This window comes from Mangifera indica, chromosome 14, assembly GCF_011075055.1.
Source record: "Mangifera indica cultivar Alphonso chromosome 14, CATAS_Mindica_2.1, whole genome shotgun sequence".
Lineage (NCBI taxonomy): Eukaryota > Viridiplantae > Streptophyta > Magnoliopsida > Sapindales > Anacardiaceae > Mangifera > Mangifera indica.
Genome location: NC_058150.1, coordinates 10,154,289 through 10,226,377, shown reverse-complemented (window position 1 = coordinate 10,226,377; position 72,089 = coordinate 10,154,289). Strand labels below are relative to the sequence as shown.

Here is a 72,089-nt window from a genome sequence, read left to right as displayed (position 1 = left end):
TCTACCAAAAGTTTTTTAATAATAAAACAGAAGAAAAAAGACAGGTTACAAAAGAAAGAAACACTCCAATATATGTTTTCAAAACACTCCAAACAAGAAAGAGGGAACAGAAGAAGAAAATACTCTAATGTTATAAATATACTCAAACAGAAGAAGCAAAAATAGCATAACAAACTGAAGAAGTAGAAATAAAAATAATAGACCTAACAGAAGAAGTGGAACCAACCTAATAATATAATATATAACTTAATTTAATATATAATTTAGTAATTTCAAAATTATCTTCTCTAATGGATTTGTACAAACCTAATAATACAATATTATCTGAAATTATACTCTTCTTGAAGACCCGACACTTGATGAAGATGTAGTAGCCTTATGTAATGGATTCGTACAAACTAATCATGTATGACCTATCTCATGACATTGATTGTATTTAACTTGACGTATTTCTTCTTTTTGCAATGATCTTCTATTACGTTCAAAAAGATGACTAGAATGTCGACGTTCTACTTAAGGTCGATAGACTATACTTATTTCTTTAGGTTGTATCCATTTAGATGGATCTCCCAATGATTCTACATTCTCCCTATAAAACCACTTTCCAATATTCGGTTGAGTAGTACTTGTTCACCTATGAATAACAATTCGAGAGGTTTTGAAATTTGGTAATTGCTGCAACATGTGTGCATGCTATTTGTGATAGTTGAAATTTCTTACAACTACACTCTTTTGTAGCAATGTCAACTTTTGCAACAGGTTTACCTGGACCATATACTTCATATATGTTAACATTTATTGGCTTGATAATCATATTAGCTGATTTTTTAATATGTCTAGCAAACTTCTCTTCAGCCTATGGAGTTAGAAGATGAGTACAAGTATTTGCATAATCAAATAAACATAGAAATATTAGTAATTTATGCATTCGGACAAGTCTCAAACATCAAACACAAAATTAATCAAACATGTCATATTGCGACGAGTATAAAACCATTTTTGTAAGGTCAAACATAGAAATTCAAAAAGCATCATCACTAGCAACTTGCATGCATATCATGCCAAAACATTAAATAACTCAGCAATATTTATAATTATAATATTATATCGGATGCTGAAAAAGTGAGCATAAGCCCACCATTGATAGTCAATACCTTCTAAATAAGCTATTGCAATGGGATTTTCAGTTTTAACCATCTGTAAATCCTCCTCAAAATATTCTATTTGATACGTTTTTGTGGTTCTCTAAAATAATATTTTTACATGTTATGTTTTTTTATACTGACTACATATATTCCCTTTTATATAATGGTTGTACCAACCGTGGTACGCATTCGGGAACACTTCTCTCATAGAACGAGTAATAGCATGGTGTCTATCTAAGATGATTACTTAATTTGAGAGATCCCCAATACACCTATGTAATGCTCGAAGGAACGAGGTCTAAGTTATTGTTTCTTTCTTTCCTCTAACACCAAATGCTAATGGATAAATTTGATTGTTTCCATCCTTGCCCATTACAATAAAAAGTGTACCCAATATTGACCATTCAAGAATGCTTATCAATACAAATAACAAGATGACAATAATCACGAAATACTCTAATGGAGCATCCTAAAGCCATAAAGACAAAATAAAACTGATTATCTATATCAGTGTTTATTTATGTAGCAATGTTATGGTTTTGTTGTTCAAGGTTGTAACAAAATGTCGATAATAGTCTGAATAACTCCTATGGTGAACCTCTTATCCCATTTAAAGCCTAATTCTTAGCACGTCAAGCTTATGCATAAAAGATATCAATTCGATATCTATCTATCATATCTGTTATGATATCTTTCGACCTATACACATGGTCACTTACAATAAACAATGTTTGTAATATTTTTCCAGGTGCTTTTTTGTTTGCTTTCTATGATAAGGGGTTATGACATCCCAAGACAAATGTGTGTTTCTAAGTTTTATTAAAACTGAAAACCCTAAATTGATAATTATTTTCTAATGCATCGCTATATAAGGTATCTATTAAAACTTGTTTAGAAGCAAATTGATCTTTCACTTTGAATCTGTCATCTCATGGTACAATTACGTGAATTTCAATTCACTCATTTTTTACTTCTTTATAAGACTTTAGACCACCAAAAAATGGATTGAAACAATGTGCATTAGAGCAACATCAACTAAACTTTCATGCACTATCCTCAATGAATTAACCCTTGCATCATCAACAACATCATCACCCCCTTTAACAACACCAATATCACTGCCACCATTATAATCACTACCACCATCATCATCACAACCACGATATTCATTTTCTTTATTGGAGAGAAAATCATTTATTGGTAAGTCATTCATTTGATAACATCCTTCAGGTGTACCCCATAACGGTTCTGGGCCTTTTTCACCATGTGCCCAATCTTAAGAAAGATTTTAACCAACACCAATTTCAATACCATCATGACCAAAGTTTACATTTACCCTACTCCTTTTAGGTGTACTTTCTAGTTACGTATATATGTTATCTATAGAGTAAACTTCAGTGGGTTTTAATGAACCCCTTGGTGAATCCCTTATTCTGGTTCTAGATGTTATTGTTTATAGTTAACTCGAAATTCAATTTGGTGTGTCACCATTTCAAGAAATAAGGAAGACTTTCAGCGTGACCTAAATAGCTTTATCATCATCCGAATATCACAGTCATCTTTTAATAAATATGACAAATCACTGAACTCTATTGGATTTGACATATAAATTTTTATCTCATTAGAACTTCAATCGATACTCAAACGAGAAGATACTGCTTCTACAAATCTATCATAATGATTTTTCTACTGATTGAAACTAATATCTAAACTCCGGCAACATATTTTAAATTATTATCACCTTATTTGTGCCATTGCCCACCAAATTCAAGCATGAATATCACTCGTACCATTTTTTTTTATCAATCAATTGAAACAAGTGAAATATGGTTTCAATTGAAGCAAGTGAAATATGGTTTGTTTAAAATCAATTAAATAAAGAATGAAACAAGTAAAGAAGTGTGTTTTAATGTATTAAATATTTTCTTCTGCCTCTAAAGCTAACCCATCCAAATTATTAATGAATAAAATTAATTTTCTTCATGTAAATTGTTTTCAGGTAATTGTTTAATGACAAGTGTTTTTAATTTTTCAATTTTCTTATGCATGAACATACACAATTTTGCATTGCAATTTCGCTCGCAATTCCACAACTCACACACTTTTCGCACCCATATGCCTTCTTCACACCTATAAGCACTTTTCGCATCTGCTCATACTCCCACCATTTTTCACACTTATGTTCATATTTTCATTTTGATCTATATTAGAAAAAAAATTGATCAGTTTTCGAATAAGTTTTTAATCTTTGAATCATAACTTATCAAACATAATACGCTCTAGAAAGAAAGGTTGTAAAAAAAAAACTATACCAAATCTAATGTAATTAGCCGAGAGGGGTATTATTAAAAACAAAATTAAATTTACTTAGAAAAATAACATCATTGTAAGTTTGCCTTAAAAAATTTACGTGGAAAAATTGGTACCTATTTTAATTAATATCCCAATAAAAGACACAAAACTATATCAAACAAAAAGGAAAAATTGAAGGAATAAAGTATGTGTAGGTCTTATTTATATGTAATTATAAAAAATATTAAGGCCAAATGACTAATTCCCACCCAAGGTTTGATGAAAGTATCAATACTCACCTTTTGAGTTAAAAAAAAAAAATCAATTTCCAACACATATGGTAAATCTGTTAAATATTTTTATAAAAATATTGAAAAGACCAAAAAAAAAAAAAGCCCTTTAGTAAAGTAATACTATACCTCCATAAATTTTATCATATAATTTTTACACCTCTATTTTGTATTAATTTCAATTTTTAAAAAAACTAATACAAGTATAGATAGGGATGTTAATGACATATAATTATATGTTTAGAACAAATTATAATTTTAAAATTTTAGGGGCTTTTTAAAAATTCCAAAAAAAGTTTGAGGCATTATAAAATTTTTAAATATTAATATGTCTCTCAATGGTTTTAAAAATTACAATACACCTTCCCAAAAATAAATAGAACACAACCAAATATAAATATAAATATCATATTAAAACTATTGCTACTATAATATATTTATAAAATATATGAGATGAACATAATAAATTTTTTAATAAGATAGGGGAAATATTCATTTATCCCTAGTAAGTTTTAAAAAATGACACTTATACTTCTTATTATGATATCTAAACAAAATAACATAAATACCTTTTTATGTTAAAATTAACAGTGGACCTTAACGAACGGATGGAAAATTTGTTTTTTCAAACTTAGAGGGTAAAATTTGTCATTTCATCAAACCTTGGATAGGAAATAGTCATTTGGCCAAATATTCGTAATCAGGAAATTAAATTAATTGCCCTAAATTTGAAGGACTTAAGAAAAATGCCCCAATTTCAAGGATTTAAGTAAAAATGGCCCACTTTTTTTAAAATTATCAAAAATGCCCTTCATGACTTCTATGTAAACCCTCACCGTCTTCTATTGCTCACACCATTCGGGTTTTTTATTTCACTCAATATCTGACATTGTGGGCTCGTTTAGAAGAGGGTGTTAAAAAATATGCCAAAATTTAGGGGGCACCTTGATATTAAAAAATGTATGAGAGTGTTAAAAAAAATTTGCCAAAACAAGTAACAATAGGGGGTTTAATAAAATTTGCCCATATACATGGTGTACAGTGAACTTTTTTTTTAATTTTAGGGGCTAAATTGATATTTGGTCAAGTTCGGTCTAAATTAATGTTGATTTTTAAATATAGGGTTATTGTGATATTTTATGCTTTGGAGGTCAATTAATATTAAAATTTTTATCGAATTAATCATGTAAATCAAATCGATTATATTTGTAAAGTTTAATGTAGTTTTTTTTGTTATAAATGTTTTTTTACCTATTATAGTTCATTGTAGAATTGAATATTAAAATGACAGATTATGTTGTGGTTATTATGAAGGAGAATGGATTCAAAGTAATTAGAACATAATAAAATACATTGAAGGTGATAAAAAAGTGGTTAAAATTTGATCCAAAATAATGTTTGAGGGATTTATCCAGTTGTTGAGTGAAAAATGTGGTATTGATATGATCTAGAATAACATTCAATTATACATGAAACCAAAATGTCTCAATCTGGACTATCCTATAAAATTGAAAATGATGAAGATGTTGAGGGTTTTATTAACATGTCCAAATACTTCGAAAAATGTATTTTAATTTTTGTTACATGTACCCTTATCAAAACATAAGGAGAAGAAGAAAGTAGTGACAACGATGATGGTGAATTGAAGTAGGAATCTAATAGGGAAGAGTTTATAGATTTTCATAATGATGCATTGTACACTGATGAAGAATGGGTTCGTAAAGACAAAAAGAGGGCTCCTAATTAGGGTGACTTTGATGAGAACAAAATGGTTGATATTTTGAGGAGACATTATCTATTAACTATGATATAAGTAGTCTCCAACTTAGAGATCATTTTCAAGGTGGTAGGAATTATGTTAGACCTTTTTTCAATAATGCCTTCATTGATCCATTTAAGTGGTTACTCAATTTTCCTTTATAGCTTTCAACATCAACAACAACATTAGGTAGTACAGGATCAATGTGAGAAGGAAATGTTGTAAAAATGGGTGACATGTTTATTAGTAAAAAACACTTGATAAATGCAATGGCTTAATTTGCATTGGAGAAATGATTCCAGTACAGAGCAACTTAGTTAGGCACGAGAAAATAAAAGATTAAGTGCGTTGATTAGCAATACGAATTGCAGGTAATGGGAAAGAGATTAAAACCCGATAACTTATTCCAAATCCTTTTTATGAATCCCCTGCACACATTTTCAAGAGATCAGATAAAACCACATCATAAGTAAATTGGGGCTTAGGCTTTAGATTAATTAATGACATTGAAGTTCATGTCGATTGATCGTATTCATCTATCTAATAAGATCATTATTACATCGCCAAGAACTATAAAATCAGTATATCATATTCACAAGCTTTATAGGTAAGAAATTGGGCATTACAATCATTGATGAGCTCATCGAAAAAGTTATTTATGCTCTTACCATATAACTGCTATAATTTAAAGCATGTTAATCTAGGGAACATGATGAATATGTGAATAGATGAGGAACATTGCTTTCTATACTTTTGTATGGCCTTAGGATGTTGCATCCATGCATTTCAACAATATATTCAACCAATTATTTGTATTGATGTTGCTTTTTTAAATGTTTGATATTTGAGACATTTATTTCTCATTATGGCTATGGATGGTAATAATCAAATCTACCTAATAACAATCGACGTGAGAAAAAATGAAGATCATCGAACATGTTCTTGGTTTTTAACAAAGCTTAAAGATTGCATCGGTAAAGTAGCACAGTTGGCAATAATCTCAAATCAACATCACATAATTTATTTTGCAATGGTTGAGGTATTTCTAGATGTACATCATGGATGTTGTTGTCATCGCCTTTTTTGTAACATGCAATCGAAGTACAAGTGTAAATCAAAAGATGTGTGTTTGTATTGGAAAATAACAAAGACGCATACACAAGCAAATTTTGAGGTCATGATAAGATGCACTTTGAAATGAGGGATTACCTATGTGAGGTGAGGTATCACTAATAGAGTAGGGCACATTTTCCAAGCTACAGGTATAATATAATGACAACGAACACTATAGAGTCCTTTAATGCACTTGTCAAACACACATAGGATTTGCCCATCATGATGTTGGCCAAGTTAATTCGAAGCACTTATAGTGATGGTTTTTCAAGAGGAGAAACCATACAAGTATGTATAGTTTTTAATACTAATTATTTAATTGACTATACTTATTTACACTTATGCTTATTTACTAATGAATGTGCTAATGCTTTTTAATATTGTAGATGAATGCACCCATTAGGTTACAATATGAACAGAGGAAAAGTTTGACTTTTATGTGTTGAAGTTAGTGAACTTGGAGTGCACCCATTTACAAATTTTTGGTATGTTATGGCGGATACATAGACATTATGGACTTTCATGCGTAGGCATGTGAGTGCATGCAGTTTCAGCTTTCACATATTCTATGCAAATGCAATCGCAAGACAAATAAGGCTCATTAATGTCTATCTATGGGTTCATTTCTACAACACCAAAACCTACCATGCAATGTATACAGAAGTTGTCAATTTACTTGAGGATAAATCAGAATGGTTATATCTTGAGGAGGAAAGAGTTATCTTGGGGATAAATAGTCACTAACTGAATCATCCTTCAAAAAGGAACTAACATTTTTCGTAGGGTGAGGTTATTTATACCAAAGGTTTGTAGTTGATGCAATCAACCTAGGCATGTATGAACAAACTACAAGAGCCCAAAATCGGTGCCAAGCTATGTTTTATCAGGCTCATTAAGAAGTGTGACACCTTTCTTTAGACGCAAACCCTTACATGGAATATGCACCCTGAGAGACGTGTCCTATTAAAATTTATTGCATGCAAAACCAATTATAAAATGCAAAAGAATAAATACCACTCTACAATTCCCAAAGGAATACCATTTATCCATTCAATTACTCAAAAGGATTTTTGGATAACATGCATAAAAGTCCAAAATCTAGCTTGAATCCATAAAATCCAATACAAAGGAAATATCCAATAAGTCAGAATACATAAATACATGTAATGAATATCATAAACCATAAATAAGTCGAATTATCAAAAAGAACATCCATGCCCTTGCCTTCATGCTTCGTGATGAACCGAACTGCTAGTCTTCCTACCACCTTTTTGCTACTCCATGATTCTACCTATAAAACCACACAGTAAAACACATGAGTGATAATACACTTAGTAAGTAGAAATGATACATGAAACAAAACAATCACTCTCATTTAAGGATCCATGTATGTTTTCCTAGCATCTTAAATGCCTATCTAGATTATTTTGGCGCCTAGCTAATGAGGTGTCATCCTAGATGACTAACCTCAATGATTACATTAACATCCCATTCATCACATGAAAGCTTATGACATCCCAAATGTCTTTCTTATATGCAACTCTAACACATGTTGATCAAATATAAGCTATTGATATGATATTACTCATATAGTGACCTAGGGCCTATCTCGTCTTTGCACACATATCCCAAATACTTCAATGTCCACCATTAATACTAAATCACATAGATTCATTAGCCCCACTACTTTTACTATTACTTTACACATAACTTGGTGGTTTTATCATTATTGTACATCGTTTCCAGATTTTTGATTTAGACCTAATTCGGTTGGGGTATGTATCATCATTCACATAATCAGTCATAATCATAATATTCACAGTCGTTATTGTCGTACGTTAGGCCTAACTTATTATTGTATTTCCACACTTCCTTTCTTAAGGTTAATTACATCATTTTTAACCTTTTGTGTCCATACTAGAATATGATCTATGGTTTTAATTATAAAAAAAAAATGAGCATACATACATATATTCATTTACCCATCAACTAAATAGGAGATTCACACGCTAATCAGATCATCCAAATAACACAAAACCTTATCATCAAACAACAAGCCAAGAGAATCATCCAAAGAAAGGAAAAAAATGCTACTTACCTTGGTGTGATGATGGTGATGGTCTTTTCATGGCTTGAAATGGCTCCAAAGGCTTTCTTCCTAGCAAGTTGCAGCTCTCGCACTCTCTAATGCTTTCTCCTCTCTTATTTGGCTAAAAGGAATTTAGAGTAAAGTAAGTACTACATGTTAAGCGATCTTTTTAATTTTCAAGTTGAGTAGACATACACGGGCATGTATGCCAGTTATGAAACATTAAAACCACATCATGTGATCTCTGCAGAACATATCTTTATCCTAGAATTCAAAATTTGTTAACTAGGCACAACTATTTAGCCTACCTACATAAGCATGCATAATGATCAATTTTGACCAAAACATACAATATGTAAAAAAGAGATATAGGTAGGAGATCTTCATAGTCTCAACCTTGAAATATTATGCTAACAATATCTACTATTGAAATGAGATATAATCTTGATTCCTTAATTCCTATTTATCAATTATTGCGTTTCATGCATTGTTTGGGTTTGGATTCATACTTATTGGGTAATTTGTTATCAATAACACCACAACATAAATATTGCAATAAAACATTTAAAACATGAAATCATTTGCACAACTAATAAATATTGTAAATAAAACATATACATAGCAACTAAAAACATAAATAAATATATAAATAGCCAATATACAATGTCATAACCACATGTATAATACACTATCTAATCAATGCAATGGAAATATAACTCTATAGCCAAATGTGTAACACCCGGATTCAGGTATGCCGGTGAACTCCACTTCCAAAATTACCCCTAGAGTTGATTTTATAACTTGTTATTTAAAGAAATTGTAAAAGAATTATAAAAAACTACTAAATGAGCAATAATTTTCAAAGGGGGTAAGATGGTCATTTTAGAAAGATTTAAGGGACAAAGTGGGAATGAAAATTGAATGGTACACTTGAAATTATATGGTGGTGCTAAGGGTTTTTGGTAATTGGCTAAGGATTAAATAGTAATTTATGGAAAAGATTAAGGGCAAAATGGTCCAAAAGGCTTATAAACTTATGCCAATTCATTTCCCCCTTCATTTTGCCGAGAGCCTCCATTGTTTGAACTAAAGCTTTCCTTTAATCAAAAATTCATCCAAAAACCTAGCTAAACCACCTAATTTTCAGTGCCTCCAGTTATAAAAAGTGTAGATCTATCAATTCTGATCAGTTCTAAGGTAAGAAATTTAATTTTTAAGATATGTCAAGTTTAGGGCTTTGATGGATGATTATATTTTTGGTTGATTAAAGTTGATAGGAAGAAGAAAAGAAGGAGGATAAGCTTAAATCACCAAATTAGCAAAGAAAAGGTAAGAATTTCATACTTTACATACATGAAGTAATTTGAATTAGATTATTTAAATAACCTTTACTTATATAAGTGTGTAAGGTATTAAAATTAAGGTGATTTATGCTTAAAAGGATAAAGAAATTCATTAGGATTCATGATGTAATTTTTGCCATAAGGGCAAAAATGTCATTTTATGTGGTATGGGTTAAATTTTGCTTAATTATGTGCATGAGATATGGAATAACCCTTATATTAAGTTTATATTATATATTTTGAAATTAATTTGATGCATGTGATATAAACAAATGCTTGAGAAAATTATATGATGTTTGATAAGAAGTGAAAAGAATAAGGAAGAACAATGAATGGGTATATTTCATATTATGGTTATACATGCATACATGATGAATCATAGCATATGCATGATTCAGAAAAAAAATAAAGAAAGAGGGAAAAAACATTTTCTAAGTTATGCATGTTTTCAGAAAATGAAAAACAAGTATTTTTGGTTTTATAATAACTTATATGATACAGGAAAGCAGAAAACATACTTAAAATCCTTACATACGAGTTGTACTGTGTGGACAGTAAAGAAAAATATTGGTTGTACTGTATGGACAACTAGTTGTACTGTATGGACAACAAAGAAAAATATTAGTTGTATTGTGTGGATAGCAAAGAAAAATATTAGCTGTACTGTGTGGACAGCAAAAAAAAAAATATGCGTGTAAGAGAGAATTGCACTTTGTATGGTGACTGCAAGTACTGTCATATGTAGTCTAGACCAGTCAATGAGAAAGAGAGAGAAAAAAAAATTAATAAATATTTTATAAAAGTCATTTGCATTAGAATTATGCATACAAGCCTGTGTGGCTGATAAAGAGTTGAGAAAGATGTATGATCAGAAAATAGAAATGTCATGGCACTCATACATGCATAAGTCATAACGAGTGAATCATATCTGTATAGTAAGGAAATGAATAAATGTGTGAAAGAAAATAATTATGATACGTGTTAAATGCGTATTCTATGTCAATTATTTTGTTGTAAATAGTTCAGACACGCTGAGTATGGAAAAGATTAGAAAAGATTAGTACTGGTATAAAATGCTTTAAGTGTTGAGTATGATTTTCTTACTGAGCCATAGTCGCTCACTCCGTTTAATTTAATATTTTACAAGTAAAGAGTTACAACAAAGGTTCTCAGGGAATACTAGTGAGACATGAGGCTAAGGGAGGAAGGCACCATAATTTTGTTGATTTAAATGTTATGATGTATATGTAATATATATGACTAGTTTTTAAAATTGGTTATAAAGTTTCTGTGGGTGATAATTTTTATGATGGTTATTATTATGTACTTATTTTATTTATTATGATTAGGTGATGAAAATCCAGTCGATTGGTAGGACTGGCTTATGAGAATTATTAATTATGAGTGTTACTCTTCCCATTTTTCTGGAACACACCTAATGGTTAGGATAGGTTACATTTTTGGTATCAGAGCGCGATTTTGGGCGCTTAAAGGAAGATATAATAGAATGTGTTGTAATATAATATAATATTTATATATAGTTTTGCATTTTAATATTGCACAGGTGCCCCTCATGTTTCACAGATCAGCTCCTGAGAATCGACTACAGTAAGTTGTTTTCTTTACCTGTATTCAAATAATAAAATATTATGTAATTACACTTATGCAGTTATTAGATGAGGAGTACCACAAGACGAGGACGAGGACGGGGTCATGGAAAATGTATTCAAAGAGAGACGGGAGAACCGTCTAACCCTGCCCTGTCAGTTGGTTCAGGATTTGGGCTAGCAGAAATTAGAGATATAATCCGTCAAGTATTGACCGAGAGTCAAGATAGACCCACACCTGAAAATATAGCCAGATATGCCATCCGAGATAAGATTAGAAGTGAGATTCGTGAGGAAGTCATAGAAGAAATCAGAAATGAAATGAAGAATGAAAGGAGAGGAGAAATTAGAGCTCAAAGGCGACTTGAGCCCATTTATTCCTTACCTAATCAGCATACCCCTCATGAATTTAAAGGTACTAAAGATCCTTTAGTGGCTGATGAATGGATCAAGCAGGTGGAAAGTACTATGGATTTATTTCCTATGACTGATAGAGAAAAAGTTCGGTATGCCAGTTTCTTGATGAGGGGAGAGGCCTGCGTATGGTGAGACCTAGTTAAAGAAACCAGAAATGTGGATCTGATGACTTGGCAAGACTTTAGAAGCGCATTTGAGGCCCAATACAGAACAGCTAATGTGGTAGCAGTCAAAGTTCAAGAGTTCATTTCTTTACAACAGAGAAAGGGTTCAGTAAAGGATTACTCTACCCGTTTTGATGTCTTAGCCAGTTTTGCTCCAGGTATGGTGAGTATACCTAGTCTCTGACTAGACAGATTTCTTTAGGGCCTTAGACCGGAGATAACCTTACATGTGCTAGTTGGACCACAACCTCCTCAAACTTATAAAGAGGCATTGGAGAGAGCATTGAGGTTGGAGGTATATGTTAATAAGCTACCCAGGAATGCACCTTCCATGTCAACACCTCTATCAGTGATAGTACCCCAGATAGTGATGTCGAGTCGGTCAGCTTTTCCTACTTCATTGACTGTTTCAGCACTTGTTACAATATCAGGAGGTAGTTCAATTGGCTCCAATTTCATAAACAACAGGGGAAAAAGAAGATTTCAGTCAAAAGCAAGTAGAAAAGGCAGGAAAAGTGACAAGAAGCCTAGAAAAAAAAATATTCCCCAGTGTCAGATTTGTAGGAAACGTCATAGCGGGGAATGTTGGTGCCAACAGAAACAGGTGATTTGTTATAGATACCGACAGCCAGGGCATATAGCAAAAGATTGCTAAAGTACCAAAGTGCCAGTTCAGATACAATCACAATAAAGCCTAATTCCGCCAGTGCAACCAGGGAGAGGTACTAATGCACGGGTCTATACAGCTACCCATAGTCAGGCAGAGGCTAGTCCATCTGCAGTTACTGGTCAGCTCTTTTTCCACTCTATTTCCTTATTACATTGATTGATTCAGGAGCTACACACTCCTTTATTGCACTAGGGGTTATTGAAAGGGAAGGTTTAGTACCTGTTAAATTTACCCATTCTATTAGAGTTGAGATGCTAGATGGTGGGAGTGTGATTACTGATAAGATGTTAAAAGACCAGAGGGTAGTGATACATGGGAGAGAGTTAAAGGTGGACTTGATTGTCTTTGATATGTCCGATTTTGATGTTATCTTGGGCATAGATTTCTTAGAAAGATATGGAGTCGAAATTGACTGTAGAAAGAAAAAGGCTCGATTCCAACTTGATAATGGGGATTACTTTACTTTCAGAGAGGGCCATCAGCCTAGTATGATGATCAGTAGTGTAAGGGCGTAAACATTATTGAAAAAGGGGTGTATGGGATATTTAGCTCATGTGGTACATGAGCGTGATATTCAAAGATTAGGTGTTCAGGATGTCTCAATAGTATGAGATTTCCCAGATATTTTTTCTGATGAGCTACCAGGTTTACCTCCAGAGAGAGAATTGGAGTTTAGTAAAGAGTTAGAACCTGGCTCAGCCCCAATTTCAAAAGCTTTTTACCAGATGGCTCCAGCTGAATTATAAGAATTAAAGAAACAGTTGCAAGAACTTTTAGATAAGGGTTTTATTAGACCTAGCCATTCTCCTTGGGGAGCACCCATACTATTTGTCAAAAAGAAAGATGGGTCACTTCGTATGTGCATAAATTATAGGGAGTTGAATAAACTTACAGTGAAGAATAAATATCCGTTGCCTCGAATTGATGATTTATTTGATCAATTGAAAGGAGCTTCTGTGTTCTCCAAAATTGACTTGAGGTCGGGTTATCACCAGGTGAGGATTGCAGAGCAAGATATTCCAAAGACAGCTTTTCGGACCCGCTACGGGCACTACGAGTTTGTGGTAATGCCCTTTGGATTGACTAATGCTCCAGCAATCTTTATGGATTTAATGAATCGAGTATTTCATGATTGCCTTGACAAATTCCTGGTGGTATTTATTGATGATATCTTGATATATTCAAAATCAGAAGAAGAACATGCCGAACACTTGAGATTTGTGCTATAAAGATTGAGAGAAAGAAATTGTATGCCAAATTCTCTAAGTGTGAATTCTGGTTAGATCGAGTAGTATTTTTGGGACATGTGGTTACTAAGGAAGGTATAGCTGTAGACCCCAATAAAGTGGAAACAATACTTGAATGGATAAGACAAAAAACGGTGAAGGAAATCAGAAGCTTTTTAGGCCTAGCTGGCTATTACAAGAGATTTGTACAGAGTTTTGCCCGATTGGTCAGGCCACTTACAGCTCTTACCAGACAAAGAACTCATTTTCTATAGACTAATGCTTGTGAAAAGAGTTTCCAAGAGCTAAAAAGGCGGTTGACTACAGCTTTTATTTTAGTATTACCAAAAGAGGGTGTAGACTATGATATTTATTGTGATGCCTCACATAATGGTTTAGGAGACGTGTTGATGCAAAAGGGTAAGGTGATAGCGTATGCCTCTCGGCAGTTAAAAGATTATGAAACACGCTACCCTACCCATGATTTAGAGTTAGCGGCAGTGATTTTTGCTTTAAAAATTTGGAGGCATTATTTATATGGAGTTAAATGTAATATCTACACCGACCATAAAAGTCTAAAATATTTTTTCACCTAGAAAGACTTGAATATGCGACAAAGAAGATGGTTGGAGTTAGTCAAAGATTATGAATGTGATATTAAATATCAGCCAAGTAAAGCAAATATGGTAGCCGATGCCTTGAGTAGAAAGATTGCCATAGCTCATCTCACCACTTAGATAGAGTTACAGGAAGAGTTTCAAAGGGAACAGATTGAGGTGATAGGGAGTCTGGTGGCTAGATTGGAAATTCAACCCAATCTCCTCAATGAAATAAAAGAGAAGCAAATAGATGTGGTGCTAGAAAATAAGTCAACAAATATGTGAGGGGAAAGCAATTGAGTTTCAAATGATAGATAGAGTGCTCAAGTTCAGAAACAGGGTATGTATTCCCCAAAATCTAGAGTTGAGAAAGAAAATCTTAAGTGAAGTACATGATACACTTTACACTGCTCATCCTGGGGGAGTAAAGATGTATCAGGATTTAAAGAAAACTTATTAGTGGATAGGTATGAAGAAAGATATTGGTGACTATGTAGCTAAGTGCTTGGTATGTCAACAGGTCAAGGCTGAGCATTAGAGACCTTCAGGTTTGCTTCACCCACTTAGTGTTCCTGAATGGAAATGGGAAGATATTTCAATGGATTTCATCATTGACCTACCTCGAGTACAAAAAGGCTATAATGCACTATAGGTGATTGTAGATAGATTGACTAAATCGGCACATTTTATTCCAGTGAAGGATAGTTTTACTTCAAATCAATTGGCCCAGATTGATGTACGAGAGATTGTGAAATTACATGGCGTACCCAAAACTATTGTGTCGGATAGAGACCCCAGATTTGTTTCAACTTTTTGGGGTAGCTTATAAAGAGCATTGGGTACTAGACTGGCATTTAGCACAGCATATCATCCTCAAACAGATGGCCAAACAGAATGGGTGAATCAAATACTAGAGGATATGTTGAGGGCCTGTTGCTTAAATTACAAAATGACTTGGCATGAAATAATTCTATTGATAGAATTTGCATATAATAATAGTTACCGGTCCACCATTAAAATGACACCATATGAGGCTCTTTATGGAAGAAAGTGTAGATCTCCATTACATTGGGATGACATAAGAGAGCAAGATGATTTGAGTCAAGTTCTTGGGCCTGAGTTAACCTAAAGGATGGTGGAAGATATAAAGACTATCAAGACTAGAATGAAGCAAGCTCAAGACAGACAAAAGAGCTATGCAGATTTGAAAAGGAAAGAAGTAGAGTTTCAACTGGGTGACAAAGTTTTTGTGAAAATAGCCCCTTATAAGCACATGATGAGATTTGGAAGAAAATGGAAACTTGCTCCAAAATTTATTGGCCTATTTGAAATTTTAGAAAGAGTGGGCAAGGTGGCTTATAGACTTGCACTTCCACCTAGTATGGATTGAGTTCATAATGTATTTCATATTTCTTTATTGAGAAAGTACATTAGCGATCCTTCATATGTCTTGAAATCAGATGATATGGAATTAAAAGAAGATTTAGCTTATGAGGAGCAACCGGTGTAGATACTAGACAGAAAAATAAAAGAGCTTCGAAATAAGACAATTCCATTAGTGAAAGTATTATGGAAGAATCATAAGGTGGAAGAAGCCACATGGGAGGTTGAGCAACAAATGAGAGAGAGATTTCCCAACCTATTTGTTTAAATTTCGAGGACAAAATTCTTTTAAGGGGGAAGAAATGTAACACCCGAATTCAGGTATGTCGGTGAACTCCACTTTTAAAATTACCCCTAGAGTTGATTTTATAACTTGTTTAAAGAAATTGCAAAAGAATTATAGAAAACTACTAAATGAGCAATAATTTTCAAAGGGGGTAAGATGGTCATTTTAGAAAGATTTAAGGGACAAAGTGGGAATGAAAATTGAATGGAACACTTGAAATTATATGGTGGTAATAAGGGTTTTTGGTAATTGGCTAAGGATTAAATAGTAATTTATGGAAAAGATTAAGGGCAAAATGGTCCAAAAGGCTTATAAACTTATGCCTATTCATTTTCCTCTTCATTTTGCCGAGAACCTCTATTGTTTGAACTAAAGCTTTCCTTTAATCAAAAATTCATCCAAAAACCTAGCTAAACCATCTAATTTTCAATGCCTCCAGTTATAAAAAGTGTAGATCTATCAATTCTGATCAGTTTTAAGGTAAGAAATTTAATTTTTAAGATATGTCAAGTTTAGGGTTTTGATGGATGATTATATTTTTGGTTGATTAAAGTTGATAGGAAGAAGAAAAGAAGGAGGATAAGCTTAAATCACCAAATTAGCAAAGAAAATGTAAGAATTTCATATTTTACATACTTGAAGTAATTTAAATTAAGTTATTTAAATAACCTTTACTTATATAAGTGTGTAAGGTATTAGAATTAAAGTGATTTATGCTTAAAAGGATAAAGAAATTCATTAGGATTCATGATGTAATTTTTGCCATAAGGGCAAAAATGTCATTTTATGTGGTATGGGTTAATTTTTGCTTAATTATGTGCATGAGATATGGAATAACCCTTATATTAAGTTTATATTATATATTTTGAAATTAATTTGATGCATGTGATATAAACAAATGTTTGAGAAAATTATATGATGTTTGATAAGAAGTGAAAAGAATAAGGAAGAACAATGAATGGGTATATTTCATATTATGGTTATACATGCATACATGATGAATCATAGCATATGCATGATTCAAAAAAAAAAATAAAGAAAGAGGGAAAAAACATTTTCTAAGTTATGCATGTTTTCAGAAAATGAAAAACAAGTATTTTTGGTTTTATAATGACTTATATGATACAGGAAAACAGAAAACATACTTAAAATCCTTACATACGAGTTGTACTGTGTGGACAGTAAAGAAAAATATTGGTTGTACTGTATGGACAACTAGTTATACTGTATGGACAGCAAAGAAAAATATTAGTTGTACTGTGTGGATAGCAAAGAAAAATATTAGCTGTACTGTGTGGACAGCAAAAAAAAAATATGCGTGTAAGAGAGAATTGTACTTTGTATGGTGACTGCAAGTACTGTCATATGTAGTCTAGACCAGTCAATGAGAAAGAGAGAGAAAAAAAATTAATAAATATTTTATGAAAGTCATTTGCATTAGAATTATGCATACAAGTCTGTGTGGCTGATAAAGAGTTGAAAAAGATGTACGATCAGAAAATAGAAATGTCATGGCACTCATATATGCATAAGTCATAACGAGTGAATCATATCTGTATAGTAAGGAAATGAATAAATGTGTGAAAGAAAATAATTATGATACGTGTTAAATGTGTGTTCTGTGTCAATTATTTTGTTGTAAATAGTTCAGACACGCTGAGTATGGAAAAGATTAGAAAAGATTAGAAAAGATTAGAAAAGATTAGTACTGGTATAAAATGCTTTAAGTGTTGAGTATGATTTTCTTACTGAGTCATAGTCGCTCACTCCGTTTAATTTAATATTTTACAAGTAAAGAGTTACAACAAAGGTTCTCAGGGAGTACTAGTGAGACATGAGGCTAAGGGAGGAAGGCACCATAATTTTGTTGATTTAAATGTTATGATGTATATGTAATATATATATATATATATATATATATATATATATATATATATATATATATATATATATATGACTAGTTTTGAAAATTGGTTATAAAGTTTCTATGGGTGATAATTTTTATGATGGTTATTATTATGTACTTATTTTATTTATTATGATTAGGTTATGAAAATCCAGTCGATTGGTAGGACTGGCTTATGAGAATTATTAATTAGGAGTGTTACAGGGCATAATTAAAAAAAGAAAAAATATTCCCCGGGCCCTCTTAAATAAGGGAACTCTTGCCATTTTTCTGGAACACACCTAATGGTTAGGAGAGGTTACAAAATGCCTGTGCATGGAATTGAATGACTCAAGAGGGAAATCCAAACTCTGTCTAATTACCATACACTCTATGAAACACAACATAAATACATCATAATCCTTGGAGTTTGTGTCTTAGGGGTGGACGTCATACTCTCATGTAGTACTAAGTCATTATATCGAGGTGTCCTTTGCGTAGTGGACCAAAAACTCATGGTCTACAATAATTTAGGTATGTAAGTGGTATACGGTCACATCCGATGCACAAGCCTATTTAGGGAGTATGTAAAACTCTGATAGGAGTCATATACCATGCTCATCTATAATCAGAAATCAAGGACCCCAAGACCCAATGTGTATAATCAAAATTTATAGGTATGAAAACGTGTAAACATTGAAAAATTACAATAGAGACACATTAAGTATATAAATAAATAATGATAACCCATAACATGTATAATACCTAATTGGCAATCCTCCATGGTCTGTAAAATAATCCTAGTGTATAATCTACCTCTACCATATTTGTGAAAAGCTCAAGCCACTTATACTTACCCCACAGGGTGCCACACCACCTATTGTGCTTAAAGTCGATAAGCCCTACGAAGAATGTGTAGGTCATCATCCAATTTTCTTGGATGATGACATGCTACTTATATTGATGCTGATGCAAAAATGCCATCAAAGAATCTACATGTTAGTGATCGATATGAAAGTAAGAATTGTTATTTTCACATTTATAAAACATTTATACAAAGTCATTGGATAAAGTCCACTTACATCATTGGCCAGCCACATGTCAAATCATATGCCAAAAGGTTTGCTTTGTACTTCACTTTTATGTTGTACACCTTGGCGATCTCAAATCCTCTAGCTTGTTGATACAATTTCTTAAATACTTCCTAACGCTCAATAGTTAAGGAGGGAATTGTCTGAATCACTCATTTCACCTTCAGTTTCAGCAAGTTTGTGTAGACCCTACCATGAGTTGTCTACACTAACTATACAAATATAAGAATTTGTTATATTAATAATTAATCTTAATTAACACATTCAGTGGAATGGGTACCTTTTGCAAGAATGGAGAATGAGGTTTGGCTGAGGAATCTTCTTATACTGTCAAGACCGCCAATTGTACACTCATGATGGACTAAGGAAATAACATAATGTTTTTAGTGATCAATATATAGAATAAATTACATTTAATTATGGATATATCTTATCAAGATCTCTCTGTGACAAGACATCGATTCACTCATCCCCCTATGAAACAATGTCAATGACCCATTGACTAGTATTAGGAGGAAGGTCTGTAAGGAAGAACAATCCTTTATCTTGAAAATATGACCAAAAAAAAATTAATCACCATATTAAATTGAATTGCATTCAACTGACTTAAGAACAATAATATACCTACCATGATCAGTGATGGTGTACATGAAGAACCCTCAACTGATACTCCCTTACACCCACTACCTTGTACGAAGATTAATAATAAATTATTCAATAACAGTTCATTTAGGATGTCATAACAAATAATTACTATTCTTGACTAGGGAAAAAGATGGACTAATGGGGCCCATAGGCGAAAACCTATAAGCACTATCGCAAGCACCGTGTATGAAGATATACGTGTTAGTCTAACAAGTATATAAAGTTTAAATAACAAAAAAAAATTAAATTTCTTTGGCCTTTTCACCTGATAGACTATATTTGGATGGATATGGGTCACTATGTCCTCCAAACAACTCATTCGATCCTTTAGACCAGACATTTGGTCTTGCAAACGAGACATTTAGTCCCGTAAACTATACATCTTGCCTAATAAAAGATTGCCCCATCAGGCAATGCAACATCAAAGGTGGACTCAATGGTGAAAGGTACACTCGGGGATATGGGCAATAAGTGCTCAATTATTGGGGGCAAAGTTAGGGATGCAACATCAAAAGATGACACCATGAGTGACATAGGCAATGTACACTCTATTGTGGGGTGCTAGACATTAGGACTAGTACTGACTGGAGAGTGTACTATAGTGGGCTCAGTGGTAGGAGGCAAAACTAATGCCATGACTAGAATAGGATCAATGCTCGAAAGATCAATGTTAGGAGAAGCTGATGTGGTTCTCCTAAAGAGGACGATATGGACGAATAAGATGATATGATTGGCATTCCTATATAGCAAAGGATGTTCTCATGGCAGTCTATGGCTTCCTCCTTTAATGTTATAACGAGAGGGAAATTAACATCATCTTGTTTAACTAATTAAACTCATTAAACTTTTGTCTAAACAATCTTTGTAGCCTTATTAATATTTTTCATAAATAACAAGCAATTCCTTACATGGAACCGATAAAGATAGTTTGTATATTAGACTAATCGAGGATGTCTCTCATATGCTGGCATAATACACTAAATTCGCTCAACGATACAATATGTCTAACATCTTTTATATCCATAACTACAATTCCAACGTCAATAGGTATTTCAAAAGTAACAGTTGTATTTAATTATTTTTTTTATTAATTACAAAGATTTTACTTCACAAGTTACTCAAGAATACCATTACCTAGAAAGCGAGTGGAAACCCTATTAAACCATATTGTTTAAAGGAGTTTGCCTCGTTGATTGGGTCGAACTCTAGACACATTTTGGTGAGGTTGTCATTGATGGAACGATGCATCATCAGTCACAATCGTACTTCTTATAAGTACGCATTAAAACTATCTAGATGATCAATCAATTGTAATACCATTTGAGAGATTTTTTTCCTTAAATCATTCTCTAATAACCCATGGTGAAGATAATATAATAGGGCCAACTTGATTGTATCTTCATTGTCCTCCCCCCAAGGCCTCCACTTGAAAACTTTATTAACATCTTCATAACTAATTGACCTATTCTCATGTCATTCGATGAAATATACATACCAACATCTATCAATCATCTGAATTGAAGGTTTATCATAATGGCTAACTCGTACGGGTTAAATCTAACGTCAACCCTATTCAACCTAAATCATAACTCATTTCTCGAGTTTATCCTATTGATAACTCTTAGAAAGGAGGCGTGTACCAACATTCCACCGAATACTAAACTATCCTTAAGGTCAAGGAAGTGGCCAAAACATGTGCTCTGGAACATTTTCAATTGCCTCTTTGTTAATATTTTCCTAACGATGCTTATTGCATCTTTATACCTGCGTTGACCAACTTGGGCTTTAAAGTGTTGATCAATGGGGATTGCCATTTTACCCTTCACCTTATCCTTTTTTACTTTTTTGTAGTGGTCTCTATAAGACAAAAATTGTAATTATGTCACTTTTATAATAAAAACGAGGTCAATTTTCAAGATAGGTACATTATTTGGAAAAACAGACCTCAAATTCGAAATTTTCACATCTAAAAACCTAAAATGAACCTCCAATTTAAAATGTACATGTCAAAAAACCCTAAAATGGAAAAACAAAATTGACCCCAAAATTGAAAATATCACTCTACCCCCTAATCTCCACCATGTGAAATTATGTGGTGGGAAACTTTTAAAAACGATAGTTTGCCCCATTTTTACAAATTTCATGGTGGGAAAACTTTGGAAAAGTGCACTTCCCCCCACCACATGTTACCACAAGCTCACTATTTGAAAACTCACAATTTGCTCCTCAACCTTGCGAATTCATCGATTGCCAAAAGTTTGAAAAATTTACATCACCTCTCTATCTCCAAACGACATCACCTTAAAAATTCGCAAGGTGAATAGAAATTTCGCATGGTCATGTCGATTATGCAAGGTGAGATTTCATCATCCAAACTTTGTTTTTTAAATCCGATTTCATCATAAATCAACTCTACACCAATTCTAACATAAAATCCCTAAGAAAATTGATCCAAAATACCAATAAATTAAGTCATTTCATAAAATCTTTCAATTCAAAACCCTAACCCAAAAAACCTAAAAACTACATCCAATCACCTAAATCTTCACACTAAAATGTATAAAACATGATAAGGATTTATTTACTAACCTTTTGAACCATTTTGATGGCCAGAAAAGTGAAATCCATCAAAAATCGCTATAACAAATCAACATCTTGGGTTTGTGTGAGAGTTTTTGGATTTCATTTTTATGTGGCTAGGTTTACGTGGATTTTGGTAAATTTCTAACTTTCACTTATTTTTACTAAAGGGTAATTTAGGCTTTTTATATTGGAAGGGTATTTATGCTTTATGGTGATAAAATTGAGCTTTTTCGCTTTATGTATTTTAATTTTGAACGTTTAAATTAATTTTGCATTAATTATCATTCCCCGTTAGTTTAAGTCAACAAAATAGTTGAAAGCATTGTTTAAAATTCATGACCATAATTGACAAGAATAGGCCCAAATTGTGGGCTGTATGAGTGGGAAACCCTAAGGGTGCGTTTGGTTAAGGGTTTTTAAGATTACTTTGGTAATCTATCTTTTATTCCCTTGTTTGGTTTGTCAGTAATAAAAAATTACAGTAATCTTCTATTACCAATGCTAACGTGGCAAATAATATAGGTGGTAATCTGATTACCACCTTTACCTTAGGTATTTAAAGATTACTGGGGTGCTCTTGAGTTTATTATAGAAAAATTATTATTTATTAATTTTTGAGATAAAAATAAATTTATTTTTAATTAATATGACAAATAATATAAAAAATATTTAAAAATAATTATATTCAAGGGCATTTAAGTAAAATAATTTACTAGTAATCTTTTATTACATTTAACCAAACACAATAATTATTTATACCTATCAAATTTTATCAAACATAGTAATCATTTATACCCAGTAATCTTTTAAGTAATCTATCTTCAAGGTAATCTTTCTGTTTTAGTAATCAAACATTACCCAAACCAAACGCCCCCTAAGTCCACACCCATTCTTCCCCCGGTTTTCCATTCCATTTTTTATCTTCAAGGAGGGTGTCATGGTTTACCAACAAAACTATTGTTAAATGCCAACAAAACCCTTGGATCTCCATCTTGATTTCATCTTCACCAAACCTCTCTGTCTACACTTATTGAAAAATCCAATGTAATATAAGAATTCCATTAAAAAAAATCCAATAATGTTATTTTTCCCTCAAGCATATCCTCTCTTCTATGGAATAAAAGAAAAAAATATTCAACTTTGTTGAAATCACAAACATTAGGCACAAGTTACATGAGAGAAACGCAAGACACTTATCTTGGTGTAAAAATAATGTAAATGCTTTCAATAGTTGTTTATTTATTTTCATGATAAACATGTTCAAGTTGATATTTAATCTCTTTATCTATTTATTTATTTATTTATGCAAGTATAAATTATATTATAAAGTATAGCTAGCGGCAGCACCACCAAAGGTTGAATTCAAAGCGCAAACTCGCAGTGGAATATTCAAGGTTAGTGGAGTAATAAACACGTGCAATTCATGTGGATTGGGTTGACTAGGACAAGACCACAGCCCAACTCTGCCAACTCATCCACTACTCGTTTTCTCTTTCTTTAGAAAAAGCCTTTAATTATATTTGACACAGGGGGTATTAACTAAAATTGGCATAAAAATGGTCAATTAAACTTTTTAAAGTAAATTTTAAATAAATTTATTTTTTAAGTAAATTTATTTTTTATTCTAATAATATCTCTCTTGACTGATTATCCTTTATTTAGTATGATTTTTTGTTGGTAACATTTTCTTTCAAGCATACTCCTACATTATCATATTGATAGTAAATTTGATAACTTATGAATCAAACATTCATAAACTTATTAAAAAATAGATCAATTTTTTGGTGTAATTGTTGATATATGCATATCAGAACGAAAAAATGAACATAAGTGTGATTATTGATATGTACAGATCAAAATGAAAAGATGAATATAAATACAAAGAGTGCGAGTACGAAAAGTGCAAGTGCAAAGAGTGCGCGTGAGTCTGTGCCAGTGCAAAAAGTGCGAATGCACTTCTCGTACTTATGTTTTAATAATGTAAATATTATATTTTATATGTATATAACATAAGTGCGAGAAGTGTGAACACACTCATGTTATATATAATATAAATATTATATTTTATATATATAACATGAGTGTATATTTAATAATAAATATTAATTTATGTATTAATAATGATGTATTATTATGTAATTGATATTACTTTATTTTTAATTTAAAATTATCAATCAAATAGTAATATGTCATTGTTAATACATAAATTAATATTTATTATTTGTATAAATAGTTTTATTGATTAATTTAATTCAAAAGTTTATAAATCTTGAAGACTTTATATTTTATTTTTTAGATAATAACTTCAAAGATCATTATGTATTTTTCCTATTTAAGAGATTCAACTTTATTTTTTTATTTAATAAGTTAAACTCTCAAGTTTTTCTATTAAAAAGCTATTTTTTTTATTTTTTGATTAACAAAAAACCTTTATTTAAGTTGAACAACCCTTTAAAACTAAATTTATCGTATCAAACAGATGAAACCTTAGGTATAACAACAAACCCCACACCTAGTTAATAAATACACATTTTATTGGTGTACTATACATGTTTAATGTATTTCACTATTTTAAACATGTTTTATTGCATCTTTAAACTTAAAATATATAAAATACATATAATGTATATTTGCCTTCTTAAATGCGAATTAAATGATTATATTATACATTGTTGTACATTTTAATTTTGTTTAACAAAGAATAAAATAATATTGTCTTATAATACACAAAATAATGTTATTTTACATAAAGTATATAAAAGCCAACCCAACCCAAACAATGATAAGTTGCATTTCTTTTCTTCCAAGATTGAAAATACCTTACAATCTTATATTTTTTCTTTCCAATTTTTATTTCCCATCATCAACTCATTATTATATCTTTCAATTTGTTGATGTTTGAAAACTACAGTTAATATCATTGACATGGTAATAAACTTATTAATAAAACTACAACAAAATTATGTAAATTTATTTTAAGTATATAAATACGTATATATTTATATATATTATTATGTGATTGAGTTATTTTAAATTAAGAATAAAATAACACTTAATCACATGATGATAAATGTCTACTCAAAGTAGATACATACAGTATTACTCATAAAACTATATGTATTTACTTTAAATATAAAAATAGATACACACATAATATGTCATCAAATGATTATATGATTTTTAATTAAAAATAAAATAACATTTAATTACTTGATAATACATCATATATATACTCATTTATACACATACAAATGAATACATATAATATTACTTTAAACTTATTACTTCTCATATTTATACCAGAAAATGTCTTACAATGATATATTTTGACCTATATTATTTTGATTGTTAAAAAAAAAACTTGATTGATAGTGGTGTGAAAAATTCCTTTTTATCTCTATCAACTTGATTGATAGATTTTGACACTATAACCTAGTTTTGATCAATTATTTTAAAAAAATATAAGTCTGAGTGATTATGTTCTATAGCACAATCATTAGGACTATCAATTAGGGTAAATAATGTTGGATAAGATAAGATTTTAGAGTTATAATCTAATTTCTTTAGAGCTATTTTTATTTAGAGTATTTGGTTTTTATTAATATTTACTCTTGAAGTGCTGTTCTATTCTCAAGGATGATATTTATATAACTTGAATCTAAATTAGCTTTATCTGAATAATGTGGGATATAAATAATCTATTTTTGTTAAAATTTTCATGTAAAATAGAAAAATCAACTAACACTATTTATTAATTAGTTATATTATGTGTTTGAGAGATTATAGTTGAATTTTGACCGTGTAATGTGTTTGAGAGTAATGAGATTATAATTTGAATATTATGTTAATTATAGGGAAAAAAAACTATTTCTCATCCAAGTTTTAGTCTTATTTCAAAAATATATCTACGCCTGATGAAAAATCCAAACACCCACCTATCTCTAAACCATCATTAAATTTTCTGTTAAGTATAAAGGTAAAACCACCATTTTACTATTTACATTCAAGTAATATAATTTATCGTATTTTCCCTCTTTGATTTTAAAAATTAACTTTTACCCTCATACCTGAACTTTAAAAAGTGACTTTCACCCCCTCAAATCCCTAATTTTTTTTTTCATTTTCCCTCTGGCCACTGGTGACGACGTGGTTGGAGGGAGAGTGACGAGCATCGTCTAGATCTGGACGATGCTCGTTGACTTTCATTGGACAACGGAGTATCGTCCATTCCCTGGACGACGCTTGTCGTCCAGAATAGATGACTCTTCGTGGTCCAGACTGGACGACGCTCATCATCCAGATTTGAATGACGCTCATCATCCAAATCTGGACGACAGTCGCCCTTCTTGGATGATGATCGTCGTTCAAAGGTGGTCGACCTTTGGATGAAAACTTCTTCATCGCCGTTAGAGAAAGTGGCTGCATTTTAGGGGGGAAAAGTGAATTTTTTAAAACTTAATTCAAGGGACAAATGTTAGTTTTTCAAATTAAAGGAGGAAAAATGAGATAAAATTTTAATTATTTAATATTATTGATAAAATAACAAATTTACCCCTCAACCTTAACAGAAAATAAAGTGGGTGGGTCCAAACAGATTAAACTTTGGGTGGATATTTGAGTTTTTTATCAAGGATGGGTATACTTTTGAGATAAGACTAAAACTTGTGTGGGAAATAGTCTTTTCCCCTTATATTATATTAAATCTAATGGATAATTAAATATTATGATTTGAAATTCTATATTGATCATAATCACGTGTTCAATGAAAATGTCAAAATTAGTTTTAATATTGTTGTATCTTTTTAAAATTATTATTGACGATGTATAGTATTAAACTTGTATATAAAATTTTATATTTTTTCCATATCCCAATTTTATGATCATATTTTTACAAATATACTTTTTACTATTCTCAATCTTAGTTAGTAAATACGGGGAACATGAAAAAATGGTACGTGAATTATACGTGTATATTATGACAAATAATGAAAAATATATTTGTAAAAAAAAAAACCCTTAATATTTGCATACGGAAAAAGTATAAAACGTGTATGTATGAGTATAATATGACATATCATTAATAATACGTTTATAAAAATATAACAATATCATAATTATTTTAATACTTTTATCGAATCTTCTATTGAAAATCAATATAACAATTCAAATGTAAAATATTTAATTAACTATTAAACATAGTATAATATAATACGTAATCAAAATTTTTTGTATAATAAGTAACCTATCAGTTAGTTGGAAAAAATAAACAAATTAATTAGCTTGAATTTCAAACTTTATATCAAAGTGAATTTTTATGTAGGCCACCAGGGAAAAAAAATACAAAATTAAGGCTGTGAATTAAGAAAAAAATGTTGTTGAATTTTTTTTAAATGACAGTGACATTTTCATAAATAGAATGGACAATTTTATACTTTAAGTTTAGTTGAAAATTAAAAAATATAACAAATAAAAAATATGACATATAATTTTCGTTTAATATGACAAGGGTGTAAAATACACATTTAATATTTTTTTAGTTCGAAAATTCTTTTGAATGTGTTTAATACGTTAATTGTAGGGAATGCGAATAATACGCGTATTTTCTACCTAGGTTCTCAATATCATACTTGTATAATTTTCATGAGATATTAATTAAAATAAGCATATTTTTTTTCGTTTATACCTTTTTAGGCACACGCACAGTTCTTTTACATTTATAAGCAAATACATTTTTAATTCCCAAAATACCCCTCAGCTTATTCCTTCTGTTTAATTAAAAGAAAAAAAACTTTCAAAATCGGGTATTTGTTACAGGGTGCGTAAAGTGCGTGCGTAAAGTGCGTGGTGCGTTATTCAGCCCATTTGGTTCCCAACTTCCAAAACACACTAAAAAACCCACCCATCTTCTGCTATCTATTTTGGCTGGCTTTACTGAGATCGACATTGTGAGATCGTGGATCGAGAATGTCGTCGGATTCGTCTGAGGTAAGTGGATCTCTGGATGCATGCTTTTAGTTTGAGTTTAGTATTTTGGCTAGATTTTATTCTTTCTGTGTTGCCGGCGACGGAGAGGAAAACGCACTGGATTTCTCACCGTGCACTGTGCACGCACCGCGCGCGCACCGCACGCACCGCGCGCACTCCATACGCACCGCGCGCACAGCGCGCACTCCATACGCACCCCATACGCACCGCGCGCACTCCATACGCACCCCATACGCACTTATACCTATATTACAAATTTTCTGTTTTTTCAGGATTTTGTTCAGGCAATTTCAGTTAATAATGAGTCGGGTGAACGGCGTTTCAATGATGCGTATAATTTTACTGCTATAATCAAAGTTAGAAGCCATGTTGAAACAGTAAAGCATATCAGAGTTTCACTTACTCCTCAACAAAAACGAATGTTTAAAGAATGTTGTTTGGGGCAATTTTTGAATTTAGAAATTCTTAAATATAGTTCTCCTCTTATTCATTCTGTATTATTCCGACAGATTAATAAGGGAGTATTAGGTAAAGAGTTTTGGTTTCGGTTGAATGGAGTTGATTGTAGATTTGGTCCTGTTGAATTTGCTCTGATAACAGGATTAAAATTTGGTCAAGAAATGGATAGAAATGATAGAATAATAGGAGATTTAGAGTTAAGGAATAAGTATTTTTCAGGGGTTAAGCATGTAACCTATAGTCATTTGGTCAAAGTTTTTAAAGAAAAAACATGGGGAAATAATGATGAGGATGCTGTAAAAATAGCTGCTTTATATTTGCTTCACTATGGGTTAATGGGAGCAGATAATAGGAAGGCCATTTCAGAACATACATTAAGTATCATTGATGATTGAGATGCTTTTAATAGATATCCATGGGCGATACCTATTTGGAAGATGACTACACAATCAATGAGTCGAAATCTACAGAAAAAATACGAGGAAATTTGTGATGCATATCCACCTTTTTCAGAGGATATCCCAACTGTATCATATGCGAATGGATGTACCGCAACAGGGTACAGCCTCCGGTGATTGTGGGATATTTACTATTTATATATTGGAATATCTTGCAACCAGACGTGATTTGCTTTTTACTGCCGCTAATGCATCTTCCATGCGTTGTAAAGTTGCCTCCAAGATATGGAAACACGGAGGGAACTCATATCCTGATGCGTACGAGTGATTGATTGAATTATGATTATATGTTATGGTTTATCAGTGTTATTTTATTTATATTATGTTTATCATTTTATTAGTTGTTTCTGTTGCATTGTGATTGATTTTTGTCATTCTATTACTATATCTTTGGTTGGTTGATGGTTGGATGAAGTGATATTAGTTGATGGTTAGATGAAAGCAATTGAAGTATCGGTGGCGTAAATATTGAAGTGTTTGATTGCGATATATTGATGTGTTTTAATTTGATTACAGGTTAGGAAATATTAAATAAACAGGGGAAATGCTGCCAAAATTTTATTGTGAAAAAGTAACGACATGATTGATTTATTCATGAGTTTGGCCAAATGGTTATGTAAAGGCATTAAAATGCCTTGGGAAAATTTGATTTCTTCCTTCTAATTCTGCGTAAATTTTGGAGTAATTAACTGAAAGTTATAACTTTGGTTTGCATTTCATTTTCATTCGATTTAACAAGAAAAATCAATTCCTTCTAATTGAAACATAAAGCAATCATTTTTTTGATTTATATAAACAGAAATAATTTAAAGCAAAAATCGATTAAGCAAAGACTTTTGGCCAAATGATGTAAAAGGCACCGCGCACCGCAAAGGCACTCAGCGCACTCCCGCACCGCGCGCACTCATGCACTCCACGCACCGCACGCACTCCTCGCACTCAGCGCACTGCGCGCACTCAGCGCACTCCGTGCACCGTGCGCACCGCACCTTTTCTGCCCCGTGATGGCGCTAAGCAATGTCTTAGCCAGCCTGCTCACTCAATCAAACAAACCAATACAAACAAAACAACCCTTCTGAAGAAAGGAATATAAGCCTATCACATAAATAAGCTATGCGCAACCCCTCCAAACAGATTGCTCACAAGTAACAATAAAGAATAACATCGAAAGTAACAATAAACAACACAAACTGGACAATTGAGTTATCAGTCAATGCAATTCTTCGCTTGTTCAATTTACTATATCCCTTTTGTTCAGCTTACCATATCCCTTTTTACCGTCAACAAGGGGCTAATTATATTACAAAAGTAGAAAGATAAATAACAAAACATAGAAGAAATAGGAGATTTGAATTTACACCCCTCTTGCAGACCCAACACCTGACAAAGGATTTGTGCAAACTAATCGAGTATGTCATTTTTCATGACACCGACTACATTCAACTTGACGGGTTTCCTCCCCTTGCGATGGCCTTCTATTGTGTTCCGAAGGTCGACCAGAACATCGATGTCCCATCTGAGGTGGGTGGACTATACGTATTTCTTCTGATTGCACCGATTCTGATGGATCACCCAATGGTTCAACACTTTCTCTATATACTGCTTGCCAATATTCAGCTGAGTAATACTTATTCACCCATGGATAACAGTGCGAAAGTTTTTGAAATCTGACGATTGCTGCAACATGTGTACATGCTATTTGTGATAGTTGAAATTTTCTGCATGTACACTCTTTTTTAGCAAGATCAACTATAGCAACAGGTTTACTCGGAGCATGTACTTCATATCGGTCAATTGTTATCGGCTTGACAATCATATTAGCTGACTTTTGGATATGACTGACTATCTTCTCTTCAGCCCATGGAGTTAGAGAATGAGTACAAGCACCTGCATAATTAAACGAATATAGAATGTTACTCATTTATAAATTATGAAAAGTATGAAATAATTGAAAAAAAATTATTCCAACCTGCCATATTGCGTCAAGTATAAAACCATTTTTGTAAAGTTGAGCGCAAAAATTCTAGAAGCATCATCACTGGCAACTTTCGCGCTTGTCGTGCCAAGGCATTAAACGACTCAGCAATATTTGTAGTCATGATATTATATCGGATGCCAGGAAAGTATGCACGAGCCCAGCGTTGATAGTTAATACCTTCCAGATAAGCTGCTGCGGTTGGATTTTCAGCTTTGATCATCCGCAAAGCCTCCTGAAAATCTTCTATTCGATATGCTTTCACAACTCGCCAAAATAATCCTTCAATATGTTTTGTTTGTTTATACCGACTTCGCATATTTCCTTTGATATGATGGTTGCACCACCCATGATGTGCATTCGGAAATACTTCCCTCACACAACGAATTATAGCATTGTGTCTATCTGAAATAATTGCTAAATTAGGGATATCTCCAATACACCGATATAAAGCTCGAAGGAACGGGCTCCAAGTTATTGTTTCCTCTTTTCCTCCTATGCCAAACACTAATGGAAAAATTTGATTATTTCCATCCTTACCCACTGCAATAAAAAGTGTACCCCAATATCGACCTTTCAAGAATGCTCCATCAATACAGATGACCGGACGACAAAAATCACGAAATGCCCTAATTGAACATCCTAAAGCCATAAAAACAAAATGAAATCGATGATCTTCATCCGTGTCTATTTGTGTAATGGTGCCAAGGTTTCGTTGTTCAAGGTTATGACAGAATATCGGTAATAGTCTGAATGACTCCTCTGGCGAACCTCTTATCTCATTTAAAGCTCAATTCTTAGCACGCCAAGCCTGCGTATAAGAGATATCAATTCGATATCTATCTGCTATATCCGTGATAATATCTTTTGGCCTATATACACGGTCACCTGCAGTAAACAATGACTGTAATATTTTCCCCATTGCCCTTTTACCCGCTTGTTTATGATGAGGTCTAATTATATCACGAGGACAAGTGTGTGTTCCAAACTTCTTTAACACAAAAACATCACTGTTACTTAACTTCCCAGCTCCTGCTTTCCATTTGCACCCTTCATGCAAACACTTTATATCCCATCTCTTTTTATTAGAACTTGATACTTTGAATTGATAACAATTTTCCAATGCATCCCTACATATGGTGTCAATTAAAACTTGTTTAGAAGCGAATTGATCTGTGATTTTGAATTTGCCATCACGTGGTGCAACTGAATGAATTTGACTTACTTCATTTTCTATATCTCTATATGGCTCTGGAACACCAAAAAAAGGATTTGAACCATGATGTGTTGAACTTTCATGCACTAACCCTGATGGACCAATCCCTGTGTTATCGACACCTTCTTCGGGACCATCAATATTATTGACACAATTATAATCGATACCACCATCGTCATGAGCATGATATTCATCTTCTCCGCCAGAACGAAAATCATTTGTTGGTAAGTTGCCCATTTGATAACATCCTTCAGCTGTATCTCTTTCGTCATGTGTCCAATCTTGATAAGGATTCCAACTAACACCAACCTCAATATCATCACGATTAACGTCACCCATTTGATCACATCCTTCTGTTTCTGGATGTTGTTGTTGATTGTTAGCTTGTATATCTTCTACATGTTGCTCAATTTGGTTTGCTACCACTTCAAGAAATACAGAAGACTTTCTCTGTGAGCTAGACAGCTTCATCATCATCTTAATATCATAATCATCTTTTAATAAATATGGCAAATCACTATATTCGGTTGGATTTGGCATATAAATTTTTACCTCAAAAGAACTTGTATCGATATTTAAACGAGAAGATACTGCTTCAATAAATCTATTGTAATCGATTTTTCTACTTACTGAAACTAACGATTGAACTCCACCAATATATTTTAAATCATGATTACCTTCTTTGTGCCATTGCCCGCCAAATCCAAGCATGAATATCATCTTTATCAAAATTTTCAATTAACCAGATGGAATATCAATTGAAACAAGTGAAATGAGGCAAAGATGAATCGGAGAAAGTCAACTGATAAAAGTGAAATAAAGAATGAAAAGGTGAAACTGTGTTTGCGGAGTAAATATCTTCATCTGCCTTCAAGCTAACAATTTAATGCGTTAATTATTCAAATCAATTTTTATTTTTAAATTTGTTTGTAGTTGATTAACAATAATCAATTTTTTAGTTATGCAGTTCATGCACTCCGCACGCACTACGCACGCATCGCGCGCACTCGGAGCGCACCGCACGCACTCCGCGCACCGCACACATCGCGCGCACTCCGCGCACTGCGAACGCACCGCGCGCACTCCGCACACCGCAAGCACCGCGGGCACTCCGCGCACTGCGAACGCACCGCGCGCACTCCACGCATTGTGCACGCATCGCGTGCACCCAGCGCACTCCGCGCGCACTTCGCACGCACCCTATACGTACTGAGCATCCCATAAACTTATTCAAAAACTTCCCGCGCTAGGCTACGCTGACACCTACAGGGCCGAAGGGTATTTTTGAGATTAAAAATGTATTTGCTTATAAAAGTAAAAGAACTGTGCGTGTGCCTAAAAAGGTATAAACGGAAAAAAAATATGCTTATTTTAATTAATATCCCAATTTTCATACTTATTTCCTCTCATTCTCATATTTACTAACTACGACTCAACCACCACAATACTAGATAAGTTAAAAGTTTAATTTTGATATACTCTCAACAGATTTTAAACCGATGTTGTCTTACTTGGGTGTTTCACTTTTATCACTTAAGCTATCTATTTAGGTTAACTTTTAGGTTTCTCTATAAAAAGTATAAAAGTTATAATATTTTTTATTTAAAATATTAAACAAATATAATAAAAATTGTTTATTTTATTTTATTTTAGATTTAAAGTGATTAGTTTGAATGATGATATATCAACTAGTTTAGTTATCAATGAAAATGTATTACTATATAATTGAATAATTTTTATTTAACGGCAAAATAAAATTACATTATTATTAGTATTCAATATCGTATATGGAGAACTCTAATTCCTAACAAATAGTTTATTCACAAATTGTGTCAAATATTGAAAAAAAAAAAACGAAAATTTCAGTCACGCTGTTATATCTCGTAAATAAAATACGTGAGTCTTAGATCTTTTAATTACCGAAGAAATAATGTCCCAGTCTTTTTCCTTCTAGTTATTAAACGTTCGACCATATTACACTTATTTTTAAGGGTATTTCTGTAATTTCATTATAATTAAGTCAATTAAAAGCTTTTTTTTTTCTTCCCAAAAAAGCATTCTTACCTGTAGAAGAATATACTTTGAAAGTAGCTTGAATGTAAAAAAGAATTTTTTATGTATGTCTTTTTTTGTATGATGTATTAAGATCAAATACTAATTAGTGTACATTCAATCATATTACATTAATTTTTAAAGGTAATCCTATAATTTTAGTATAATTAAGTCAACTAAAAGTTTTTTTTCCTTCCCAAAAAACGTTTTTAAACTATAAAAAAATATATTTTAAAAATAGTTTGAGTCTTAAAAAAAAAATTTTATATATATATATGTATATAAGTTTAAGTCTTTTTTAATGATGTATTAAAATAAAATATTTGATTTAATAATTATAGAATTGATCACTAATTCAAAAATTTATCTGGTTTAATATGATTAATTTACTCCAAAAATAAAATTTAATTCGAATAGAACTCTTTGTTAACAAAAAAATCTAGGAAAGATATACCCATGTGTTTGTTTGCTTGTATTTACAAAAATGACACTAATTTCCTGAAAAATCTCAGTGGCAATTAGGCAATTAAGAAGAAAACTAAGAGCATTTTAGGAATAAAATTGTTACAGTAAAGGCCAGCTCTGGATGGAAACTTCTGTGAAGGGTTTTGGTATTCCTTTTTGACTTTTGCTTAAGAAATCTTTTCTCTTTTCTATGAAATTTCAGAATCTAATTTCGTCATTCATTTAATTTCTCACCATTCGTAATTAAACAATTAAATTAAATATTGATTAGTATAAAAGGAGCCTTTACTTCCCTATCAGATTACCAAGATTTCTCAATTTAATTCTTTGTTTTCAAAGGTGAACTCTTTGAACTTTTCTCTTTAATAATATTAAGTTTTCGATTATTGTTAAAATTATTTCAACTTGTCTTCTGGGTTTTGTTCTTTTGAGTGATTTAGCATGCGGGTTGTTTTTGATTAGGTTTTGGCTTCTGGGTTTTGTTCCTGAAAGCCTTTGATCACGAGGGTTTGGTTTTAGTTTTGGTCTTGGTTTTGTTTTTGGCTTCTGGCTTCTGTTCTAGAAGGTATCTGACATTTGGGTTTCCTTTAAGTTCATTGGGATCTGAGTTTCTGGTTTTTGATGGCTTTTTGGTTTTCCTTTGATTATTACTTCGATGTAATTTTGTAATTCATATCTATGTTAGTGTTTTTTGGTCGTATAAAATTTGTAGAGTTTTTATTGTGGGTTTTAGTTAACCGATTTTGACAAGTTTGAATTTTGTTTATGAGTTTAGTTTAGACCTTTTTAATGGATATGGGGATTTTCATTGGCTTTGTTTTCTGCTCAATGCTTTTTCCTTGTTGGTTTGAGCTCAACATTGACTTTTAACTGGATTATATCTGTAAAGTATTTTGGTGATCATATAATTCTCATGTTTGATCTTCTGCTTGCTAATTTTTATTGATTTTGTATCAATGAAGTTTCGTGACTTGTGAATTTGATTCATGTTGAATGGTGGTTGATATGGATTTTTAAGAGTTCTACTGTTTCTACAGGAGTCCTTTTGTGAAATGATGTAGATATTAATGGTAATGTTGTTTTATAACCGGTTGTTCTATCTTGAAAGTAGTTTTGAAAAGATTGAGGTACAATGCGTGCACCATCGTTGCTTGCACAATGCTTGCCAGGCTTGGCTCTGCAGGATCGGGGAAGCCATTGCATGTCCACCATATCAGAAGGAGATGTGCATCTTCCATCACCAGCTGTTGAGATTCTCCCTTCAAAGGTGTGTGTTTCTACTCATCAAATGTTCAATCACTGACCTTCTTTGCAGAGTGTAGCATAGAAATTGTTTATATTTTTTTGTTGAGAGAGTTGGAGCTATAAATTGCAGTAAGAACTAAGATATCTTCCTTTTTTGCAACGTACAGATTGCACACCCATATAAATATGCTGGGGAGAATGTCGACTTGCAAGGTCTCAATGTGTTCAAGGTATGTTAAATCATCATTTAAGAATTTCATCTTCTCAGCATCTATGCTTTGTTTTATTCATTGCCAAATTGTTTAATGGGCAAATCTTTGCATTTGGTTGTTGTATCTGACAATAGTTTTTCTGTCAAACCACTGGGATGTTCAAGTTGATGGTTTATTTTGTCTGTGCATTGGTGTTGTAAAGGTGTGTATGGACTTTCACATGAGTATAAAGTGTGTGCCTGAAATCAAATAGGTGCTTCTTTTCATGGGAATCCATTCTTATATGTATACATCTATGTTGTTTTCATCTTCACCCTGAGCGGAGGGGGATGCTTGGTTTGTTGGTTGTTGGTGGGCTGAAAGTAGAATCTCTCCTCTCTCTTTTAGGAAGAAATCTGGGTTGAACCGCTTGGCTGTTGAATATATCTTTATGTAACCATATTTATGGCCTTTTCTAGAGACCATTTGATGAAATGCTTGTTACAAAGTTATGGTGCAATTATTTGTTATTAATTTAACATGGCACGAGTATCAAGTGTGTGCCTGAAATCAAATTGTAAAATATAGGTGCCTATTTTTTTTTTGTATCCATGCTTATATGTATACATATATGTTGTTTTTGTCTTCACCCTGAGTGATGGAGGGGGATGGTTGGTTGGTTGTTGGTGGGCTAAAAGTAGAATGTCTTCTTTTTCTTTTAGGAAGTAATCTGGGTTGAACTGCTTGGCTGTTGAATATATCTTTCTGTGACCATATTTATGGCCTTTTCTAGAGACCATTTGATGAAGTGCTTGTTACAAAGTTATGCTGCAAGTATTTGTTATTAATTTAACATGGGAATGATAGCTAAGCTTTATATCTATTTCAATCTTGTGCAGGGAAGAGTTAGTGTAGCTGATATAATTGGGTTTTCTGGTTCAGAAATGATATCCTCAAAACCTGATGGTAGGCAGTAAGAAATATAAAATGAGTTTGTTTATTTTGATCTGTTAGTGATATTAGCTAGAGTGATTTATGGGAGCAGTTTTCTTACCAATGCTAGGATAGCAATTGCTAAGACTTATTAATTAGATTCTGAAGCTTTGAATTCTTTCAATTTATAGGATTTCTGAAATCTTGGGAGGGCTCTATTGATCTTGTTAATGTTCTTAAGCATGAGATTCGTGATGGACAGCTGAGCTTAAGAGGCAAACGGGTACTTGAGGTAATTCAATCATAGGAAAGTTGTTAAAGCTATAAGATTTAAGGTCTTCTAAATTGTTGTTTTCTATAACTTGAAAGCTAATATCTTACCTTTTTGATTTATACAGTTGGGATGCAGCTACGGGCTTCCTGGGATTTTTGCTTGTTTGAAGGTTTGTCTAGGCTTTCCTTTTACCTGCTGCTTGCCTGAGTATCTCTTGTTTCTGTTCCTTTTTTTGCTCTTAACCCTCTCAATATTCATTACATTTTTGTACATTGTACTAAGTAGCATCTATATTTTAGTTTTAACAAAGTAGTTTGTAGATGTAAGTACTAGTTTTCTAGGTGTGTTTTGATGCAAATCATTTTTTTATCAAAATGGTTTTGAACTATCTTATAAAAAAAAATCCATTTGTACAGGGGGCTTCCACAGTACACTTCCAAGACCTTAGTGCAGAAACTATTAGGTGCACAACTATACCAAATGTTCTTGCCAATCTTGAGCAAGCTCGAGACCGGCAGAGCCGACAACCAGAGAGTCCCTTGACTCCATCAAGGCAAACTCTGGCTCCAACAGTGCACTTCTATGCTGGTGATTGGGAAGAACTCCCCACAGTCTTGTCTGTTATAAGGAGTGATGTGTCTGAAATGATGACAGGGACGAGACTGAGCTTCTCTGAGGAGGATTTCATGGATGGATGTAGTAGCCAAGATGGTAGCATCATAGGACAGGATTTCTCTTCAAGGAGGTCAAGAAAACTTTCAGGAAGCCGGGCATGGGAGAGGGCTAGCGAGGCAGATCAGGGTGAGGGTGGCTATGATGTTATTTTAATGACAGAGATCCCATATTCTGTGACCTCATTGAAGAAGCTGTATTCGCTCATTAAAAAGGTTAGTTGTGTTTTCATATTCTTTCTTGACATTGAAGTGGTAGCATGCTTACAATTATCCTCGAGTAGATATTAGTAAGGCGGTGAAATTTATGAAGATACAACCTACTTTTGTTTGATGTCATACATTTTACCTTTTAGAAGCTTTTTCACAATTGCACTGTACAATCTGTTGCCTGTAAAATTTTGTGATTGGAGATTTATTCAATTATCAAGCCACTTAAGATCCTTGTCAAAGGTTTTGATTGTTGATGGTAGAAGGATCATAAGAAATTGGGTATTAAAAGAGAAAATGTGTTAAAACTAGGATGTGGGCTTTTAGAGAAGATCTGCCTTATGGAAAAAGTAATTTTAATTATGGCAAAATGATTTGCAAGTTATTTTCCTGCAAATAGTGATAACCAGAGTACATATACAAAAGATTATATGATGCGAAAATTGTTTTACATCATTGATTTAACTGTTTCTATAATGGAAATAAAGAGCCTTGTATAAGTTTGTAGGTTTTCATGATATAGAATAAACCATGGCCTGGGTGACATTTAACTAGTCCTAGATTTGGGTTAATTACTCCAATCTGGAGTTGTATCTCTGTAGACATTCTACTAATCCTGTTGTTTAATTGGAAGTTATTCATGTCAAATAAGGTTAAATATAAGAAACCTGGATCTGAACAAATGCATTACTAGATTGCAAGTCTTCATTTTAATACATTTTTGCTTTTTCTATCTCATTGCTTGTAATTTTCATAATTTTGTGATATGATTTCATGCCTTCTTCTGTTGTTGCACCATGAATCCAAGATTCAGTTTTTTCCAATTTAGCTTGGTGAACATATAACAAAGGATCAATGGCTTTCTGGACATTGAAGAAAAAGAAAAATACTAGAATTCCTATTGCATATGTTCTTCATTTGATACTAGATTTATTTGTTTGGCATAACCAGTGTTTGAGGCCTCCCTATGGAATCGTATACTTAGGAACAAAGAAGAACTATGTTGGTTTCAATAATGGTGCACGTCATTTGAGGAGTCTTGTCGATGAAGAATGCATTTTTGGAGTGCATTTAATCAAGGAGATGGCTGATAGAGATATCTGGAAGTTCTTTCTCAAGTGAACACAAGTTTATTGCTGGCCAAAAGACCAATCAGACAACTACAAATTTTCGGATGCTTTTTTTTTTTCAAATTTATTTGCATTAATCCCATATGTATAAATCATAATACAGATTACAGGTTCTTATATTTTTTTCCTTTTTCTTTTTATTGGGGGGGAAGGGGGTGTTAGTAATAATGAAACCAGAAAATAGAAAGCTTGGTACATGTACGTTTAGTTGTGTTGGAATGGCTTAATTTTTATTTCTTTTACATTTATCCCATTTAAATTGTAAATTGGACGTTGATTAAATTTTTGGAGGTTGAAATTAATGTTTAATTTGTTAATGTTCTTGACACAGAAGGCAGTTAATTGGTTTCTGCATATATTTTATTTTTATTTGATGTTTTTATGCATTTAAAATAAAAACAATTATATGGGTAAATTTTATTCGTTAGATTATTAATCTCCTGTTTGATAATCAACCATATCTGGGTTTCATAATTAAATTCGTACCATAAAAAATTGTATAATAATTTATCCAATTTTGACGATTCACTTGCTGCTTTCTTCAATTGAATCCCTGGATTAGGATTAAAGATATTTCCTTCAAAGACATGGTTTATTATAGGTGAATGCAGCGTGCACCATTATATATATATATAGATAGAGAGAGAGAGTTAGGTATTATTATTATTATATCTTTAATTTAAAATTATTTAACCATACATTATCTTAATATTCAACTCAATATCCACAGCTGATGCAAATAGTTTTATTAATATTTATTATATCGGTAGATCACTTCCAAGTCCTCAATTTGATCATTAGATCTCCCCAATGGTTCACTTGAAAAATAATGTTATCCAAAATCATTTCATAAGGTCAAAACCTATGAATCGACTCCGGGGCCTTGCAGTAAGGCCTTAAAGATCAGTTCACTCTGAAAATTCCATGGAAGAAAAGACAAACATTTCTGCAAAACCTCACCTTAACAAACAGTTCTCAACCCTCAAACATTGTAAAGAAAACTTAAAATCCTTGACCAGAACCCAAAAGAAAAGAACATTTCTAGAATGATTCAACAAAATATGACTGTGGATGCATGTATCTCTTTATTATGTGCAAGGAATCCAAAAGCAAAAACATTTCACTACATGTTCCTGCAACTTCCTAACTGCTGCCACTTGCCAACTAACCTGATCTCTATCTCCGATCTCTGGGTTATCAGTGAATGTGTCCTAAGGATACATGTGAAAGACATCTACAACTATGTACTATATCCACGTTCTGTGCAAACAGGCCAAAAAATAAAGAGCAAAACTTCATTCTGTTCCATTCTGACAACAAACCGGAGTCTAATGGAAGGGTATAGTTTTTTGGATGATAGGTGCACGTCCTCCTGAGATAAAAAGCTAAAGTTTGGGAGTCATCTTTGAGAAACTTTCCTCTGGAATTTTAGATGAGCCTTCTTCTCAGTTTGGTGAAACTAAGAGGGAAGAAATTATCTTTCATCATTTGTTGGCTATCCCGATAATATCTTGAAAACCAGGTTTCTAGATCTGAGCAAAATCCAAGTTTGGGTTGATGATTAATAAAGAAAGGATGGAAAATCAAGCAACGCAATCACACATGCATATCAATTCATAAAAACCTAGAAAGTTGGGATAAAGAGAAGACGCTAATGTTAAAATTTTTAAATTTAATTGTCTTGACCTATATCTATATAACTATAGTAAAATAATCACCTATACTTTACCTTGTATAGTACAGATAACTCATGGGATGACAAGCTCAGAGGCAGATAGAATCCTACGATTCAGATAAAGGATCAATCTCTACAGATTTTCTTGCCTCCCATATCACATAATTCTTGGTGTAGTGGAAGTGAGGGCAATATCCAAATTACAAAAAGATCAGAACAAAAATAAAAAAAATTCAGCTGGGTGCCGGTGATTTACAGCACATAAAATCACCCGATACGATTTGGCAGGAAAGATACACTATAACAAGGATTTATAAGTGTCAGTGTACAAGATGTAAAATACAACATTTGACAAAATTTAGACACATTCCAAATACAGTAAATTCTAAAAATTGTCTTGGTGACACAAAAAATAAAATAAAATAAAAAAGCAAAAACGAAAAATAAAAAAAATATATAACCAATTGACTAGAATTAGTACATTGTTCACAGAATAAAAGGTTTCGATAAATAATCTAGAATACAGACTTGTGACTCAAATGTTTCTTTGTGCATGAAAGCAGTTAAATTCATGAGGTCATCACATGGACTTATATATGAAGGGGAGGGCATATCTGAATCAAATAGTTACGTAGGACAGTTGAAGAATTACAAAGAATTACCCTGCTGCCTTCGGCATTCTGTTAATCTTCTCCAAATCATCTTCCCACAGTGAAACAAAGTCAATAAAGCCATGAAATAGAGGAGAGGAATCCCAATAGCACAACCCCCATATGCAAAATTTACCAGTGTCTGAGGAAAATATCAAAAAGAGGAAAAAGCTGGTAAGCACCATTCATGTCTAGTTATGAGAAGAGAATCAATTCATGACACACTCAACTAGTGCCAAAATGGAACATTTGCAAATTGACAAAAATAACAGGGTAGTTACTTGGTGGGTAAGCTGGTAATCTAGGACAGCACAAGATTAGCACCAACAAAAAGGTAATGTTTCTTTGATGTCAAAGGAAAGAAAAAGCATTTCGCCACTAAACCAGTGGTCATGAGCATGCATGAGTGGAAGTATAAGGGGAACAATGAAGGGTGTATACCTTTGTTTATGAGGTATTAAGGAGAAATTTAGTTTGTAATTTCAAAATGAGTGGGAAAAAAAAAAAGATACAATTGAAACTGAAGAGGACATTAGTTTGGTACATTTAAAATTTTAAATGATGAGACAATTATGACTTTATCATAGCACAGAAGCACATATCTTGCTGTTATAGGAATGATTCTGAATGTGCCCTTCCAGAGCAAAATATTAAGAATAAAATTCTCAACAAGAAAACTTTTTGAGTATATATGAGAAAAATGAGCAAAATAAGAGAAGATTTTACCAGCATTCCAGCAACAAAATGAATGATGGGAACAAAATACTGGTCCACTTTATTCCCTTCAGCATACCCGTTGAAAGCAATGACCATTGAGAAAGTGTGGATTGTAACAAATGCAAGTGCAATAATTGCTGCAACAGTTAAGACACAAACTGTGTTGAAAAACAGAGCAACATAAATGCAGATACATGTACAATGATAGACAATTGTTGTCAATTCACAGTAAATACCTATAACAGAAAACTACACAGCAGCAATACAATTAAAGACTGCATTTAAACTAAATGTGCAAAACTAGGGCTAGATGCAATCCAAACTGGCTCATAGCTCATATAGAACGAGCCAAGTTCAAGCTTGAGTCAAGGATTGAACTTGTTTTCATAAACAAGTGAAGTTCAAACTGATTTGAACATTCAAGTTCAACTCGGATCGAGTCCAAAATAAAATTGCTTTCGAGCCAAGCCTAAGTCTCAATTTTACAAATCAATCTTGAAATTGAGCTAAAAGAAATTTTAGCTCATCAATCTTGAGCTGGCTCCCGTTTAAGTTCAGTTCATATTGAATCCAGCCCTATATAAAAACAACAAAACATGAGAACAAAAGTTATTTACAGGAAATAAATGGCTCACCAGAAACAAGAAAAAAAGGCATCTGTGAGCATTTATCAACAAAAAACGTGGCTGGGCCAAATGCTGGAGATAAGAGACTAAGGCAAAAAAATACAGCATGAGCCACACCATGGCCTAATCCACCAGCTGCATGAACAATTGAAATGACATCAGTATCTAAATATTGTAAAATTATGTTCCCAATTTTTTAGGAAACATTATTACTTTTCACATTAAAAAAGTAGACCACGTTTTGGGCTTTATTTTAATCTTGAAGAACACAAATATTGTGAAATTATGTTCCCAATTTTTTCACCTTAAAATACAATGAAATCTAAGCGGGAAATTCTACTTTCGGAAATGAACTTATTACTCGTAACTCTCAGGTTCAAGAATTCTTATCTAATCTAAGTGACACAATAAAAGCTCTATATGTTCTTTTAGCATTTTATCAACTACATTCAATTCACAACCAGGTAATTTGTTCCAACCATTGACTACCCATAGCTGTAACATAAGTTTAATAAAGCAAAACAGAAGGTGAAAGAGGAAGGTTCTGAAACCATAACCCTTTTCTTCGTATCTTCTTTAAATATTCAAACTGATTTTTATTCCTATGCGCTAACTAAATTATTGTTTGATATATGAAAAAAATTGTCCATTATTTGTAAATGAATAAGAAAATGAATAAGCAATTAAGTTCTTATATGTGAACACTTGATACCCTTGCACAAGTACAAAATTGATCATGTTTCCAGTAAAATGTCTTTGCCTGCTAGCAAGAGGATCACAAGCCTAAAGTTTTATTCAATATAATACCAAAAAAAATGCATAAATAAACTAATTGATTAGTTTATATTTGGTGTCCAACAAATTTTATTCAAAACTATAAAACTCTCAGGAGTTGAATTTTCTGAAGAATCAAAATATAGCTAAGATCTAAAACTCATCATAAAGGAACACACCCTAACAAAATGATTGCCAAAATATGATAGCTTCTTTAACTATACATTCTGGAAAAGCAATTTGACAGCTCTATAAAGCTCACCCAGTGCAATTTGCATTTTATCAGTAAGAAACAGGCGTGGTTTTAGGAGTCTGTCAGCGTAAGCGTCCAACATGTCTTCCAACCTCCTACATTAAGGCCAACAAGATAGATGTTACCAAAACCAACACAGACTTGCAATATGCAGGTTCTTCAGTCCACCATTTTTCAATTATACTACCAAAAATAAATCAGAATACGAAAATGTTCCAGAAAAAAGAAGATCATCCAATCAGAACATAAGTAGCAACTCCCAAAAAGGCGGATGAGAGAAAAACATGATCGAAATTGTATGAAAAATTTTCAAAACAATTATAAAAAGACAGAATTTGCTCTACATCAAGCAACTTGTTTAAGAAAATAAGACTGAAAATGATGGATATGCAAGTTCCCAAGAGGTTGAAATGTTAGATCTTTGTCAGCTTGATAAAAGCGTAGACCATTAACTAGCAATGACTATGACAAGAATGAACACACCATCTCTAGCAATGGAGCATGTGTTGAAGCTAAATGAAATAAAACATTATGAAGTTGGGATACATCAAAGTGCTCATACAACCACAAAGGGAAACACAAAAAAATACAGCTCCATCATAAATTTTAGTTAATATAGCAACTTATAAGCATGTGCAATAAATAAGTGTTCACATAAAACATAGTTTAACTAATCCAGTATATCTTATAATGTAAGGGAATTAAAAATTTCCTTTAATTCAAAGTTTATGCCCTCTATCTAGTTCAAGGGTGGGCCAGAAGGTAGGGGGTAGCTACTGTACAAAATCCTTGAATTTGATAATTAGGGTTTTATAATGATCAAAGCTAGTGGATGCAAAGTGAATGATCACCAGGAAAAAGGTCTTAATAGTGTGAACTGTATCAATAATTTAGGTTATTTTTTCAACAAAGTCACCAGGCTGAAGAAAATGAAACCAAAATGATATTGTGATTAGTGCTTAAACAGCTCACTGTAATAGTGTACAAAATGATCAGTAGAAGCATAACTACTGATTTAGAGTAGGCAAAAACTTTTCCATTTCATGTAAATTCATGCTAGTAGCCAACATTTATGTTGCAAGTGAGATACAAAGAATGATAAACCACATCTAAGATATTTTGATAATAACTTACTTATAAACTTTCCAGAAAAAGACACGAAGACATTCTTGAAACCCAACAGATGTTATTATCAGCAATGCATATGGCCACCATGTTGTCGATTTCAGAGGAAGAAAAGCCCTCCATACAGCCGAAAGAATTATAAGACTTATAAGCCATAACAGTGTACTGCACATAGATTAATCACAGAAGCCATTAAAGCCCAACAATATTTAATTTACAGTTAAAGCTTGTTTAAAATCGTGGTAACATCTCCAGAATGAGGCCTTTTTAGTAGCAAACAAAATCAATTGTAAACTGTAACAGCATACTAATAATATTGCACATCACTGTAACAAAAATAAAATGTTCAAGTAGACTACACATTACAAGTATGACATTGCATATTTATATACATTATAAAATTACTAATTTCTGTTCTGGTGACAAGTTGGTGATGTAGTATGACCTAATACAATGTAAATGAAGCTCTTCTATTTTTTGTTCATTTGTTTACTCATATATCTGTTCAAAAGAATGGCTCAGTCAATTTAAAGGTTAACAAACGACCCTAAAATTAATATATAATAGCTACAAAATAAACTCAAAAGAACCAACGATAAAAAAATTCAGAATGACTCACTCAATTTTCATTACAGTTAAATGCCACCGTTCGGATACCAAGAAAACCAAATAAAAAATCTTTCTCGCGAAATAAGGCTTTCCCAAACAACAAAAAATCAAAAACCCATACCAAATAATTGTCACGAGTTAAACATAATATCGAGAAGCTTGTAGACCAATAAATCTAATCTTTCTTTGCACTTTTCCTTATTTTCTGGGAAATTCAAAGTCAATGAAAGAAAATAAGAGAAGATGAGGAGTGATCGTACCTGGAGAGGACAGTGAGGATCAAGAAAGGCTTCTTGGAGATCACAGAGACGAAGAGAGAAAGAGAAGGTCCAAGCGCTAGCAAAGCGTACCCGATTCCTGCTGTTACAGTCATTTTTCACTTCCTGTCCCTTATTTTCCCAGTAACCAAACAGCACTTTTGTGGTTATATGGTCAATGTATTTTTTAGCGGTTTTCCTCGAAATAGCGAAACTGAACTATGTCGTTTCTCAGCTTGAAAACATCAGAGAACCCATGCTTACAGAAAACTAAACTAATTATAGCATATAAATTTTATATTGTAAAATTAAGTAATTATCCTCCCATCGAAACAATAAAGAAAGGGAAATTATTTATTTTAACCAATTTTTTAACTATTTATACAGTTTTATTCACAATTTTTTTTTATTATACAACTATAACAAAAAAAAAAAAAAAAGCAAGCTGCTAAAAATACCCCGCACTATCTATCAGTAGCCACTACCATTTTTTCCCTTTCACCGGCCAAGTAGTCTCCCTTCCAAATTTCTTCTTCTCTCGATTTTGATGGATTCGGCTATAATTCTTTCATCTCATTCAATTTTTCAGTCCCAATCATTTGGAAATTGTCTTCACAAGTGAGTGATGGTATCGTTTTCCCTTGGGGTTTAGTTTTGTATAGATATATATATATTTTTTAAGGTTTCATAATCGCAATAAAAATTTAAACTTAGATTTTTTATCTAAAAGTTGTAATACTCCGTTTTAGGTTTTATGATTTCTAGCTTGGTTTCAATATAAAAATTGTTTCTTGTTGAGGGAAAATGCTTATTTGTTTGTTTGGTTTGTCATTTAAGTGTGTTGATTGAATTTTGCCGCTAGAAAATGAAGAAGTTGGATTGTTCCATTGGGTTTAGGCTTTTAGATATAAAATTGTGTTTTGTTTGTTAGAAATGGTTAATGTGTGTTGAAAAATGGTTTCTTATGCCTTATATGGGTGATTTGTGTTGAAAATGGAGAAAGATGAGTTTTTGTGTTGGACTTGCCTGTCAATGGTCAAGTTAAAGATTCGATAACACAAGAAAACGCGTAATCTTCTTACTTATCATCGATTAGCAATATCAAAATCAAAGGTCATCATTCCAGAAATCTAAAATCAATATCAATTCATCTATAATAATCCATAAACACATAAATAGGGAAACATCGTACTTACTTATCCTCTGATGAATCACTTGTCTTCACATGGCTTAGGTTGATCTCCAAAGACCCTCTCTTTCATCCAATGCTTCAAAAGTGTCCCCCTAAGGCTCTCAACTCTCTCTGTATTGTTGGAAAAAATAAAGAACTCCCTCAGCCAAGTGTATTTGTAACTCTTAACTAAAAATCACGATACACGACCATGTACTTATAATACACAAGCCAGTATACTATCACCTATTAATGACAATTTTCGAAATCATTGTAAAACTAATCCTTATTGAAAATTCAAACATGTTGATTATACATGGGTGTGTACACAAATACACACAAACTTGTTTGTCTTCCATACTTAGCCAATTCTCTAGCACCACATGAGAAAAGACTATTTTGCCCTTGTTATCATATACACGAGTGTGTGACCTGCTTATATAGTCGTGTAACTCCAGGATAACATATATGCACAAATAAACATATTCACAAGGCAAAAACATATAAATACCCTTAGACATACCTATAGGTGTTACATTTCTCCCCCTATTAAAAAAAATCCGTCCCTAAAATTCACTCAAATAGTGTGGGAACCTTTGCCTCATGTCCTATTCCACCTCCCAAGTGACCTCCTCGACCTGATGGTTCATCCAAACAACCTTAACAAGTGGAATTTGCTTGTTTTTGAGTTATTTAACCTATATATCCAATATTTGAACCAGAGGCTCTTTATAAACTAGATTATCCTCAAGCTCTACATCATCTATCCTCATCACATAAGTTGGATCATTGATATATTTATGCAGCAGTAATACATGAAACACATTATGAATATGGTCCATGCTCATTGGCAACATAAGTAGATAGACGACTTGCCTATATGCTCCAAAATCTTGAAAGGTCCCACAAACCTCAAAGCCAATTTATCTTTCTATCTAAATCTCATCACGTGATGGTAGAAGGCTATTCTCATAAAAACCATATCACCCATATCGAACTACAGCCTCGCCTCCTCTAATCTACATAACTTTTTTGGCGATCTTAGGCCTACTTTATTCTCTCCTTAATCAGTCTCACATCATCAATCACCTTTTGGGTCATTTCTAATCCAAAACTTGTGTGAGTGCATCTTTCTCAATTATTTCATCTCAATGAACAGGTGATCAATATTTTCTCTCATAAAGTGACTCATATAGAGCCATCTGAATAGTTACCTAATAACTATTATTATATGCATCTCCATCAACGATAACATATCAATCCAACTCACTCTTGTAACATTCCCTTCCAAAAGCACTGCCCTCCAAAAGAAAGTGTTACTAGATTGACTATTAGAGTATATCATTTAATAAAATTCATAAAAGATAACAAGTATTTGAGTAAAATCTCTTCATTAAAACTATTAAAAATGTACTAAAATACCTTATAAGAAAACTAATCCGGAAGCATATCAAAATATGTTTATCAAATTCAAATCATTAAAAATATATCGTTTAGTATAACAACTTGAATAAAAATAAATGTAAGTAAGAATCTAGAAAATGACAAAAATGCCCTCTAGCTCTCCATTCTCTAATTGTCACTCGTCTCATAACTTTTTTGATCACTTGTACCTGCACACACAAAGATAAGGGGATGAGAGATAAACATTCAATAAGTAGAAGATTCTATCTAATATGTAATCCCTAAAATTCTCCAAAATGCCTTGACCCTAAACTTTGTGATTTGGAGTTGGCATCAAACTCCCTATTGAATGTAACAGGTCTTGATTGTCAAACTATTGCTCATATTATACTTTAGGGTTAACTAGGCTATACATCTAACACTTGGATCAAATTGTGTCTCTGTTTGGTTATTAAGGAACCACTTCCCCCGAGATTCTTATTTGAAGTGATGCTATTGAACTTAGTGGAAGCATTTGAATCTAGAAGCTATACTGTAATTGAATACTAAGCCAATCAACCTGGATAGAATACATGGATTTGGTACCTTAGTCATATGAGTTCTCTCTTATTTTCCAACTCTATTATACTTTAATTGGGCTTTACTACAAGTGTTACCCTTCTTCAGGTTTAGTGTCAAAAATAGTTACTCACATTGTCCCCTCATAATGATCCTAAAATGATTAGCATGCTTACACTCTTTAGCTTCCCTCTAACTAATGGTTCATGTCTCAATGTATTTTCACTAACTAGCACAAAAGGTATTACTGCGTACCCTAATGGCTTAGTCTATCACTTGGGATGACTTTTCTCTCTCTGGCCTAGTCTTTGAGTCAAATTTCCTTTTTTGCCCTTTAGACACTAGCGTGTGTATGCTTACACATGGATGTGTATCTAGCTACTATTCACCCTTGACTATTTTTTCCCATGGCAATTAGTATGTACCACTATTCATAGATACACTGAAGTATGTATACTTACACATGGGTGTGTATCTATTACTATTCACCTTTGACTAATTTTCCTCGTGGTAGTTACCTATGTACCACTGTTCATAGATACACGAGCGTGTGTCATCTTATACATAATCATGTATCTCTTCAACTATTACTTCTTTATTCATTCTCAACAAGGCTACTTCACAAGTGTAATTAGGTCAATTTACCTTTATGTTCAGTTGTAACAAAACTATGTACTGAAGTTCTACATATCCTAGATGATCAATAATCAATCGGTTACATCTAGCAATTGTCAAAGTTTCAAGAAAACCTACCTTGAACTCTAGAGATTACACACACGGGTGTGTGTCCCATATCATAAAATCATGTATCGATTCTAGAATTCAAAAACAAGCTTAGAAACGCACCCTATTTGGTTTATATAGTTTCTTTCAAACACAAGTGTACTCAAGCGTATAAAGTTCATTCAAAAATCAAAAGCTAACATCATATAGATCTTAAAACGTACCACAAACCTATCTAGGGTTTTTTCATGCTATAAATCTTAAAACTCCTCAAAACTATTCTTGGACTTGGAGAAGCATTCTTAACCTTAAGGATAAGGGTAAATGTTATGTTGACTATGTAGTGGGTGATGGTAAAAACATTAGCCTTTATTACTCATTCAACTTAGGAGATTATGAGATCAAGATGACAAAAAGTTAATTGGCATCACCTTTTGTCGTTCAAACAACATACCTTTAAGCATTTTATTATTGCTTGGATGGCCATGAAAGGAAAGTTGCATACCAAAGATCACCTTATGCAAATTGGTCTTATTAATGATATGGATTGTGTGTTTTGTAATAGGCCTTTGGCATCTTTGAACCATCTATTCTTTGTTTGCTTAGTAATAAGGAGAATTTGGTGAGAGATCCTTCGATAGAGCAATTTGAGTTACAATGTTGTGTCATGGCTGGAGTATGTCAACTTGGTGAGCTTAAATTGGCAACGAAAGAATGTTACGAATTGGTTGGCTAAGCTATGCCTAGATGTTACAATCTACCTTTTTTAGAGAGAACGAAATAATAGGATTTTCTCTCAAAGGCTAGAGACACCTAATCTTTAATCATAGAGATTAGATCTATGGTGAAAAAAAAAAAAGAAACCCTTTCTATGTCAAGTGTGGTAGTTTAGGAATAAGAGATGTTTGTCATCTGGAATTGGGGCTTGACTTAGGACATTGTTTAACCATGGTTGATTTAATGCTTCTCGATTTTGGCTTTTTGTAGTGGTGGTTCTTTACCGCTAAGGCTTTTTTCTTGGGTGTTTCTTTGCTTTTAGAGTACACTTGCTGTTTGTATTTTCGTATTTGTATTCTTTTGGATCTTTTTGAGTCCTATCTTGGAAAGCTCTTAGATAAGCTCTCAAAAAGGTGTTATCTTGTTTGATTTGTTTTCTTTTTACTTAGGGACTTGTCCTATAAAAAGATTTGAGATGGACCTTTATATGGTGTTTGCTTAGCTGTGCTAGCTTGTTGATTCTTGCTTCAAGTTAAACTTAGGTTGTATTTCATGTTCTTTGTTAGTTATACTTACTTACCAAAAAAATAAAATAAAAAGATGTTGTGGCATATGGCATGGAAGCCTATGATGATATGGCAACTTATTTGGTGACATGGCATAATGTTATAGGCATGTAAGATGATATAGAGCCATGTAGAAAGCCTACTACATGTCAAATAATGATTCCTAGTTGAGTGGAATTTTATTTTTTTTGGTAAGTAAATAAATTTATACCAAAAGAAAGAGAAACAAAATTCAAGGAATAAATCAGGTTTCCTAGTGGAGTTTGGTTTAAATTAAATTTCCAAGTCCAAAGTAGTTAAATCTTTAATTAATGTTAGAGTCCTATTTTAATTTAGGAACTAAAGAGCTTTTAGGCTTATTTGTCTAGGAAAACTCAATTTTAGTAAGAGAGGGCTTAGGTTGTTATTTGAAAAAGGGATTTATAAAAAATATAGGGGACACTACAACAGAATTTTTGGTGTACCTAGTCAAATAGGTTTGCTGAACAAATAGTCTTCTTGCTTCTCTCTCTTAAAGCTCTCTAACCTCTATCTAAATTTCATCCCTTATAAAATCTATTTTGACCACACTTTTGGCTGTCAGAACTCTTCCTTTTTCCAATAAATATCTATTTGTTAAGTATGTGTTTCATTTCTTTTGTTTGTAAATGTTCATCTATTTTTTTCATTATGATTGTTTGTTGAATGGTAATTCTTTATTATTATTCTACTCATTCCTTCATTTTTTTCATTCTGATCTTTTGTTCTTTTCTTTTTTTAAGACTATTAATTGTTACTTTTATTCATTTGATTTGCTTGTTATTTGTGAATCTGGTGCTTTTATTTGTTCTAGTTTGTTAGTTTTCTTGGCCTCTCTTGTTAGTGTCCCTCTCTTCATGCTTTGCTTTTCTTCGTGGTTATTGTGTCACCGTTTGGTTCTATTGAGTCTACTCTGTAGGTTAGAATTCTTGGAACAAATTATGTGTGAATAAATTATTGTATACTAGTTTGGAATACATTCAGCTAAACTCCCCCTCCAAATCTAGGAAATTCAGTATTGCTCCACCCTTAAAAGTGGTGAAAGAAGGTGTCGAAAGATGGGAACAATATGCTATTGGGTTTTTCATAGGTAAGAAATTACCATTCTTACTTGTGAAGAGATATGCACTACAAAATTGGTCAAATTTTGGCATAGTTAATGTGATAACTAAAGGGTAGAGATGTATATCCTAAAATTTAGGGAGGAAGAAGGAATGATGAAAGTGCTAGAATAAGAATCATGGATGGTTAGAGGACAACCACTCTTTGTGCAAAATTGGGAAAAAAATATATCCATGGTAATGCAAAATATAAGAAATGTTAAAGGAGTCTCAATCACTATAAACTTTTCAATGATGAATCTGGCCTTTTGGAACATTAGGGGCTTAAATTCCCCTATTAAACCAAAAGAGGTGAAAAACTTTATTACAACTAATAAGATTTGTTTTGTATGTATCCTTGAAACCAAAGTCAAGGAGAGAAACATAAGCAACATAAGTAGGAACACATTTGGTAATTAAAACTTTGAATATAATGGCAACAATTGCCCTAGAGGTTGTATATGGTTAAGATAGGATCAGGGTGACTGTATTAGAAAAAAAAGGACCAAACTATGCATTGTGATTCTATGACTTAAGATTACTAGACCATTTCATGTAAGAGTCGGTATAGTTTGACACTATTTAACGTACTGTCATAATTAGGGTATCATAAAGGTAATGTACGATCATATTATGAGATACTAGGAAGTTATGGTTGATCAATAAAGGATTTGTCACTCTTGAGTACAAGAAAAGATATCTCACATGAGAATATTGAATGACATTCATAACTACTTGAATCTATGGTCACATTGGGATAAGGTCAAAACGTAATTCGTGTAAGTTATTAATGTGTATCAACTCATATCGATAAGCTACTAAGATAGATATAATTCTATGTCTTAGCCTCAAGAGATATTGGTTGACAAAAAGATTGAATTGCATTTAACTGTGACAATATAAAAACTTAAGAGATATCCACTAACACTATCGTCTGAGTGGCCATAATGTTTTGCTAGAGGCTAATCTTGGTTTATGTTTGAATTCGACCTGAATTTAGACACTATCAGTTTGATAGAAGATTTATAAGTCACACGCATGGAAGGGTTAATGCAAACTCAAAGGCAAGGACCGTTTAATAGTGAAAGACGTGAATGGACTGGGTTTGCTTGTTGGGTTAAAAGATTTAGTTTGACCATGCTTTGAGTGAAGTACAGGACAATGTGTACTTGGTGGCATTGATGTTGACCATGCATGGCATAGCATGGTTGCATCATGCCTCATAGAAGCATGACATAGTTGGACACTTAATGTCCAAGCCTTGAATGCTTAGATGAAATGCATGAGAGACACTCTTGTGTTCCAACCATGCATGCCACTTTAGCATATGTAAAATTAGTATCCTAAGTAAATTAGGATTCCTATGTACTCATATTTATATGTGTTTTATTCATGTTAAAATTCAATTTAATGCATAATACACATACAAATTAAGAAAAACCTAGCTGCTGGGTAGGATAGCGTTCGTTTCTCTGCCATATGAAGATTTGGAGGAGCCACCAATGCAAGTATAATCCCTAAAACACACCTTATAGATGTTTTACATGTTCATGTTAAATATGTTTTAAAATAGGTATCTTGGTCAAGGTTTCATAAGTGTATGTTTTTATAAATTTTTGTTTCGCTACGTTATCAGTTAATGACACCTTAAAACCTTACAATAGTATTAGAGCCATTGTTTAGGCATATTTTCATGAAAATTATACTTGCTTATTTTGATTATTTTACCTATTATTGCATGCGATTAAATTAATCAAAACCCTAAATTGGTAAAGATAATTTGCAATCGTGTTACAACATGATTGTAGAGTTTCATGAACAACGTAAACGTATATTAAATTATTGAATGACAATTTCTAATTGTTTTGTTAGAGTTTGCTATTTTTTCAAGTTGATTTTAGGTTAAAAGTTGTTCCCACTAGTGTAAGTACAGTTTATATGCTGATTTGCTCACCTTGGTGGAGGCTTACCGAGAACAAAATTTTTTGGATTTTCCATCATTGGAAAATCCAAAAAACTCGTCTGAAAAACTATCATGAATGAAAATGCCGTATGTGGGGACCTTACACCAAAGGAAGTGTCATGGCTGGACCAAGATTGGTCCAACCGTGACATGTCACTTGGTGCTTGGCATCATAAGTGTCACGACTAGGCTATCTTCAAAATTGGTCTAGCCATGACACATGAACACACCCCTTAAAAGAGTCACGGGTGGACCATTCTCCAATTGGGTTTAACTATGACAGATCACAACATGACACTTAATGGTGTCACGGCTTGACCAATCCTCATATTGGTCTAGTCGTGACTTATCATGGCACTACGTGTCTAAACATGAGATGATTATATCTCATGGCTAGACAATTTTTCACATTTGTCCAATCGTTCATCTTTTTGGAATTTTGTTAAACTCCAGAATCACGATTGGACGTTTCATCTACACATTTGGTAAAGTTGAAAATTATAGTTTGGTCTTGTTTTGTTGAAGTTGGATCGAATTGAAATTTTCTTAAGCTTTGGGGTTGAATAATAATTTTGTAAAACTTCAAGGACTAGAAGAATTTTACACTTGGCTAAATAATAATTAAAATTTAATTTTAATTGGATATATATGTATGAATGTATCTATGCATGATGCTTAGTACACAACCAAAAAATCGATGTAAATGTTTTATTTATTTATTTTCTTTTGGTCGTAATTCATAAATAGGGTCTGCACGCGCTGCCTTAATCCCTTTTCTTCTTTAATTTTGGTTGTTAATTTATTTACTTAGAATTATGTAACTAAGAAACAAAATCGTGTAATTATTGAAGGTTAGAGATGAAAGGACAAGCATGAAGACCTGAAGATAAAGATTTACCTAGGTTAGCTAGTCAAACCCCTCCTAGCTCGAGAAGTTTAACATTAGTTATGGGTATGTATTGACATGTTTATTTTTATGTTGTTATATGTATGTGGATGATTATATTTTACAAGTATCACCTAACATGCGACTTTAATTTGATAAAACTAATTAATTAAAAACCCTCAAATTAAACATTAAGTCTAAGATTAAACTAGTGAACTCCAATTTGATGCGTTAATTAAGCTTTTGTTTATTCGAACCTTGTTTGTCGAAGCGAAGGGTAAACTTCTACAAAGCAGAAAATTAGGAGATATGTATATTGAATTCAACTTAACTAATGTATTTTGTTTGTTTGCTAAAGTGAAAGTGAAGTATATTAGAGGCATGAGCAGGGAATGCATTTGTCGATGCAAAAAGATAGGTAGTATCCACTCTACTGACACTAAAAGTCACATTTGAGGCCGCATGATTTATCAGGGTAAAGCCTAGCTTGAGATCATGGGTTTTTGTTGATTAGTTTGAAATTTACCTATTCGATTAATTTGAACTTGTTCACCAAAGTGAAGCGGAGAGTTAATGCAATGGGGTCTTAGTCTACACCAAAACTTTTGAGGATTATTGGCTTGAGAAAAGTAGTAGAGCATTTTAATTAATTAAATCCATAATTAAAATAAATTAATAATAGAATTAGTAATTTCTTTATCTATAAGTTATAAATCGAACAATCACCATGTAAACCCAACGTATTAATCAATTCTCGAAAAGGAAAATAGGCTTATTGGAAGCAACTTTGCTAATTGGTATAGAAACATTCACTTTATCCTACATCATGAGACAAGGTTATACATCCTTGAGGGGTTGTTACCCTGTAAGCTTGGTCTTGATGTCACCCAAGAGAAAAATGATACTTTGAATAAGTATCTTAATAACTCCATTGAAGTTCAATATCTCTTAATGACCTCTATGTCACCTGAGCTTAAAAAACAACTTATGTATACACGACTCCATTGTCATTTTTGGGTTTCAAGCCATCTTCAAGTCTCTATGCAGTCTTTGAAGCCAAGAATAATGAAGTTCTAGCAAATCTCAAGCTAAAGAAAGCATTGCACCTTTAATTTTGGCCCAACTTCACTTTTGGGCATAGCCTCATTAGTTGGATTCAAAAATCGCTTGAGTGGTTTGCTATTTTGGCCTAAAATAAGCTTCACATGGTGCCTTTCCAAGCCTAACCTGCCCAAGACTCTTTTAAGCCCATTTAAACTCAAACTTATGTATTCAGTTGGCTTAAATCTAGATGCAAACTTAGTTGCAAAGCTAGGAGACATGGTTCCTAAATTTAGGGAAAAGACAACTCACTTTTTGTCTTTAACAACTAAAAGGCATGGCTTAGCTAATTCAAGGGATTTTGGTATTAAAAAATTAATAGATTTTGTATTAGAAAGTCTATTTTTCTACCACTTCTTCCCTATATAAAGGGTGGTCATGCTTTTGTAAGAGTTTAGACACTTGAATATATATAAAAATTGAAGTTAAAGCTTGTTGGTTTTTTTTTCTCCATTTTCCTTTATCCAATTCCTTCTTGTGGAAGAGTTGGTGGTGGAAGATCCCAAGGTTGGTGGAATCTCCTTTATGCCTTGGTCAAAGTTTATGTTCTTGCCTTAAAATCCAAATTGATTGCATATGCATGTATTTGAAGTTGCATGACAGAGAATTGCATGACAGAGAGTTGCAAGATAATTATAGTTTTGCCATTGAATTTGTCACACATTTAGATTGCTTTATCTAATGAGTTACGATTGATGCCATAGCTTGATAGAAAGGTTTTTTAGTCCTTTTTGAATTGATATAATTTTGGTATGATTTGGAGATCATTTGGGCCTTTAAATTTGAAGAAGAAAAAAACTGCCCTATCTTATGAATAGTGATTCAAGGATTTGTGATGTATGTTGTTACATTAGTTTGATGAAAATGCACCAACAACATGAGAAAATGGATGTTCTATCCATACTTACACACTTTTAAGAGTTATATACTACTCATGCGAAGGCTAAACGTTATGAGTTATCAAGTGCACTGTTTAATTACTAAATCTTTAAGAAAGGACTAGTTAGCCCTCATATGGTCAAGATGATTGGCTACATTGAGTGATTTGCGAGCTTGGGCTTCATTATGAATAATGAGCTTGTCATTAACCTGGTGTTGCAATCCTTTCCTAAATTGTAGGCTAATTTCTTTATGAATTTATTTATATTCCAATTCCTAAAAAGAATTTGGATCTAATTGATTTTTTTCCTTCATTTCTTTTGATATTCTCTTATTCTCTTCCTAGATCTACAAATTCTTACCCCTATATCATTAGGAAAGCTTAAATTAAAGGAATACACTTTATTTCTTTTCCAATTCCTATAAGGATTTGGATCGAATAGATTTTTTTCTTTTATATCTTGTGATCTTCTCTTATTCTCTTCCTCAATTTACAAACTTCTTACCAAAAAAAAAAAAGCAAAGTTTATTGTGTTTCCTTGAATTTTCCTTATTCTTTATTTTTTCTTTTATCACCTTCTCGTTTATCTTTATTGTTTCCTTTTTTGATCTTGGTTTGTTGGAATTAGATTGTTACAAGGTAATTTGATTGACATTGTTTAGTTCAATAAAGAACCGAGAAAGGAAAGCTAAGTGAAAAAAAAAAAAGGTAAGAGGCGTGAGAAACATTTTTGTGTGCAAACATGAGTGTTAAGTGACATACTGTGAGGGAATGGAGTGAAACACATGAGTGTTGTAAGGATCCTTTCTAACATTTTTTTTAGGTTTCAGTCATGTCAACAAGAAAAGACAAAAAAGTAGCCAAGAAAGGAAATGAGGATGCATCATTCATGCTTTAAGCATTGCAACAATAATTTGAAGGATAAATATCATGTTTGGAGAAATTAAAAACAAAATGGAAAAGCAAGATGCTGTCATAGCCAATTTGTACCAAGGGTAGCAACATGAGACTTCTAATTTGTGTAAAAATGGTGCAAATGAAAAGTGAAATTGAGTATAAAGGATGACAAGACTATCATTAAGTTTAAGGTTAGGGCAGTTTGATTTTCCTTATTATATGTGGTTATAATGTCAGACATTTACCAAAAAAAAAGTTTTCGTTGCTTAGGGAGAGGGCATAGTTCATCATAATGTCTTAATAAGAACACAATGATTTTAGGAAGGGATGGTGAAATTGAAACCGAGGGTGAATCCAATAATGAGTCCATGCCGCCATTAAAGGATGATGATAATGACATGGAATACCCTATTGATGGAGAGCTACTTTTAGCAAAGCGTGCTTTAAATGTGCAAGTGAAAAATGAGGATGAAGTGCAACATGACAACATATTTCACACAATATGCCATATCAAAGATAAGGTATGTAGTGTGATTATTGATAGGGATAGTTGTACTAATGTAGCTAGCATTGCTTTGACTGAAAAGTTAAATTTACCTATTACAAAGCATCCAAGGTTGTATAAACTACAATGGTTGAACAATTAAGAATAAGTCAAGGTGAGTCAAAAGTATTGGTATATTCTCTATTGGTAGGTATAAAGATGAAGTACCTTACTACATAGTCCCTATGCATGTTAGTCACTTACTATTAGGGAGGTGATAAGAATTTGACCCATGACTCGCAATTAAGCTCCAACACTTCCACCTTTAACAACAAAGTCCAAGTCTTTACTCACTCTTCTTACCATTCGGCCCTTCAATTTTCCATGGACTCAAACCTTGTAATTGAATGCAATGTGCTTATTTGGGTCCATGAATAACACCTAAGCCCAATGGAGTGGCCTCTTTGTTTAATCCCAATTTAATTAGTCCTCAGTACTATAATTACATTTTTAATTATGTTAAGTACTACTAAAAGTGTATTAGTTATTCATGGGAAACCTCAAGCAAGGTTAATAAAGCATTTATGGAAAGAGACAAGGAAGACAAGTGGGCGATTCAAGACTTCCACTTTTGGCAAAAACAAGGTTGACAATCCTTATAGGTTTTCACCCATTTCTTCCTTTGGAAACCATATAAACTAATATTCCTTTTGCTTAAGAGATTCAATTGTATTAGTTTATTTTTATTTTGAATTTAATGTATTTTCAGCCACTTCTTTAACTTTAGCTTCCAAGTCTCTAGCAAATCTCTATTTGGGTCAAGCTACCATTTAGAATGAAGAATTAGCTTCATGCAAGCCCAAAGATTCATTGCCTTTTCCACCTTGGCCCACCTTTGTTTATGAGTGCAATATCATTACTTGCATCTAAAACTCTCATGATCTAGTAGGTCTTAAAGACCCAAAAAGTCCTCTTTTGAAGCCCAACTAAAGTTGTAGCCATCCATCACTCTATTTTGAAGCCCAAAAAGGTACTCAAAGCCCAATTGGAAGAGTTGGACGAAAATAGATGAAAAAATAACTTTGAAGGAGGCAAGAGTCCACCTTTTATGGAAATAATAGTGACATTTTGTCTTATTGCATTTATTTAAAGTATGGCATGGCTTATTTTGTATGGTTTAGAGTGAATCAAGGGCTAGCTTATTATTTTATTAAAAACCTATGTAAACTTATATTTTTGCCATCACTTACTCTCTATATAAAGTGGCCATGCTTTATAGAAAGGTTGGTTTTTGCTCTTGAATGAAAATTTGAAGAAAGCTTGTTGGTTTTTTTTCTCATTTCCTTTATGCAATCATTTTTGGTGGAAGATTGATGGTGGAAAACCCTAAGGTTGGTGGAACTTTCCTTTATACCTTGGTTAATTTTCTTGTTACCCTTGAAATCCAAGTATGAAGATTTGAATGTGTTGTATGCCTCAGGTACTATTCATAGTGTGTGATTTTGCAATTTCCAGTTTTTGCTAGCAAACTTTGAAGCTAGTTTTGAATGTCTTGTTGATTGAGTTGTGGTTGACATTATATACCATTAGAAAACTCTTTGAATGTCTTTTCCAATGATATATAATTTGGATGATTTAGAGGTCATTTGATTGGTTAAAATTGAAAGAAAATTTGTTGTTATGCTAAAATGAATAGTAATTTCCAGAATTGAGTTTGTGTGTTGTTGCATTGTCTTGATGGAAATGCACCGGAATTTCAAATGCATTAATCTATTGTATTTTGAAGCCTATAAAAGGCTTACTTGCTTCATGTATGAAGTTAGACATTATTGAATGAAAATTGCTTTAAGCTTGCAATTGTAAAGTGTTTTTTTTATCCTTTCTCTTGGTGATCGAAATTAGGTGGTGGAAAAGCCTTGCCCAGTTTTTGATCCTTTAAGTTGAGGTTGTTACTTGGTCACCTAAACTTGGTTTGTTGTGATCAATTGTTTTATGCTTATTCATTCCTAGCTTTGGCCAAACTTGAGCAATAATGTTGCTATTAGAGACTTGAGCTTAACTTACCTTAATATTGAGCTAAAAGTGTTTGAATACAAATCATTTGGTATCAGATCTTTGGTTGCTTGAGGTGAGTTCATTTTTTTCCTTGACTTGGTTGTTGCCAAAAAACTTAGCCAGTATTGATTGTTGATCCATACTTTGTGTGATTTCTGTTTTCAACTCTACCCTCTTTTACACACCTACTAAACTTAACCCTTACCTTACCACACTTTGGCCAAAAACAGGACCACTAACCTTTGCCTAAACATCACCAAAAAAATATACCCAAAAAACACTTAAAACGACACTTATAAAGCTGACTCAAAATTTGTCCAAAACCATCACCAAATAGTTCACACCATAATCCACTAAAATGTTTGGAAAGAGTGATTCCTCATCTCCACCTTATTCTTGGCAATTTAGGCACTAATAACTCAAATAAGAGATCTATAAGCTTAGGGTACAACTAGCCTAAGTCCTTTAAATTACGAGAAACCTATGCACTAACCAAACACAAACTCCACCTCACCAAACTGAACCATCTTCACCTCCACCACATCAACCCTACCACCATCAAAGATCTCCTAAACAACCCCTCTACTCGCATTCTATAAAGAAGAAATACATATCTCTAGTGACTTTAGTGATAATAAAAAAGCTAGAAAGAGAAGGCCCATGGATGATGACCATGGTTTGAAAATTGACATTTTGGAACCTGAAGAGAGTCTTAGTTTGGATGATTTCATTGATTGATTACATGTCATAGAAAGGGTGTTTAAATATAAAAGGTATTCTAATGAGAAGAAATGTAAGATGGCCATTTTGAAGTTTAAAGACTATGCCTCATTGCGGTAGGAAAACCTTAAGAACCAAAGGAATGAAGATGAAAATGAGAGAGTGAGATCATGAGAGAAACTTAAGAAACTACTCAAGAAAAGTTCTTGCCCGAGAATCATAAGCATGAGCTATACCTCAAGCTTCACACATTTAAACAAGGGTATAAAAGTGTAGAGGAGTACATTAGGGAGTTTTAAAAACTTATGATGAGAAGTGACATACTCAAATTAATAGAACAAACCATTGCATGGTTTCTTGGAGGATTGAGGCAAGACATAGCTAACATAGTGGAGTTACAACCTTATTGCTCATTTGATAATGTTTGTAAGCTTGTTATCAAGGTAGAAAAAAAAAAAAGGAAGGCTATGAGACCTTCAGCCATAAGGACTTTCACTAAGGAAACCACTTTCTTTAAGGGTTCCAGTTCCTATTCTAAACTCGAACTCAATCTTAGGGACAAAGGAAAGGAGAAAGTAGTAGAACACCCCAAAGAGAGACCAAACTCGGGAAAACCAATCAACAAGACAAGAAGTGCTTCAAATGTTATAAACTGTGGGTACTTCCAAGCCAATTACCCTAACCAAAGAGTAATGATACTCAGAGAGATACAAGCTATTGAATAAGCCTACTAAGGCATAAAAGATGGTAAAGCTGATAGGGTGATAGTTTGGTCGAGAATGAAGAAGAGGAGGAAGTAATTGAATAAGTGGATAATGGCAACATTTTAATGCTTATGAGGGTTTTGCATGTCCAAAACGACCCCCATGATGATTAAAAACTCAATATCTTATAAACAAAGTGCATGATCAATGGTAAGGTGTGCTCAGTCATAGTGGATAGTGGGAGTTATGCTAATATGTCATCTACTACACTTATGGAGAAGCTTAAATTACCTTTCTCACCATACCCATAATTGTACAAGTTGCAATGGCTAAGCAATAGGAGTAGTCTTCAAGTGACAAGAAAAGTGCTTCTCTTTTTTTTCTATTGGCAAGTATTATTTTAACATCTATAGGTAAGTATAAGGGTATTTTAGTCTTTTTGACTTTAAATTCGATGATTAATGATTTATAGAGGTATACACAGTCTTGTAGGGTAAAAAAAAAGTTAAATTAGCATATTAGATTATGATCGTGACAAAATAGGAAGTTACCTTAATTATACAACTTGATACATGACCATGTTTAGGGTTGGACTTGAACTGAGCTCGTTCGAGCTCGAGCCAGACTCGAATGAGCCTGAAACAAGCTAGCCCAATACAAGCTCGAACTTGAGCTCGAGCTAATCACCAAAATTTTCAATTAAAAATTTTGATACAAAACGACGTCGTTTTGACCAATATGTATTAAAAAGACGTAGTTTTAATAACAAAATAATGAAAAACTCGAGCTCAAAACAAGCTAAGCCGAGTTTGAGCTTGGCTTCTATGAGCTCGACGAGCTTGAGCTTAAACTCGAGTTCTATTATATAAAAACCAAGTCGAGCTCGAGCTCAGCTCGGCTCGAATCCAGCCCTAACCATGTTACATGCTCTGTATCAGGTCCTCGAATTAAAAATAAAAGTGCGATAACCCTAATTCTCTCACATTATCATTTATAGCTATAACAATCAAAAAGTGAGAGAAAGAGGGAATAGTTTCATTGCTTGAGGAGTTACCACCAATAACCAGAATCACTATAGCCATGTAAGGGAAACATTTTCATCTGAATCCAAGAGTGGCATGTCTTCCCTTGTTTAATCATTAAATCTTAGAAGTTTTAATGTTATACATATAATTCAAGGTTTTTAGATCATAACAACAATGATTTACGTTATGTATTTGATTTAACATGAAATTGTGATGGGTCATATGCTTGCCTCACCTTTTGATCATATAGAATTGATAAAATTAGAGTTATATACATATAAGCAGTATTAAAGAATTGTAGTAGCATGATTGTGGCATGTTTGTCATATGTTTTGGCTTGATAATGTGATAATGCCCTAGAAGTAATGGTATATAGGTTGCATTTCATGTTTTCCAATGCATATACCTATTTAGGGCTCCTTAGAGACATGGTTAGAATTGGTTGGTGTGGTTTTACTACTTGTGTTGCATCTATACAGTGTAGAAACCCTTAGGACATGATTTCCATATGGTGACACATGATTGTGTATGACCCATGTGTCATTCCAAAAAATTCAAAAGTCTAAGAATCTCACGCTCATTCTAATGGAAGATATGCACAATCGTATGGTATAGGACATACGCTTGTGTATGTTTTTCCAAAAGTGGATGACGTGCAGTAGAAGACATGTGACAGGTGCAAGTGGATCCATGTGCATGAAATATGTCCAAGTTAATTCCTCATGTGCACCTATTCTATGCACGACCATGTGATAGGTGCCACATGTCCGTTTATATGGGTTAAAAGGCACATAGGTGTGGATAGAAGGCACACAACTATGCACAACCATGTGATAGGTGCCATATGTCCGTTTATATGGGTTAGAAGGCACATAGGTGTGGATAGAAAATCACACAACTATGTACCCTTTTATCAAAGATAAAAGATTATTGTACCCGTAGCTATGTGCATAGAAGGGAAAAGTTAACCAAAAAGAATAAGGAGCCATCGAAGGATAAAGAATTCAAGAAAGATATAAATTAGGTGCCCAACTGTGTGGACAACAACACAAGCTCATATCAAGTCAAATCTAGGTCAAAAGTCAACAATCTTAAGGCTAGTGTCACATGTTTAGATAGTCACCAACAATATGCATAAGTGATGATAATTGTGAAAGTGATAGGGCCAGATATCTATAAGATGCATCACACATTCAAAACCAAGGCATATAACCACCTAGTTCAGTTTAGATGTGTGTGGTAAGGATGTGGCTTTTAGATATTCCTTACGTGATCAGTAGGATGCACCATATATACACCCAAGGTAAAGGTCATCTCTAAATGCTTAGTCAACAGTTTTAATCATTTTATGTGGTAAGGGATGGAGATGTTATCAAAAGATTTCCCTTGTGATCAAGATGTCTTAATTAGTTACCTAATAGACCATTTGGCATGTATGCAAGGCATAATATTAGCTTTCACTAAGGCATCAGATATGTTGATTATAGCTTAGGTCTCCCTACTTTTTGTGAATGATCCATGTCAGGGCACCAAGGTGTTATAGTATGACCATATTCAGCTTAAGAATGAATCCAAGTTTTATTACCAGTTATTTTAATAGTTAGGGATGCCAAAAAGTCTCCATTTACTAAGTTTTACCCACACATTTCTTTTCATATGTTTTGTTAGTAAAGGTGAGTAGTAGGGCAGGCGAGGGATCTAACGGTCCAATAAGAAATTTTAAGAGGAGAAAGGTATTTTTGACATTTCAGTTTTTTATCAAACATGTTGTTATTATTATTATCACCTTTTACTATATCACATTTTTGCACACTTTATAATTATGATAATATATTAAAGTTTTTGAATAGTTCAATTATGCATGTCTCTTTTGGTATATTCCCATTAAAGGTATGTATTTGAAGAGGGGTGTTACAATTATTTTAACTAAGTAATATGAGATATTATACCTATGGATGCATGTCATGTGTTATTAGGGTCAAGGGAAGAGCTTTAAAAAAGGGTGAATCATAGGGTCAAGGGAAGAGCTTTAAAAGAGGGTGTCCCTTTGTTGAAATTCTATTTGACTTTTTATGAAGTAAACTCTCTTTTTATAACTAGCTATGATAGATCAAGGAATAGATTAGATCTAGCCATCTCTTTATAGTAGCTCATCTTTATAAGGGAACATAGGCTAGTAGCGTCAAGACTAGTTTGTTGATGACTTTCTCTATATACCAAGAAAGTTGATAAGATCATCAGTCGAGTAGCAAATATTCAAACGTCTATTCATCTGAGGACTTCTTGCCCTTTTAGTTGACACCATCTTAGCCTTAGTTAGAAAGGGAAGGGGGTGACTATTAGATAGGGACTACAAAATCTTATTGGAAAGTACTACCAAAGGAAAGAAAATGTGACTTTTAGATCAGGGATAACAAAGAAAATTGAAACAAGATAAAATCATATATCGAAATGACTTCAGGCATCACCGAAATGATCGAAACCACATTCATAGGCCAACAATTTTTCTAGATAGGAACGTATATTCCATTAGATTCAAGGAGAAGCTCATTACCCTACACCCCTTAACCCTAATCAAATCCATTAAACACCAAAAAGGACAAAAATTAAGAAGGATAACCTATTCTTGAGTGGAGGCCGAATAGAGAGATTCATTCTCAAACACAAACCTATGTATGCATAGCTTGTAGTTAAGAAAGAAGAAGAGGAAAATGTGAGTGCACCAAATCCATTAGTTCAACCTTTGTCAAATGAATTTGATGATGTGTTTCTTAATGAGCTTCCACCCAACTTTGATGTGAACCTTGATGATTTGACCAAGACCCTATGCTCAAGAAGATATTTTCCCTAGGATTGAATCGGTTTCGTTACTTAGATAACTCTTGACTCGAATTGAAATAGAATCGAACAAACCTTAGAATCGTTAATGGTGAATACCACAAGATGAATCTTGATAAGTTCAAAGAGTGATAATTCAACAGTAAAAGAACTGTGCAAAAGTTGGCCAACGATCCATTCATCATAAAAAAATTAATTTTTTTATAGTACGATGACAATTTAACCTTGAAACTACCTATGACCTAATGGACTTCCAAATGTTCTAAGCCCATTAACTAATTAACTACCCAAAACACTAATTAAATTAATAGAAAGTATGCCAATTGGGCTCAATAAAGTTTAGCCTAGTCACAGGCAAGACCAAAATCACAAAAACCAAAAATCCTAAATTTGGTAAAACAAAACTGCCTAATACACACTGAAATGACCTTTATTTGGCCTACAAATCAAGCACAATTGGCAAAGTGAGTTATTGTTATAAAGCTCAAAATAAACTTCATATTAATATATTACAAGCCCCGTAACTACTCCCCCTCAAAAGTTATGGTCGTTCAAAGTCCATCTATGTGTTTTGGATTATATTTCTCCATAAGTTTGGGTTTAAATCAAGTTGACCTCTTTGTTGGCTTCTAGCATCTAGTCATCCTTGAGTAAGCTAGTTTTAGTCTCTAAGCCCTCAACGAGCTCTTCTAAGGCTTGTTGCACCTTCTTAGCTTTGTTCCTCGTAATTAGCCAAACCAAAATGCATAGTGGATCTCCTTGCTGGCTCGATGCTTTCACGATACCTCTATCAAACTTGCCATACATTAGTGGGATTATACACCATATTAATCTTCTTCTCAAGGCAGCATTACCTAATAAGGCAACCTACAAATACATCCCAATGAAGACTAAAAAGCTTCAAAGGCAAGTAAATGAGTTGATTGTAAAAGGCTTTATGAGGGAAAGCATAAGTCCTTATTCGATGTCAACTTTACTTGTTCCTAAGAAGCATGGGATATATAAAATGTGTATTGATAGTAGAACCATCAATAACATCACCATAAAGTATAGGTATTCCATACCCCGGTTGGATGATATACTTGATGAGTTGCATGATGCAAATGTCTTATCCAAAATTGATGAGTTAGGAGTGCATACCACTAAATCCGAATGAGGGAATGAGGGAATGAGATGAATGGAAAATGAATTTTAAGACCAAGAGAGGCTTGTATGAATGGATAGTGATGCCTTTTGGCCTATCTAATGCTCCAAACACTTTCATAAGGTTTATGAACGAGATACTCAAACCTTTCATTGGCAAATTTGTTGTTGTTTACTTTGATGATATTTTTGATAGATTTTCAAGGCATTGATAACTGGCAACGCATTATAATTAAAAATTTTGAAAACATAGAATTCTGAAAACCCTAACCAAGATACTCTTTTTAGACATATATCCATGAACATACAAAACACATATAGAGTGTTTTTAGTTTTATACTTGTGTTCATAGCTCCTCCAAAACATCACATGACTTATAAACAAACATTATCCAACACTCGAGAAGTGGCGCCTTGGTATCTAAACAGAGCACGAAGATGTAAAAAGTAATCAAAGGAGAAGGTTGTTGGGGCTTCTTTATTAGATTTTGTGTTCATAGGAAGAGAGAAAAAAAACAGAAACTAGCGGCTAAGGTTTCTCTTGGATATGTATTGTGTTATTTTCGTTTAATTCTGACTCATGCCTATATATGTGCAGGTGTCCAAGTGCAACAAGGATTTTATCTAGACCTAACACCTTTAACACACATATGTATAGCTAGCATAATACATTCCTCAACTTGTATGTGTGGCACAAAAGTGTGTCGCATGTCAAGTTTAAGTCATGCACATATGGCACCAAATGTGTGGCTTGCATGGTTAGACAAAATATTGTCCAATTGTGCCAAGATTATTTTAATTTGCATAGAGCCAATTGGCATATGCACACCAAGTTTAACTTGGTTAAAACATGGTTAACCAATTCTCTCTTTCCCTGAATACTAAGATTATCATCAAACAGTCCTTGTCTTTTAGTTCAAATCAAACCTTATATGTGTGTGACCAATAAGCTATCTACCAAACTAGTAATATCTGAATTTAGATTAGATTTTGACACAAACCAAGTTTGGCCTCTAGCAAAGCATCATGGCTACCCGGATGACAGAGTCCCAATAAACATATTTTAAGCTTTTACAACATCATATTTATATACAATTCAATCTTTTCATTAACCAATATCTCTTTAGGCTAAGACATAGAAAAATGTTTATCTCAGTAGTTCTTCGATATGAATTGATACACATCAATGAGTAACACAAATTAGGCTACTACCTTATCCCATTGTGGCCACAGATTCAAGAAGTAATGGTTGTCATTTAGTATTCTCATGTGAGATATCTTTTCCTATACTTAAGAGTGACAAATCCTTTATCGATCAACCATAGCCTTTATATATCTCATAATATGGTTGATTACTTTCTTTATAGTTACCTCTATTATGACAATACATTGGATAATGTCCAACCATATTTATCCTTACACAAGTTAGTCTAGCAACCTCAAGTTAGAGGATCATATACATTCGTAGAGTTTAGAAGGTTTATTCCATAGACACTAGAGCAACTATCCATATGGATATCTTATAGTTGGGTCAATTTGATTAATATATCTATAATTTGCGTCCATGTGTTACACCAAGTTATCTACAACAACTTCAACATGTGAGAACTGTAGCCACTTTCAATGGGGTCACTCAACACTATGATAATTTCATCATCATTAAATGTGCCCTTGTTCATTGTAATGTTGAGATTAAGAACATTTCTAGAATGGCCACCAAAAGTTTGCATATGGTTTCCATGATCAGTCATCTAATCCCTTTCATCATAGTTCTATTATTTTAAATGCATGTTATTCGTACGATCACATAAATAGACAACATATGAATTAAATAACAATAAACCTTTTATTAATTATTACTATAAAATTACTTTTACAAATCCTATATTCAGTTGGCGCTAAGACACCTACCTAACAATTATTATGTATAGTAAAACCTAAGAAGAGTATATTGAGCACTTAAGGTTAGTGTTTGAGGTGTTGAGGAAGCAAAAGCTCTATGGGAAATTAGATCATCTTCCTTGGATATGTCATCTTAAAGGATGAAATCATAGTGGATCAATCCAAAGTGAAGGTAATTCGTAGTTGGCCTAAGCCTAAGACAATCACAGATGCAAAGAGCTTCCACCATTTAGCTTCATTTTAAAGGAGGTTTGTGTCTAATTTCAACACCATCATAGCTCCTATTATCGAATGCATGAAGAAAGGTTAATTTAAATGGAATTCGACAGCCAATGAAGCTTTTGTTATGATCAAGCAAAAGCTTTGTGAGGTGTCTATCCTTGCATTGCCAGATTTTGATAAGTTATTTGAGGTGGAATATGATACTAGTGGAGTGGGAATAGAGGATATACTTACTCAATCCAAGAGGCTTTTAGCTTACTTTGGTGAGAAACTTAAAAACACAAAGAAGAGATACTCAATTTATGACAAAGAGTTATATGCCATAGTGAGAGCATTTGATCATTGGAGTCATTACATTTAGTCCAAGCAATTTGTGTTACATTCAAATCATCAAGCATTGAAATTCCTTAATAGGCAGCACAAAATCAACCTAAGACATGCTAAATGGGTAAAATTCCTCCAATTCTTCTTTTTTGTTTCTTCTTATAAAAAAGGTACCATAAATATTGTTGTCAATGCCTTGTCAATGAGGCACTTATTACTTTCCATTCTTGATGCTAGGGTTCTTGGTTTCCAACTCATGAAAGACCATTATGATAAAGATGAAGACATGTCAAGGATTATCAAAGAGTGCCTTAGTGGTGTCTATGGGGACTTTATTATGCAAAAGGGTTTTCTCTTCAAAAGGAATTGGTTATATGTGCCAAATGGATCATTTAGGGAGCTCTTGATCGAGGGACACATGGTGGTGGTTTGGCAAGTCATTTTGGCATTCATAAGACCTTGGAGATGTTCAATAAACACTTCTATTAGCCTAAGATGTTAGGGGATGTCCAACTATCATTGCCCGATATGGTACTTGCTAAAGAGCCAAGACACATTTCAAACTGGGACGTTAAAGACCCTTGCCTATCTCGAAGAAGACCTAAGCATGGATTTTATAGTGGCTTTGTCAAGAACTCAAAGAGGGAGAGACTCAATTATGGTGGTTGTTGATAGTTTTTCAAAGTTGGCCTATTTTATCCTGTGCCATAAGACGGATGATGTAAGGAGATTGTAAGATTGTATGGTGTTCCAAAGACATTATATCTAATCATGACACAAAGTTCCTCAGCTACTTTTAGAAGACACTATAAAGCAAGCTTGGAACAAAACTCATATTTAGAACTTCTCATCACCCTCAAACTAATGGTCAAACGGAGGTGATAAATAAGACATTAGGCACACTCTTGAGGACCATGGTGAATCAACATCTCAAGGATTGAGACTTGAAACTGGTTAAAGCCAAATTTGCTTATAATCAGGCTCTAAGTACTACAATCGGCCATTCTGCTTTTGAGGTAGTTTATAGGATTAATCCACTTAAATTTGTTGAACTAACCTTTTTACCTATTGATTTGCCAGTGCACAAGGATGCTTAAGAAAAGGTAAAGGCAATGAAGAGGTTTTATAAGAGCATCAAAGGTCAAATTGAGAAGGCTAATGAGACTTACATGATAAAGGCCAATAAACATAGGAAGTCTTCTATTTTTCAGCCTACAGGCTTAGTTTGGTTCAACTTGAAAAAAGAATGATTTCCTTCCAAGAGGAAGAACAAGCTAGCACCTAGAGTTGATGAACCATTTGAGGTGATTGCAAAGGTAGGAGACAATGCATACAAGGTAACATTATCAGATGAATTGCTAGGAATCTTGGCCACCTTTAATGTGGGAGATTTGTCACCGTACTTGGAAGATGAGAGGTTCTCAAATTTGAGGACAAATCTTCTTTAACATTAGGAGGATGAAAACAATTCAACCCATGACTTGCAATCAAGCTCCAACATTTCCACCTTTAACAACAAAGTACGATTCCTTACTCACTCTCCTTACCATTCGACCTTTCAAGTTTCCATGGACTTAAACCTTACAATTGGATGCAACATGCTCACTTAGGTCCATGAATAGCACCCAAGCCCAATGAAGTGGCCTCTTTGTTTAATTCATATTTAATTTGTGCTTCATTAATGTAATTGCATTTTTAATTATGCTAAGTACTACTAAAAGTGTATTAGTTCTTCATAGGAAAGCTTAAGCAAGGTCATTGAAACATTTATGGAAAGAGACAAGGAAGACAAGTGGACAACTCAAGACTTCCTTTTTTTATAAAGACAAGGTTGACAATCCTTAGAAACCACATAAACTAATATTTCTTTTGCTTGGGAGATTCAATTATATTAGTTTATCTTTTATTTTGAATTTCAAATGCATTAAACTATTGTATTTTGAAGCCTATAAAAGGCTTACTTGTTTCATGTCTGAGGTTAGATATTATTGAATGAAAGTTGCTTTAAGCTTGCAATTGCGAAGTGTTTCCTTTATCCTTTCTCTCAGTGATCAGAGTTAGGTGGTGGAAGAGCCTTAGCCGGTGGCTGATCCTTTAAGCCGAAGATGTTACACCTAAACTTGGTTTGATGTTATCAATTGTTACATGTTTT

At 33.0% G+C, this 72,089-nt stretch overlaps 3 protein-coding genes across 5 annotated transcripts; 1 reads left to right on the top strand and 2 right to left on the bottom strand.

The window, feature by feature from the left end:
* Positions 1 to 30,903: 30,903 nt before the first annotated feature.
* LOC123195648 lies at positions 30,904 to 32,116 on the bottom strand. The gene is made up of 2 exons (XM_044609468.1): positions 31,645 to 32,116; positions 30,904 to 31,376 (listed from the first exon to the last, which is right to left on the bottom strand). Exons 1-2 carry the CDS (start codon positions 32,114 to 32,116, stop codon positions 30,904 to 30,906), a joined length of 945 nt encoding a protein of 314 aa, XP_044465403.1.
* Positions 32,117 to 35,372: 3,256 nt separating this feature from the next.
* Positions 35,373 to 40,093, top strand: LOC123196195 (histidine protein methyltransferase 1 homolog). Of its 3 annotated transcripts, none has more exons than XM_044610110.1 (8): positions 35,373 to 35,535; positions 36,287 to 36,464; positions 36,610 to 36,672; positions 37,533 to 37,599; positions 37,758 to 37,858; positions 37,965 to 38,009; positions 38,257 to 38,727; positions 39,707 to 40,093. In XM_044610110.1, the coding sequence occupies exons 2-8, from the start codon at positions 36,330 to 36,332 to the stop codon at positions 39,752 to 39,754; spliced, it is 930 nt and encodes a 309-aa protein (XP_044466045.1). In that variant the 5' UTR covers positions 35,373 to 35,535; positions 36,287 to 36,329; the 3' UTR covers positions 39,755 to 40,093. The 3 variants fall into 3 exon arrangements, with proteins under 3 accessions (XP_044466045.1, XP_044466044.1, XP_044466043.1); XM_044610109.1 differs by having other exon boundaries at positions 35,378 to 35,536; positions 36,309 to 36,464; positions 39,673 to 40,093; XM_044610108.1 differs by having other exon boundaries at positions 35,382 to 35,535; positions 39,673 to 40,093.
* A 1,872-nt stretch (positions 40,094 to 41,965) lies between these two features.
* Positions 41,966 to 46,827, bottom strand: LOC123196194 (gamma-secretase subunit APH1-like). The gene is made up of 6 exons (XM_044610107.1): positions 46,541 to 46,827; positions 45,681 to 45,836; positions 44,556 to 44,641; positions 43,529 to 43,654; positions 42,903 to 43,030; positions 41,966 to 42,318 (listed from the first exon to the last, which is right to left on the bottom strand). Exons 1-6 carry the CDS (start codon positions 46,651 to 46,653, stop codon positions 42,175 to 42,177), a joined length of 753 nt encoding a protein of 250 aa, XP_044466042.1. The 5' UTR covers positions 46,654 to 46,827; the 3' UTR covers positions 41,966 to 42,174.
* Positions 46,828 to 72,089: the final 25,262 nt, after the last annotated feature.

What these genes read in the sequence shown, in the direction of transcription:
- LOC123195648 (XM_044609468.1), bottom strand. Translation starts at nt 32,116, where the DNA reads ATGGCTTTAGGATGTTCAATTAGGGCATTTCGTGATTTTTGTCGTCCG. An exon ending in CGCAGCAGCTTATCTGGAAG is followed by an intron (nt 31,377 to 31,644) that starts GTATTAACTATC and finishes TTAATTATGCAG; the next exon opens with GTGCTTGTACTCATTCTCTA.
- LOC123196195 (XM_044610109.1), top strand. Translation starts at nt 36,330, where the DNA reads ATGCGTGCACCATCGTTGCTTGCACAATGCTTGCCAGGCTTGGCTCTG. An exon ending in TTGAGATTCTCCCTTCAAAG is followed by an intron (nt 36,465 to 36,609) that starts GTGTGTGTTTCT and finishes TGCAACGTACAG; the next exon opens with ATTGCACACCCATATAAATA. An exon ending in GGATTTTTGCTTGTTTGAAG is followed by an intron (nt 38,010 to 38,256) that starts GTTTGTCTAGGC and finishes CCATTTGTACAG; the next exon opens with GGGGCTTCCACAGTACACTT.
- LOC123196194 (XM_044610107.1), bottom strand. Translation starts at nt 46,653, where the DNA reads ATGACTGTAACAGCAGGAATCGGGTACGCTTTGCTAGCGCTTGGACCT. An exon ending in ATCCTCACTGTCCTCTCCAG is followed by an intron (nt 45,837 to 46,540) that starts GTACGATCACTC and finishes ATCTATGTGCAG; the next exon opens with TACACTGTTATGGCTTATAA. An exon ending in TTTTTCTGGAAAGTTTATAA is followed by an intron (nt 44,642 to 45,680) that starts GTAAGTTATTAT and finishes GCCTTAATGTAG; the next exon opens with GAGGTTGGAAGACATGTTGG.